This window comes from Cryptomeria japonica, chromosome 6 (assembly GCF_030272615.1).
Source record: "Cryptomeria japonica chromosome 6, Sugi_1.0, whole genome shotgun sequence".
In the NCBI taxonomy this organism is placed as follows: Eukaryota; Viridiplantae; Streptophyta; class Pinopsida; order Cupressales; family Cupressaceae; genus Cryptomeria; species Cryptomeria japonica.
Window position 1 is genome coordinate 88,240,919 of NC_081410.1, and position 72,089 is coordinate 88,313,007.

The window sequence follows — 72,089 nt, forward strand, 5'->3', positions numbered from 1 at the left end:
TAGTGAAGACAAACTGGTAATACTTCTAAAGTTACTTATATTGCAACTGGTATTGATGTTTAGCTAATGATGGTTTTAGAAGGTGTCTAACCGGTATATGTAGACAACTGGTATATGCAGAAATGGCTTGACACCGACTTGGAGATTCAGCGGAAATCATTAAAGAAGCAAACAGGGGACAATCAGTTTACATGTTGATAGTGGTTAACTCCAAATCGATATAGGTGTTCCAACCACTATTCATTGATTATGTGATGAGTTACCCCTAACCGACAGATTTGGCAGCAATCTATGATGAGTTATGTTAGATTGTCCAGATACATTGCACCTAGGAAATTGTGATATGATTTCTAAGCTGACATGAAATATAATGTCTATATAATGACATTATGATGAACTATTTTAATGATATGGTATGATGCAAGATAAAAGTTGAAGGCATTGCATAATATGTTGGTGATGAAATTGGTGATGTAGTTTTGAGCAAGAAGAAGAGGATCTATTCAAGCAAGTTGTGCTACTTCTAGATCACACCACCTGTTGTTTTCTAGTCACTACAACAATCAAATCCCCTAACCGGGTAAGCTCTAACAAGCTTCATTGTACAAATACTCTAACAAGGTGATCCATTATTTTGGATTCATAAATCCTCTACTAAGGTTACTCCTAACAGGATACTACCTTTAACAGGGTATAGCTCCTAATAGAGCTTTGGGATTTTTAATAGGATTCGCTCCTAGTAGAAAACTTTTGTAGACCTTAACCGGTTAGTTATCTATTACTGCAGATAGTTAAATTGTGAGTCCCATCTCACCATGGTTTTTCCCATTTGGGTTTTCCATGAATAAACACTTTTGTTATGGTGGATGTTTTACTTATTGTGGATGCTTTAATATCATTTTGGATTGCATGCATAATGTTTATTAAACTAGTTAAGTATCTCAATCGGTCAATGTTTAAAGTGGTATTGTTTTTGTTGTCACTAATTCACCCCCCCCTCTCAATGCTTTATAAGTCTATCAATTGGTATCAGAGCCAAACTTATTTAAGGCTTAATCACTTGGAAGGAAACCCTAAAGCCACCATGGGGGATATGAGCTACTTTGAGATTGCTAGAGTGCTTGAAGCTACCAAGGAAGAGCTTGAAACCCTAAGGGTTAAATTTAGAGCTTCACAAGTCAAAAGGAAAGATTTGACTGAACAATTATTGGAGATATCTAATACTAGTTCTTCAGATGAAGCTAACATTGATGCATTGGCTAAAGAAGTTGAAAAACTGAATGGTGAGAAGCTAAATCTGAGAAGAGAGTTAAAAGTCCTAACTATCTGCATGAGCTAGGAGCTTGAGGAAAGGAAGGCAACTAAAGACCATGTCAAAGAAAGAGATCATGAGATTGCTAAGGTCAAACAAGAGAATGCAACTTTGCATGAGAATTGGCATGCAGAAAAAAAAGAAAAAGAGGCTTTGCAGCTAGACCTTGAAATGGCATCATCCCTAAGAGAGACTCTTACAAAACACAATGAAGATCTTATCAGAGAACTTACTGAGGCTAATGGAAAGTAGGAAAAGCTAAATAAGAGTTCTCCTATGCTGGATGAGCAGATCCAATCTTAGAGGATGAAAGGTGATACATTTGGACTAGGTTTTAATACATCTAAGAAAGGAGATTCATCTAGAACATAGAGCAACATTCACAAGGACAAAATTGCACCTAAGGCTGACAATACTATTAGTAAGAGAGTTTTTAAACCTGTTTGCTTTGTCTATCATAAATCTGGACATACTACAAATGTGTGTAGAAACAAACCCAATGAGAATACAGGCTACAATGCAAATGCTAGGTATGTATCTAGAAGATTTGAAGGTCATTGTTTTACATTGAACATGTATGGACATAGATCAGTTGAATGTAGATATGGAGCAAATAATTCAAAACCTCACATGAATCCAAGACCTAATGGTAATTGGAGGAGAATCTATGACAATTGGGGTAGCATGAACTAGTAGAAACCCTATGTCAACCGGTTTGGTCCATTTGAAATGGAAAAGATAACTAATGTCATTTGCACCATTTGTAACAATTATGGTCATGTGGCTATGAATTGTAGAAGGAAAACTGGAAGAGGCAATGCAGGACCTTGGAGATCATCTGGAATGGCCTGCTATCATTGTCACAAAATGGGACACATGGTGAAGTTCAGTAGAACCAGAAAGAACAAACCGATTAATCATTTTGTACACTGGAAAGGTAAGCAGAAGGTAAATGTTGAGGAAACCAAAGAAGAGATGAACCAAATCTAGAAAAAGAAGAGTGATGATATGCCTACAAAAGAACCCAATCCTTCACCTAGTGTGGAGAATCCTACACCAGTAAATTAAGCCTTTCAATAGGGCTAAGGGGAGCATAGTGGTAAATCTATTTTCGAACCCCTTGAAAGATGCATGGTAAGAAGATTTGAATTTCTTAGTTATTCTGTGAGAAATCTTGATATCTTTGTCTATCAGTTTTTTGAAAGATTGTCAACCGGTTTTACACCTGTTAATATTGAATGTATCATTAAGCGGTGTATTAGGGTTTGTAACCCTATCAGTTGAGAAATTAATGCAGTAGGTAAAGATGATAAAAGTGAATTTTACTATGTTATGTTTACCCTAAATGCATTCGAAAGAGAATTCTTGAGCACTTGTAGAGAGAAAAGAGAATTGCTAGTTGGTTGTGGATGAATTTGTGTTGTGAATTGTGTGATTGAAGCTGATACAAAGATCAGAGAAGGTGGAACTAGTGTGCATTTGTGTAATCAACTGGAAATCAAGGCAGCATGAGAGAATCAAGGTATTTCTTTAAAAATCCCTTTCAAATTGAGTTTATTAGAATGGCTTAATCATTTAAGCAAGTAGAGAGACTTATGATCACATCATAACCTATGGAGGTTATGGAATCTAAACAAATAGTGTCTTACAATGCTTTATCTCAAGTTCCTGATGGTGTTATCATATAAGGTGATTTATCTATTTATATTGATTGTAAAATTGAAGATTTAGGATCATTGTCAATATACTCTCAATTGAAATCCCTGTGTGATAAGAGCGGAAAGATCAAACCCAAATATATTAGGGTTTATGAGAAGGTTTTTCACAATGTAGCTTATTTTCTTGAGGATTTTGAAGAGGAACATATCAAAATAATTCTTATTTGAGCTCATGGTGAAAATATGTATCTGGAAAGATCACATACTATAAATAAGGAAGCTATCCATGTTGTGACTGCTTTTTGGCAAATCGGTGAAGTTCCCAAGCTGAGGCAAATTTTTAAAGAGATTGTAACAACTTTAACTCGGTCTACCTTTGATGGGCATTCTTTTTCTGTTAACATCATTAAGGACCCAACATTTATATTGGCTACCATGGTTATAGGCTACATCATATTCTATTCTAGTAGAATGAATAGTGTGCCCTCTATAGCAGGTCATATAGCCTATAGAATGATTAATGAGAACACATATTATGACCTATGTGAGGCCATAAGAAGTAAATTGATGTTAAATCTGTTATCAATTAAGAAGGACAACAGTCAGAAGTTCAAATTTGGTTAGTTATTGATTGGTTTATTATTTTACTCACAATTCCCTATCGAGAATTGGTGACATTAAATGGTCAAAAGACCTACCAGTAACTGCCCAGATCAAGAATAGGATTAAGGCTATTAAGAACACTTTCTTTGATACAATGAATAGGTACTTCAATGAATTTCAAAAGAAAATGAGTATGCGGGTAAGGCTACTTGAAGACGTGGTGAAAAATGTTTCTAAGGACATCATTTTCACAATCACCACTGATTTATGTCTCATGGAAGCTATCGAACCCAGAGAGGATGAAATGGAAGACATGAGATATGAAGTGACTTATGACATTGATCGGTTATGCTAATAACCTATTGACATCTCCAGTGGACAAGAAGAAGAAAAGACTGGGGACTTTTGAGGAGCAAATTGCAGAAGTTGAAACCAACAATGCTCAACCCAGTAGTGGTAAAGGAAAGAAGAAGAAGGATGAGCAAGCACCTCCAGTGTCAACAAGTACAAGAGTGACACAAAGTGTCCAAGTTAAAAAGGAACCAGCACCTAATGTATATATAAAGAAGCATATTGCAATGAAGAAGAGAGGCTAGCAATTGATTCTTCAAGAATAATCTGATGATATCGACACTAAGGAGGAGCCAAAGCAAGTGAAGGCAACTAGTAAGAAAGCCAAACTAGTTGAAGACACCTCTTAGCAGGGTATTCCCATTAAATCTTTTTCTTACAAATCTATGTCTAATTTTGAAAGAACGGTAAAAACATTAGGGAGGAATAGATTTGATAATGTTAAAGAGTGTTTTGATTCATTTGATGAAGATCAGATTGAACACATTGTTCAATAGGTAATCAACCATTTATGTCAATATAATCGATTACCTCATGATCTTAAGGATGAAATTTTTGATTCTTTATATTCTATTCTTCTAAATAAGTGGGAAGAGCTATGGAGAAATATCAAGAAATTATTGATAATATATTTATTCAATATTTTCCTAATTTGTCTAAAGATGATATAATCACATTGATTAATAATTACAAAGGACAATTTCTTTTCAAGTCAAGAAGATTAAAGTTAATAAGTGGAAAGGTACAATTTGTTGAAGTTGAGGCTCATTAAATAGTAAGGAATATTTAGAGGATGCATAAACAAATAGAGTCTCAATGAACTAATGAACAATAAACTATGGGACGACCGAAGATGGATGAGGAAGAAATAGTGCAAGCTGATATTGTCTATCCTATCAAGAAAAATGATGACAGTACATCCCAACTAGTGATCTTTGTTGATGACATACATGATACTATTGATCTATCTGGGAATATTATTGAACTAGATAAGAAGCCATCGGCTATTACTATTTCATAGGTTAAAGTAGAGGAAATACCACCAACTCAACCAAGTATGGATATTCCACCTCCACCGGTAAAAGATCAACAAATGAAAACTCAACTACCACCGGTTTCATAGGCTGCTCAGGAGAAACCTATAGAAAAAGTTGAAGAGAAGCCCTCTGAACTAAAAAGAAACAAGAGCAAGAGAAAACTAAGGAGAAGAAATCTAATGAACCTGAAAAGGCATTAGTCAAGCAACAAAATGATGATGATAGTGACTCATTAGGCATCAAAGGGCCTATAGATTTAGAGAATATGAGTGCATCATAACTTATGGAGATTGCAATTGTGATGCAATCTAGGGCTCAGAAGAAGAGACTTAAGGAACAAAGGAAGAAAGTAGAAACTATCCAAACTGTTGTGGAGATTTTGTCTAGTCTTCTACCAGAGACTGCTATATGAAACTTGTCAACTCTTATTGGCAAGCTTGGCCAATTGGTTGTTGATGCCTCTAACCAACTCAGGTCCCTTGAGGAAGAAACTCAGACTTTTGCTGAGAAAAATTCCAGGAAGAAAAGAGGTGAACATATAATGAAAGATATTGATACAGGGAAGATTGCTTTATCCCTGAACATGGATCTTTTGGAAAAAGCTATTGAGATAGGAGGCATAATTCTATCCTATACATCTAATGTTTTATTTTTCTATATTGATTTGATTACGAAGTTAACTAAGACATAACTAGAACTGGAAAAGATATGTAATGCATGCATACCTTTACAGGATTTAGTCTTAGCTTTTGGCAAATCTGTTGATGATTTGCAAAATAGATTAGACATGTATGATTTTGAACAAGCAAAGAGAGTCTGATCCTTGAAGGATTTAAAGAACTTATTGAGACCTAAAGTGGACATCTTGCAATGATCTTATAAGAATGAAAAAGTGGTTTTGGCTACTCCAGAGATGAGTACAATTCATGCAATGGAAGAATTTCCTGCATAGGTCATGACCACCATCGAAATCAATGAAACCTTACTAGAAACTTGGGAAAATGATTTTTCTCAAATGATTCTTACTTTCAGTAACATTTTCTTGAGAATTGCAATGAACACTCCTTAATATAGACTTTAAGTTTTTGTATATGTAAACTTTTGATGCAAATTTTGTTGTGTATATATGGGTTAGTGCAGGATCATGGGGGGCCAAAAAGTGGCGATGTGAAAAAAATAGCCTTCTCCACTCGCCTAAAAACACAAAAGTTCATGTTGACTTTTTGCTTGGCCTAGGTGTCAGTACACCTTGGCATGGTAAACACCTAAGAAAATCGGATATCTGATTTTTATAGGTAATTTTAAATTAAAAAATAAATTATATAATATTATATAATATAATAATATATAATATTTTATTATATTATATTATATATTATATAATACATAATATATAATATATTATTATATTATATTATATATTAAATAATACATAATATATAATATAATATTAGATTATAAAATATTATATTATATTATATAATATAATAATATATTATATAATAATATATTATAAAATATATTATTATATTATATAATATAATGTTATTTTAAAATAATTTAAGTATAAAAATCGGATATCCAATTTTCTGAGACAATATAATTGGACCGTGACAGCCCGTGAGTTATTTTTAACCCATGTGTTGCAAGATCTTTTGGAATCCGATATCCAGTTGGACCCAATATCCAGTTGTTCGACCCAAATTTGCTAGAAAATACATTAAAAGGTAGGATTTTTATTGTTTTCAATCATTTTCATTCAATTTTTGTATTTTGGTTAATGTTTATTTGTTTTTTCATTGAAAATATGGGTTTTTCATGAAAACTAGGTTTTTTAAATCAAATACAAAATTGTTCAAATTAGTTAACTAAATTCAATTGTTTACATTCAATTAGGTTAAAAATGGGGGATAACAGTGAAAACATTGATCAACCACAACCACAACAACCAAACCCTCCTTTGCCAAACCCCCCCTCAATTTTGGATTTAATTGCACAAAATTTGAACCAATTGAGGGGGATTGCAGATGTCTTTCGTATGATCCCTCGCCTAAACCCAATGTTTGATCCCCTCATGTCGATCATAAAGAGTATGGAAACCATCACTGAGGAGCAAAATGTTGCTCTTTTGTGGTGAGATTCTATGAGGGAACAATATGCAGATGGCTTGTCCTATAAGGAGATCAAGGATCTCGAGATATCCAAAACCTTTATCTCCGCATTGTTTGTGAATCCCCGCACTGGTCAACCCGTAGACCCCAAAAAAACAAAACTTTCTATTAAATGGTGCACAAATGATGGTATTGTGAAAAACTTTTGGAATCATTGGTGGATGGTTTTTGACAAACCACCCAACAAAAATCTTGATGTCCCCTTCTACTTCATAAAAAAATTGTATGTTGAGTTTGTTTTGGGAAAACATGTGAACTACTTTGACATCCAACCTTTCCTGGGTGTGGGTTTAGGTATGCCCCAAAATAGACCTGGGGCAGTCAGAATAGTCCAGGGCCCATATTTCCCCCCTCCTCCTATTGATCCCCCGCCTCTAGTGCAACATCCAGATATCATTTGTGAGGCGACATCACAGACCATATCGACTATTCACTCTTTGAGTTTCCTTTTAGTTTCTCAGGTTGGGTTAGTAGCTCAGCCTACTTTTGATGGTAGTGGTGCATCTGGTAGCGCTGACATGTCCTCCTCGGCTCCACACATTTGTTTGCCCCATAGTTGTGTCATGTGTGGGCATGTATGCTTGGGTCCAGTTGGACAACCTGTTGATCCTCCTATGCACAGTGCATATTATGAGGTGCATGAGATACATGATGCACCAGATGTTATGGCACAGACTAGAGGATACCCTGGGGAGTCCTCACATGCTAGAGGCAAGGATGCACCTTCATCATACATTGATGATGTAGTGATAAGATTTGTAATTTCACAGTTCATTCTATATTTTAAATGAATATTTATAATCTAGATAATATTAAGTACTAATTTTTATTTATTTGGTCTATTTAATAGTTGATGACTGAGGAGGATTTGACATAGATCCAGGATGACACCTTGACGGCCATTTCATTTGGCCTTGATAGCTTGATGATACATATATTATTGCACCTAGTCATTTGTATTTTATTGTACATACATGCTCATCATTTATATTGGTATTAATTAGATTATGTACTAACTTGCATGTATATCTTATTTTACTCTTGTAGGGCACAAGAAACACGAGTGCGGGGTTGTGTGATTTAGGATCTGGTAGTGCAGTTGGAGACAAGGGAAATGTAATTGAATGAAAATGTGATTGAATGAATAGTTTAAATAACTTATAGTGATTATACACATCTAGACATAGATTGATAGTTTCATATACTTTTTGTGTATATGTACAGAGAATTCTTGGCTTCACATCCTTGTTGACTACACCCAGTATACCTAAAGATGAAGAAGAAGAAGAAGAGATGCCTTGAGTACATGTGTGTTTATTTTATTTTGTGTTTAGTAGATATAATTTGTTATTACCAGTGACAATTATATGCTAACTTGTATCAATGTCATGTTTATGAACATATGTAGGTTATGTATGAAAATATTGAAAACATACCTCCTCTACCGAAGACATACATCAAGAGTCCTGCAAAGCCGAAGAGAAAACATGGAGATGAGGTAAACACAAATAGTTCAATTATAGTTCATTATTATGTTAAATTTTTTATTGTGAGTTATATAATATAACTAATCTTAATTGTGGTTTGTTTTTTCTTGTGCAAGATCCTTCAGAGCCAAGCAGTGCGGCAAAGAGGATTGATTTTGATGATCCATCAGTAGTTGAGGATGTTATAGATAGTTTTGGGATGCTTACATGTTTATTTGGCATGTATATTTTGTATATGGATATGCATTCATGTATATAGACATACGTTTTGTTTGAGTTGGCGTTTATGCCATATTTGTGTATGGACATACACTTGTAATCATTTGACATTTTCATATATACAGAAGTTAATATTTGATCATATAAATTGTTTCTAATTTGTGCATGGTGTTATCATGGAAATATTTAATCTTCATTCCAATAATTAACAATGGTTAATAATGGTTATTTAATGAAACAATTCATTTCATTTCATCATAAGTGTTGTTTGTATAATGAAAAATACAATTCATTTAATGAACAATACAATATAATTCATTTAATGAACAATTCAATTCATTATTACCCTATGCATTTTCCTATTCGCCCCCCCCCCCCCCCCCCCCCCCGCACTTGGTCAAAATTTTGGGGTCATACCCTACCGGCGTCGTCCCTTGAGTACCCTAAGTGCTAAAAATTGTCAAACATTGATGGGCCCTAACATGGAATCCGTGGCACCTACAAATGATCCATTTGAAACTATGGGGCCATGAGAGGGGTCCATACAAAATCCTATCTCTATTTTTCAAGTTTCCCTACGGTTTTATTAGGGCAGCATTTTTCCGATTAGAAAAAAACGCGTCAGTCGCATTCAATTGAATGTTGTCGCATGGTGAATTTCTTGTTCTGCTATTTGTGATAATGAACTATGGGCTCTGACATGTCCAGTTAGGCATTATTACCCTATGCATTCTCCTATTTTGTGCCCCCAATCAGTCGAATGCTTGGGGTCATAAGCTATTGGCGTCGTCCCTTTAGCACCCTAAGTGTTAAAAATTGTCAAACTTTGATGGGCCCTAACTCGGAATCCGTGGCACCTGCAAATGATCTATTTGAACCTATGGAGCCATGAGAGGGGTCCTTACAAAACTGTATCTTGGTATTTCAAGTTTGCCTACGGTTTTATTATTGTTGCATTTTTTAGTTGGCAAAAAAATCATCAGTTCATTCAATCGAATGTTGTCGCATGGCCAATTTCTCGTTCTGCTCGTCATGATAATGAACTGCCAGCTTTGACATGTCCAGTTAGGCATTATTACCCTATGAATTCTCCTATTTAATCCCCCCCACTCGGTTGAACAGTCAGGGTTATACCCTACCGACGTCGTCCCTTGAGCACCCTAAGTGCTAAAAATTGTCAAAGTTTGATGGGCCCTAACTCGGAATCCGTGGCACCCACGAATGATCCATTTGAACCTATAGGGCCATGAGAGGGGTCCCTACAAAATCCTATCTTGGTTTTTCATTTTTCCCTACAGTTTTATTAGGGTAGCATTTTTTCGGTTGGCGAAAAATTCGTCAGTCTCATTCAATCGAATGTTGTCGCGTGACCAATTTCTTGTTCTTCTCATCGTGATAATGAACCGTCGGCTCTGACATGTCTAGATAGGCATTATTACCCTATGCATGCTCCTATTTTTTGTTGGTATTATGGATGTGTTGCATTGGTTTTTTTCATTGATGTCAACATATATCTGCACTTATTCTTCTAGAGATCTTTTGGTTTTGTTCACCGACAAGTTCAGTGACTTATGCATAGTCACCGGTATTTGGTTCACCGATAGGTTATATTGTTCACCAGCACTAAGGATGACTTGTTATCATATGGAGATCACTTGGTTATGTTGAAGACATGGTTTTGGTGATTTGGTTATTGGTCTTATCTGATTGACATATTTGTTGTTACTGGCAAATTGGTCTAGGTTATGAACCGACATGTTTTATCTATTCCAGATCAGCACGACACATTATGGAGATGATTTAATCAATTGGTATTGTTGTTGAGCCGACATGATGCATCGCATCTTGAATTATTGTAATTGATTTTATTGTAATATTGTTAACTAGACGACCTACACATTTGGTCTTAGGTTTTGGTATATATGTAATATCTCATTTGTGAGATAATGTAAGGAAAAAGCAAGAATGTGGAAGGAAGAAAAGGTATATGGTTATGATATTGTAACATGGTATGTGCGAATATTGAAGATCATATGAGAAGACCATAGAGAAGGAGATAATCAGAGCTTAACTAGTACTAAATCCAGCATTGGAGATGATACTTTGACCAGTACATTATCATTGGACTGAATCATCCAATTGTTGGCGTTTTTGCATGTGCAGACCCCATTTGTATACACATTCTACCTACAGTAGTATCATCTTATTGTGGATAAGGTTTCCCACTGTGGTTTTTCCCCTTACAGGGTTTCCACGAACAAATCTTTGTGTTACGTGTTGTGGATGCTATTTCTCTTTCTGTTTCATGCATTAAGTTTCACCAGTATTGATATTAAATGTTAATCTATTAACCGACATTAAGTTTGGTTTACCAGTATTATGTATCAAATTTGATTAAGTTATATTTGGGTTGAAATTTATAGACAACTAATTCACCTCCCCCCCCCCCTTAGCTGCCTCCGGGTCCTAACAATTGGTATTAGAGTTAAGTCCTCTTTTTGTAGAAGTTTAACAACTTGAGGAGATACTATGGAAACTAACTTTTTCAAGAAGGACAGTCTGAAACTTGATGGAACTAACTATGGTATATAGAAGATCAGAATGGAGACACATCTGAATTGCATTGGAGGATACATATGTGATGTTACATAGAATGGCTATGTTGGTCCTACATTGAATCAACCTAATCCACCTACATTGGGTAAGGATCAAGAGAATGATTGCAAAGCAAGAGAAGCACTTTTGAGGGCCTTGTCAGATCAGCAAATCATGGGATTATCAAACTAATCCATTGCTAAAGCTATTTGTGATAAATTGTAAACATTGAATGAAGGAGATACCACTATCAAAATTCCAAAACTGGAATGCTTCCAGATCAGGTATGAAAATATGAAAATGGAAGAAGATGAGAGAATTTTTGCTTTTATGGAAAGGGTTAATGAAATTGTTTTGGGAATACAATGTTGTGGAGGTTCCTTAAGTGACGATGAAATTGTTTCTAAATTTTTAAAAGCATTTCCACTGGCATACAAAATGAAAGTAACTACTATTAATGAGTTAAGAACTATGCCTAATACATCAGTATCTAGAGATACCTTGGTTGGAAAACTTTCAGCATTTGAGCTTGAGGAATTTGGTCCTATTGCTACAATTAAGACAGATTTAGCCTTCAAATAAATATGATTGGAAATCACTTTATGCAATAGAACTTGTAGACATCAGGAGGGAAAATGAAGAAATGGAAGAACTTGAAGCACTATTTGCAAGGAAAATGCCTAAAGGTCCTATTGGAAGTATGTATGAAGGTAAAGCACCCTTTAAATGTTTTAACTGCAATAAAATTGGTCATATGGCATCCAGATGTCCTGACAGACATGCAAGATTAAGAAAAGAAGCTAAAAGAACATATAAGCCTAACCCTGAATATCAAAGACATAGATTTAAGAAGAATAGAGAGAAATCATGTTACTATGTTGATGAAGGAGTTACTGATGTTTCTGATGAAGAACCATCAGAAAATGGATGGGATTTTGTTGCAATAACAGAAGATCAACTGACACCTACTGTTCCACTGGTAGAGCAGGCCCTGGTAGCTAAAATTGAAGAAAAGGATGAATGGATTATAGATTCCAAATGTTCACATCATATGATTGGTGATAAAAGTAAATTCTTATCTTTTCAGGAATACAATGGAGGTCTAGTAAGATTTGGAGATGACAAATCTTTTTTGATCAGAGGAAAAGGCACTATATCTTTTGATGGTAAGCACAATACTGACAATGTTTATTATGTTAAAGGTTTGAAAATTGCAATCGATAATCAGACTAGAGGTAATATCTTTCATTTGAATAACAATGAAAAGACATGCTTGATTGCACATATTGATGAAAGTTGGTTATGGCATAAAAGACTCTTTCATTTGAATTTTGATTGCATTGTAAAGATTAGTTCATATAAGGCAGTAAGGGATTTACCTAAGATTATAAAACCTCATAATCCAGTATGTAAGGAATGTCAGATGGGAAAGCAAGCTAGAACAACTTTCAAGAGTATTTCTGAGAAAACCAATGATGTTCTTGATTTAATTCATACTGACTTATGTGGTCTAGCAAGAACAAGAAGTCTACAGGGAGATAGATACATTATGCTAATCATTGATGATTATTCTAGAATGTGTTGGGTTACTTTTCTCAGTGAGAAATCAAAAGATTTTGGGAAATTCAAATTATTCAAGGCACTTGTAGAGAATGAAACCGATAAGAAAATCAAATGTTTAAGATCAGATCAAGGAGGTGAATTTACATCTAAGGAGTTCAATACATTTTGTGAAGTGAATGGAATTAGAAGACAACTATTAGTACCCTAGACACCTCAGCAAAATGGAGTTGTGGAAAGGAAGAATAGAACTATTCTGGATGCAGCTAGAAGCATGATATCAGAAGAAAATCTACCTCATGTGTATTGGAGAGAAGCAGTGAATACAATAGTTTACACTTTCAATAGAGTTCACATCAAAGGTGAAACTGGTAAGACACCCTATGAATTATGGTTTGGTAATATTCCTACTCTTAAGTACTTCAGAATATTTGGAAGCAAATGTTACATTAGGAGAGATGATTATATTGGTAAATTTGATCCTAGAAGTGATGAAGGAATATTTCTTGGTTATTCATCTAAGAGCAAAGCATATAGATGTTTTAATAAAAGATTGCAGAAAATCATTGACAGTGCAAATGTGAAGATAGATGAACACTTTAGAGGAAATTTAAGGTCTATGGATTCTGAGCCGACAGTTAAGATAATCACAAATGAACTTATATAGAGTGCACCAGTACAAAATATTGATCCAGTCACACCGGAATCATTAGAGTATTCCACAGTAGAAAGTGAACACACCCAGGTATGTAAGACTGAAATCACTCTGAATGTCAGATAATTGGGAATAAGTATCAAGGAGTTATGACAAGAGGAAGACTATAAAATGAAGAGGTATGTTTAATTTCTCAAATTGAACCAACATCTATCATTGAGGAATGAAAAGATAAACATTAGATTAAAGCTATGGAAGATGAATTAGAACAAATTGAAAAGAACAATACAAGGACATTGGTTCCCTGGCCTAAAGATAAAAATGTAATTGGAACTAAATGGGTATTCAGAAATAAACTTAATGAAGATGGTAAGGTAATCAGAAACAAAGCAAGACTAGTGTGTAAAGGCTATTCACAAAAAGAGGGAATTGATTACAATTAAACCTTTGCACCGGTAGCTAGAATTGAGACAGTCAGATTATTTCTTGCATTTGTAGCACACAAGAACTATAAAGTATATCAAATGGATGTAAAATGTGCATTTCTAAATGGTGATCTTGAAGAGAAAGTTTACATTGAACAGCCTGATGGATTTTCATTGACAAATGATAAAGATATGGTTTGCAGATTAAGGAAAGCTTTATATGGATTGAAGCAAGCTCCTAGAGCTTGGTATGCTAGATTGGACAAATATCTTTTGAAGCTTGGTTATACTAAAGGTAATTTTGATAACAACTTATATTTCAAAGTGACTAATAAAGACATCTTGGTTATTGAAGTTTTTGTTGATGACATCATTTTTGGAGGAGAAGATGGATTGTGTAAAGACTTTTCTAATAAGATGTAGGAAGAATTTGAAATGTCTATGATTGGGGAGCTAAAATTCTTTTTAGGATTGCAGATTTTACAGACTGATAAAGATATATTCATATGTCAATCAAAGTATTTGAAGGATCTACTGAAGAAATTTGGTATGGAAAACTCTAAACCGGTAAGTACTCCTATGACTACAACTGATAAACTATCATTGAAGGATGATTCAGTTCCTATTAATCCAACAAGATACAAATCTATGATTGGAGGTTTACTGTATTTGACATAAACAAGACCTGATATATTGAATGCAGTGTGTATTGTTTCAATATTTCAGAGTAATCCTGGAGAAAATCATGAATCAATAGTGAAAAGGATTTTCCGATATCTACAAGGCACAACAAATCATGGTCTATGGTATCCTAAAGATGAAAATTTTGATTTATGTGCATACACTAATGCTAATTGGGTAGGAGATGTAGATGAAAGAAAGAGCACCACCGGTGGGGCATTCTTTCTTGGTAGCAGATTGATTTCATGGTTGAGCAAGAATCAAAGTAGATCATTATCAACAATAGAATCAGAAAATGTTGCAGCAACAACTAATTGTACTCAGGTATTATGGATTAACAAAATGATGAAGGACATAAAGGTAAAATGCAAAGAACCTATAATTATCTATTGTGATAATTCAACAGCAATTGATATATCTAAGAATCTAGTATTTCACTCTAAAACTAAACATGTTTCTATCAAATACAATTTTATGAAAGAGAATGTTGAAGCAAAAGAAGTGAGATTGGTTTATGTGAATACTAAAGACAAGATTGCAGATATCTTTACTAAGCCTTTGCCTAAGGAAAATTTTGAATATCTCAGAGAGAAGCTTGGGTTTATACCCTCACTGGTAGAGACTTAGATAGTTGATGCTTGGCATCAAACTGACAAAATTTATAGAGAAACCTTTTTCCGGCTTCGACGGAGGAGAGCTACTTCTCAGGGGGAGTAGTTGGAGTAGTTGGTTATAACAATTGGTTATTGTAATTGGTTCTATGAACTGGTTGTATCTAGTATTTTTATTGTTTTGGCATTTGATGTCAAAGGGGGAGAGATATCTATGGAAAAACATTATCCTTTGGGGAGAGATTATTCATTGGGGGAGAGATACATACCCTCTGCATTTATTTTCATATCTATTCTGGAGATTGTTGGTTTTTGGTTTTTGGCATTTCTTCTTTGGCACTTAGATGGTTTTTCCATCTTGTGTTGCCATCAATGCCAAAGTGGGAGATTGTTGGTATTATGGATGTGTTGCATTGGTTTTGTCATTGATGTCAACACATATCTGCACTTATCCTTCTAGAGATTGTTTGGTTATGTTCACCGGCAAGTTTAGTGGCTTATGCACAGTCACCGATATTTAGTTCACCGATAGGTTATATTGTTCACCGACACTAAGGATGACTTGTTATCATCTGGAGATCACTTGGTTATGTTGAAGACATGGTTTGGACACTTGGTTTTGGTGATTTGGTTATTGGTCTTATTGGGTTGACATATTTGTTGTTACTGGCAAATTGGTCTAGGTTATGAACCAGCATGCGTTATCTATTCCAGATCAGCACAACAAGTTATGGAGATGATTTAATCAATTGGTATTGTTGTTGAGCCGACATAATGTATCGCATCTTGACTTACTTGTTGTAATTGATTTTATTGTAATATTCTTAACTAGCCGACCTACACATTTGGTCTTAGGTTTTGGTATATATGTAGGATCTCATTTGTGAGATAATGTAAGAAAAAATCAAGCAGGTAGAAGGAAGAAAAGGTATATGGTTATAGTATCGTAATATGGTATGTGTGAATATTGAACATCATATGAGCAAACCATAGAGAAGGATATAATCAGAGCTTAACTGGTACTAAATATAGCATTGGAGATGCTACTTTGAGTAGTACATTATCATTGGATTTAATCATCCAATTGTAGTCAGTGTGACTCCTATTTTGTGATTGAGCAATGAGCTATAGGCGGTTGGCCTTTTTGCATGTGCAGACCCCATTTGTATATACATACTATTTGCAGTAGTATCATCTGATTGTGGGTAAGGTTTCCCACTGTGGTTTTTCCCCTTACAGGGTTTCCACCTACAAATCTATGTGTTATGTGTTGTGGATGTTGCTTCTCTTTCTGTTTCATGCATTAAGTTTCACCGGTATTGATATTAACTGTTAATCTGTTAACCGACATTAAGTTTGGTTTACCGGTATTACGTATCAAGTTTAATTAAGTTATATTTGGGTTGAAATTTATAGATAACTTATTCAACCCCCCCCCCCCCCTCTTAGTTGCCTCTGGGTCCTAACATTTTCCCCCCCACTGGAGTCGTTCCTTGAGCACCCTAAGTGCTAAAAATTGTCAAACTTTCATGGGCCCTAACTTGGAATTGGTGGCACGTGTGAATGATCCATTTGAACTTACGGGGCGATGAGAGTGGTCCCTACAAAATCCTATGTCGGTTTTTCAAGTTTCTTTATGGTTTTATTAGAGTAACATTTTTTCAGTTGTTGAAAAAATCGTCAGTCTCATTGAATTGAATGTTGTCGCGTGGCCAATTTCTCATTCTGCTCGTCATGATAATGAACTGTCAGCTCAAATATGTCCAATTAGGCATTATTACCCCATTCATGCTCCTAGTTTTCCCCCCCCCACTCGATCAAACACTCGAGGTCATACCCTACCGATGTCATCCCTTGAGCACCCTAAGTGCTAAAAATTATCAAACTTCGACATGCCCTAACTTGAAATCTATGTCACCTATGAATGATCTGTTTGAACGTATGGGGCCGCGAGAGGGGTCCCTACAAAATCCTATCTCAATTTTTTAAGTTTCCCTATGGTTTTATTAGGGCAGCATTTTTTGGTTGGCAAAAAAATCATCAGTCTCATTCAATCGAATGTTGTTGCATGGCCAATTTCTCATTCTTCTCATTGTGATAATGAACCCTCAGCTCTAAAATGTCCAGATAGGCATTATTATCCTATGCATGCTCCTAATTTTCCCCCCACTTGGCCGAATGCTCAGGGTCATACCCTACCGGTGTTGTCCCTTGAGCACCCTAAGTGCTAAAAACTGTTAAATTTTGATGGGTCCCTTGAGAATCCGTTTGAACCTACATGGCCATCAGAGAATTATCTAAAAAATCCTATCTTGGTTTTTCATGTTTGGCTACATTTTATTAGGGTAGAATTTTTTCAGTTGTCAAATAAATCGCCAGTCTCATTCAATGGAATGTTGTCGCGTGGCCAATTTATCAATTTGCTCGTTGTGATAATGAACCGTCGACTCTGACATGTCGAGAGAAGCATTATTACCCTATGTATGGTCCTATTTTTTTCCCCCACTCGATTGAATTCTCGAGATCATACCCTACCGGTGTCGTCCCTTGAGCACCTTAAGTGCTAAACATTGTCAAACTTTGACGTGCCCTAACTTGGAATCCATGGCACGTGCGAATGATCCGTTTGAACCTATTAGGGCAACATTTTTTCAGTTGGCGAAAAAATTGTCAGTCTCATTCAATCGAATGTTATCGCGTGACCAATTTCTCATTCTGCTCGTCGTGATAATGAACCGTTGGCTCATAAATGTCTAGTTAGGCATTATTACCCTATGTATTCTCCTATTTCCCCCCCCACTTGATCGAATGCTTGGGGTCATACCCTACCGGCGTCATCCCTTGAGCACCCTAAGTGCTAAAAATTGTCAAACTTTGATGGGCCCTAACTCAAAATCCATGGCACCTACAAATGATTTGTTTGAACCTACGGGGCCATGAGAGGGGTCCCTAGAAAATCCTATCTCATTTTTTCAAGTTTCCCTACAGTTTTATTAGGGCTGCATTTTTTGCAAAGTTGGCAAAACAATCGTCAGTCTCATTCAATGAAAAATATAGATAAACAAGCATTACACTATAGACACATAATGATCATCAATATTTCCATGTATTGTATACACATAGTTACCATTACACTTCTATGTGACATCCATGTAGGGATATGCAAACATGATTTTTTTTCATTATCAATACAACTACGCCAATGTACTCATGTATAGATACATTGTATATCATCAATATAGCTAAACTAATTTGCTCATGGACATTGTATATCATCATAAAAAAGTTACATCAATTCACATCCATATACAAATACAACATCCCACTTCATGTGCATCAGACATCCTCATGTCCTAAGAGAAAAGCTTACATACAACAATGCCTGCATATAAATGAAGACCAAAATAAGCAACCTTTTTATGCAGAATGAATGTGCTACAAGAAACAAATTATAACACTTAATACAAATTATTTTTTCAAATTATAATTAGATCATCTGAAATTTTTTTAAGATGTACAAGATTGTAGAATTACGAAACTTACCAGTTTCTCTGCAAAGTATACAAGCATAACTTTGAAGAAAGACGCATGTTGATTAAAGCCCTTCTCATTGCATTTCTCTGCATGGTTGAAGACGATGGTAGATATGGTCATTTCTAAATAGCAATAAATTCACTTGACTTAGTGTTCATGCACAAAATTTAATCTCATTAATGCACAAAGGAATATGTACCATCACCAAGAGTAAACTAGTCAATGATGAATGATCTAGCATGAACTTGTATTTTTAAGAATTGTTAGTCTACACATAAAATGCATGGATGAACATAAAGGCTTTATGATAATCACTTCAACTGAAATGCATGATAATAAATGAAAAGGTGGGATTATATACCATAAAAATATGTCCCTTCAAATTATATCAAGAGAACCCACTATGTTAACGCAAAAATCATAATGCAATATTGTTGTATATCATCAAAAAAGACCTACATGAGCATAAAGGTTTTGCGATAATTATATCATCAAAAATTGTCAAAGTGTTGTCTAATAACAAAAATTGTAAAGATCATCAAATGCATGATAATTTCATGTTGCAAACATAATTCCCTTCCAATTATATCGAGTGTACCCTCTATGTGCATTAAAAAACCGTGTTGCCAAAAAAAAACGTTCATCAATAGACCTACATTTTGAACACGTCCTTAATATACATGTAACAAACTTGAACATTAAGTTTTAATGATTGTTGTTTGAAATGAAATGCATTTAAAAAAAATAAGGTACCATTAAAGACCTACTACTCAAGTATGCCTAAAGGGTCATCTCTTTGCTTAAGAGTATCCAATATTGCTTCATGATCAATAGTAGTCACTATCCATAGGTCTTTGGTCTTTGGTTTTTCTTGATGCTTCAACACCTTGACATTTGTAGCTATAATAAGGTGTGAATACATTAGAACGTTTTTGTGTCTCTCATAGTCTTCAAATGCAGGTATGCCATTCTTTATAATCATGTATGTTCGCAACCAAGTTCCCACAACAACAACTGAACCTGTAGGATATGTGAACCCATCATCATCTGTCACTGGTTGTGTTAGCTTATGTTTTCCCTATACACATCATGCAAACCAATATTCTGGTCTCTCTTCATTCCCTTGTGGTGCAAAAACTGAAAAAACATGTCCTAGTTGTACAAGATCTGATAGATGGTCATACTCAAGTGAACTTTCCATGTCATTGTTTGACAAGGATATTGTTTGAGATAAAAGAGTTAGATATTGGGGAACCCAAGTATCAACCCACTCACTTGACTCACATTGATCCCTATTATAATGAACACAACTCTAACAAAAGAAAGCCAACACTTGTGTCCAAATGGTCCATGTACTTGCATCTCAGTTGAGAAATGAATGCATCTTTGAAGAATCTTTAATTGTTTGACAATCCAATCTGTATCCCATTGTGCTCTCCTCAACCAACCAAAAGAATCTGGTCACTATTGAATCAAGAGTACCTCCATGTGACAATGCTAAACTACACCAATCAACAATAGAATGTGCATCAGGTAAATTTGCACTTGAAATCATCAATTGCTCCTTAACTAGAGCTCTCTTCAAACATGCACCTGCTCCATCATGCTCCCCCTTCCCATGCCCTGCCTAAAAAAAACACCAAATATGAGGTATACGCCTCTCTACATGCATTCTACTCAACAATAAAACATACGGGCATTCTTGAATTGACGCGTATAGTTATCTGACCATATGATATGTCAAAAAATTGCAATATCTTTCTCATGCAAGAACTCAAAAAAAATTCTCGAAAGAATGTTGCACATACTCAGAGGAGTGTGATCTATCTTCACTCATATAAAAATGATACTCCCTAATTATCTTCTTGTCCTCTTTTGTACTATCAGGAGCATGTCTATATGTAATGTGAACAAAAATAGCAATTTGGATTGAATTGTACACTAAGATTGTACATCATTCTATGGTTGTAATGTATAGTTCTCTACAAAATCAACCACCGATACAATAGTGCCAATCGAGAAAGAGGTCTTACACATCCTGAACTGTTGATCCAACCATTGAGACCTATGGGTGTGCCTTGCATACTTGTAAAAAATATTTTCCTTAATATCCAAAATAAAATCAGCAAAACTCACTTCTCTTGAGACTAATTCACATCTAGAACCTTCACCTCCACTCTTTAAAGTATATTTCACTATCTCATATCTTTTTTTCTCAACATAATTCTTTCCAAACTCATGTTTGCTTCCCTCATGAAAACATGAAACAAACTTTGACAACCCACCACATTGTGAGCACTTCTCATTCAAACAATCATTTCTATAGAAATAGCAGCCATCATCTCTAGGTCATAAAAATAGATCTTGCAAGTCTCTTGATGATCTCAGAAATAGCATTGCACCACACTCCTGCAACATCTCATTAGTATGCATCGTAGAATGAATATGGCATAAAATTTCATGGTACATTCAAAACTCCACATGGTACTTGCAACAACAAGTATTACGAATCTTAAGAGGAACACAATAAAATATCTTCAAAGATTCAAAGTCTCTTTGTGATATTTTCAAAGTTGGATGTACTTGACAAAAAAAATTGTACAACATTGTTTGGCTTGATTCCAAGAAATGTTTGGGATGCGGTGTGCGGTCTCAGCTGTCGATTCTTAATTTCAAAACGTCCTTTACATTGGGTGATACTCTAGAATTAGAGTGCCAAAATTGTTGAATCTCCTCCACATTGTTAGTCAACTTTCTATCAACATGTGGAAGCCTCCCACCAAAATCCTATTATCATGTTGAAGTGGATCATCAAGTCTTTCTCTTCATGCAAGTGCTCTATCCAAAGTTTTACAGTTTATGTTCAAATCAACACAAGTTTGTCTCATTTGATGAGCCTTCCTCAATTGATGGCTTACTAAGGAGGTTGTAATCACTCTTCGAGAAGCTCTCTTATCTCTTTCTTTGGTATTCTTTCCAATAGAATTGAGAGCATCAAATAGATTTTTGGCAATAATAGAATTTCTCTCCATCTTCTTGTTTATAGGAATCTTCAATTTGTTTAGCAATGGTCTCATCTTTATCATCTTTAGCAATTGAACAAAGAGTTGGCATTTCTCAGTCAATGTCTTATTGCTAAAAATTTGGTCGAAAAGTTGTGTAGCCCAAAACCGAATGGTTCTTGTTCACATCTTGCCTTCAAGATTCGCAATAATGTTCTCATCAATTTCAAGTAACCATTTTGGGGTTCTTGAAGGTCTTGGATTTGGAATTTGTCTTTCATCCATGAGAGGGTCTTCATTTCTAAAGTAATTAGGTGTTACATATTGTTCACTTGGTTGAGAAATTCCACCTTCAATGTCACATTTTTCCACATTTTCACCTCCAATGTCAAAATTTTCCACATGTTCACCTCCTATGTCAAAAGTTTCTACATTTTCACCTCCAATGTCAAAAAATTTCATATTTACACCAAAATTATGGACACCTTCATTGTCAACTCCCAAATTTTCACTTTCCATTCTCACGTCATGTTGAGCATTTTCATTATCACTTTCAACATTTTCAACATATTCAAATTTTTTACTTTCAAAATCTACATTTTCATTTTCAATAACTTGTTCAACATTTTCAAATTCAATTTCCTCTTCACTTGAAGTAACATTAGCAATATTTAACATACCTTGTCTTCTCCTCCTATGACCTTCTCTATCTCTTTCTCTATACACTTCAATTTGGTCATTTGAAAGTTTTATTTTGAGTTTAGACTTCCGACAACTACTACTCCCCATTTACCTCCACAAAGATGCTCCTAAATGATTGACAATGTAAGATTTGACTTTAAGAATCTCTCAAAAGCACAAATTTATCTCAACCTATCTAAAAAATCGTGATCATCGACATAAAACAGAGTGTGAAGATTGTGGGTCGTTGGAATCCAAAAAATGTCCCACAAGGCTCTTTTTTATTTACAAAAATCCGATATCTGATAAAACCGAATATCGGATATCCGATTTTAATGTATAAATTTGTAGTCCCAAAATTTTTTCCTGTTGCTGCCTTTTTTTTTACTATTTCCACATTAATGGCAGTGACAAAAATTAGATATCCAATAAAATTCGATATCCGATTTCATTACTCATATTTTAGAGAGAGAGAGAGATTATGGGAGAGAGAGAGAGAGAGAGAGAGAGAGAGAGAGAGAGAGAGAGAGAGAGAGAGAGAGAGAGACCTTTTAAGATGCAATATGACCCCTTAGGGGAGTGTTCATATGGTGTCCCATGACATCTTAGGACACAATATGAACCATAACGACACAATTTGGTGTCTTAAGGGGTCATATGGTGTCCTAAGGGGATGTAGGACATAATATAACCCCTTAGGACATCATAGGACCCCATACGACCCAATATGGTGTCATAAGGGGTTGTAGATTGTCCTTAAGAGTCATATGATGTCCCATGACCCATTAGGACACCATTTGACCCCTAACAACACAATTTGGTGTCTTACGGGATCATATGGTATCCTAAGGGGTTGTAGGACACAATATAACCCCTATGCACACCATATGAATCATAATAACCCAATATGGTGACATAAGGGGTTGTATGTTGTCCTTACGGGTCATATGGTGTCCCATGACCCCTTAGGATACCATATGACCCCTAACGATACAATTTTGTGTCTTAAGGGCTCATATAGTGTCCTAAGGGGTCATAGGACACAATATGACCCCTATGGACACCATAAGACTTGTAACAACTCAATATGGTGTCCTAAGGGGTCGCATGTTTTCCTTAGGGGTCATATGGCATCCCTTGACCCCTTAGGACACCATATGACCCCTAAAAACACCATATGGTTTCATAAGGGCTCATATAGTGTCCTAAGAGGTTGTAGGACATAATATAACCCCTTAGGACACCATAGGACCCATAACGACCCAATATGGTGTCATAAGGGGTCATATGGTGTCCTTAGGGGTCGTAGGACATAATATGACCCTTTAAGACACCATAACCCACAATGACCCAATATAGTGTCATAAGGGGTCATATGTTTTCCTTAGGGGTCATATGGTGTCCCATGACCCCTTAGGACACAATATGACCCCTTAGACCACCATAGGACACATAATGACCCAATATGGTGTCTTAAGGGGTCATACGGTGTCCTAAGGGGTTGTAGGACACAATATGATCTCTTAGGACACAATAGGACCCATAAATGACCCAATATGGTGTCATAAGGGGTCATATGGTGTCCTAAGGGGTTGTAGGACACAATATGACCCCTTAGGACACAATATAACCCATAAAGACACAATTTGGTGTCTTAAGGGGTTATATGATGTCCTAAGGGGTTGTAGGACATAATATGGCCCCTTATGAGACCATAGGACCCATAACAACCCAATATGGTGTCATAAGGGGTTTTATGTTGTCCTTAGGTGTCATATGGTGTCCCATGACCCATTAGGATATGATATGACCCCTAACAACACAATCTGGTGTCTTAAGGGGTCATATGGTGCCCTAAGGGGTTGTAGGACACAATATGACCCTTATGGACACAATATGACTCATAATGACCCAATATGGTGTCATAAGGGGTCGTATGTTGTCCTTAGGAGTCATATAGTGGCTCATGACTCCTTAGGACACCATAGCACCCCTAACGATACCATATGCTATCATAACCGGTCATATGACCCATAACAACATTGTATAGAGTCGTAAATGGTCATATTGTGTCCTAAGGGGTCATATGGTGTCTTAAATGGGTCATATGAAACAATATGACCCCTTAGGACACAATATGACCCATAACAAGCCAATATGGTGTCATAAGGGGTCATATGTTGTCCTCAGGAGTCATATGTTGTCCCATGAACCATTAGGACACCATATGACCCATAACATCACCATATGGTGTCATAAGGGGTCATATGACCCATAATGATATTGTGTAGAGTTGTAAAGGGTCATATTGTGTCCTAAGAGGTCATATGGTGTCTTAAAGGGATCATATGAAACAATATGACACCTTAGGACACAATATGACCCATAACGACCCAATATGGTGTCATAAGGGGTCGTATGTTGTCCCCAGGGGTCATATGGTGTCCCAAGATCCCTTAGGACACAATATGACCCATAACCACAATTTGGTGTCTTAAAGAGTAATATGGTGTCCTAAGGGGTCATAGGACACAATATGACCCCTTAGGACACCATAGGACCCATAAGGACATAATTGATGAATAATGGTGAATAGTAAATACTCAACTGATACTGAGAGGGGGGGTGAATCGGTATAGACAAAAACTTCATTAACAACTTAAACTGCAAATATTGCACTAACTGGTAAACAACATCACCGATCTAAATCAGGGCACTACCAATAAAACACAGTATGACTATGAAAGACATAAACCAGTAACACTTGGATCTTCACAAAACCTAATATCTCATTTCCACTTCATCCATATGCTTAAACAAGTAATGCATTAGAAATATAAAGATCACTAGATCAACATGCTTTTACCGCTTAACAGAAAACACTAAAGCCTCACATGAAAAAGCATCACACACGACACACTTATTTTTCACATCAAAACCCAATTGGGAAAAACCACGGTGGGGATGAATACCCACAAGTTGTTCTTGAACTCTTCTGAAGTTCGCTCTATTAGGAGCTTAGTCTGGTTAAGGACTTTACAATAGGTTTTGCTAGGAACCGATCTTGCTAGGGATCACCCAGTTAAGGGATGGTTAAATACCCCATTAAAGGTTAAAACCCTGTTAAAGGTTACCTTGTCAGAGGATTTAAAGAGCTTAATGATTTTGAGTCACCTTGTTAAAGGATTTACAAAGAGCCTATTAAAGCTACCCAGTAAAGGGATTTTCCATCTGCTAAAATGGTTAGAAGTCAACAGGTAATACACTGATCTAGTAACAACACTTAATGCCAAGGCAGATCCACTTTAGTTCCTTTACATCTGCAATCACACTCTGCAGATCTCTACTAACTGCACTGGTCTGGCAAGAATCACTTCACACACAATCATTTTCCAACAACTTCAAATGAGAATCATCATCGACCTTATAGACAACAATTATGTCAGTGGCAAAAACCTAAAACCCTAATCATCTAGGTTAACAATAGAGTCAGTCCAATCCTGACCATTTAAACACATTACATAGGGTAAAACAATCTTGAACAAATCTCAAGACATTCTGCATCGTTTGTTCTTTGCCGCTTCTAGAAGCTGATAACCTATCATGCACTTTCCACTGTTTACTAAGATTTCACACATTCCTGAGGTAGATAGAATCAATCTTCTTCATGCAAGATCCTCAAGGAAATCCTTCACGCACACAAGGATGACATGGCAACATGATCTGATCTTCATTTCAATGCTAACTCATCACAGGATGTCGTTGGTCAAATCACACAGACTTGGAATGCATCAAGCGGAAACCCTGAAGCCGAGACTACCAATCGGTAGTCATAACAAATGAAATCCTGATACAAAATTTGCATATACCGATTCACATTCCAACATCCCACTTCACTTTCTGTATATACTGGTTCATTCCATCATACATGTTCGCACTTCATCATACCGCTTCACTTGTACCATCATACCGGTTCACTTGCCAGATCACTTACTTCAATATACTGGTTCATACTTCAGCATATTGACATCAATGACAACATACAATACTATCTTGTCATCGTACTCTGCACATATGCCAGCAATCTCCCCCTTTGGCATTGATGGCAATATACAAAGATATCTCTACATCTTCACATCTTGTCCCCAATCTCTTCTATACTATATGTCTTCAATACTGCATATATCTTCTTTGCTTCACATCTTCTCCCCCTTTGACAACAATGCCAAAGTGGAGGCATAAATATCCATGATCTACTATGATGCTCCCCCTAAGGAGTAGCATCCTTTAGCACATCAATTCTGAAAAGATTTGTCAATGAAATACCTAACTAATGTGGAGCACATACCTTTAGTTCACCTCTTAAATAGGTAAATGTAGCCTTCGGTAGAGGTTTAGTGAATATGTCTACTAACTGCTCTTTACTGGAAACATGTTCCAATACAACCTCTTTGTTCTGAACTTTCTCCTCAAGAAATGATACTTGAGCTCAAAGTGCTTGGTTCTAGCATGCAATACTAGTTCAGATACAGGGACCTTGAAACCACTTAATCCATGCTTCATCCAAATTGTCTGAGTGCACTTCATAAATACTACTACATATTCTGCTTCTACTGTGGACTGAGAGATACAACTCTACTTCTTGCTCATCCATGAGACTAGTCTACCACCGAGAAAGAATGCACCACCGGTTGTGCTCTTTCAATCATCCACATTACCAGCCCAATCGGCATCAGTAAACACTTTGAGATTGAAATCATTACTGTATGGATACCACAATCCATAATCTATAGTTCCCTTCAGATATCTAAGAATCCACTTGACTGCTACCAAGTGGGATTCTCTTGGACTTTTCTAAAAACATGCAGCAATGCCCACTGCATGTGTAATGTTCGGTCTGCTGTGTACTACATAGTGCAACTTACCAATCATTGATCGGTAATATTTCTCATTCACCAAAGCTGAGTCATCTTCTTTTGACACTTTACAACCGGTCATCATCAGTGTACCAGCCGGTTTGCTTTCTTCCATGCCAAAGGTCTTCAACACCTCTTTGACATACTTGGACTGAGTGATAAAGATACCATCTTTCATTTGTTGAATCTATAGTCCAGTGAAGAACTTAATCTCTCCAATTAGTGACATCTCAAATTCCTTCTTCATCTCATCTATAAATGCATGGCTCATCTTGTGATCTCCACCAAAAATTATGTCATCAACAAATACTTCACAGATCAAAATCTGATCTCCTTCTATCTTCAGATAGATATTGTTATCTTCACTTGTTCTTTCAAACCCAATCTCCACAAGATGGGAGTGTAAACATTCATACCATGCTCTAGGTGCTTGCTTCAATCCATACAATGCTTTATGTAGCCTACACACCATATCACTATCTTCTGATAGGGCAAACCCATCTGGTTGCTCTATATATAATTCCTCTTCAAGTATTCCATTCAGGAATGTAGATTTTACATCCATATAATACACTTTGAATCCTTTGAAGGTTGAAAATTCAAGTAGCATTCGAATACCTTCTAATCTAGCTACTGGAGTAAAGGTTTCTCCATAGTCTTCTCCTTCTTCTTGAGCATATTCCTTACATACCAATCTTGCTTTGTTTCTTACCACTGTGCCATCTTCATTCAACTTGTTTCTAAAAACCCATTTGGTGCCAATAACATTTTTGTGCTCAAGTCTGGGTACCAAAGACCATGTACCATTCTTTTCTATTCCTCTTCCAAAGCCTTAATCCAGTCTTCATCTTTATGTGCTTCTTTAAATGTTTTGGGCTCAAATTCGGAAATCATGCAAGAATTTTCTCTGACCTTTCTTCTTGTAAGTATTCCTATATCCTTATCCCCTATGATCTACTTTGGATCATGATGTAGCTTTACATACCTAGGAATGATCTTAACTGATTCCTCTTTCTTTTCCTCTTCATCCTCATCTTCATCTACATCAACATCTATCGGTGTAGGAGTACTATTGCTTGTACTTGGTTGTTTTGCAACCGATTCCTAGAAGGTTACAACCAGTTCATCTACTGCTCGCTCATTGTCAGTTTCCTCAGGTTTCTCAAAGGTTTCATCAACTCTAACATTGATACTTTCAACAATTCTTTGATTCATATTGTTAAAACACTTGAGAGCTTTGCTCTTGGTGGAATACCCTAGGAATATTCCCTCATCACATTTTGCATCAAACTTGCTATGGTATTCACTTCTTTTGATATAAAACTTGCTACCAAACACTCTAAAGTATCTTATTACTGGAGTCTTACCAGTCCAATACTCATAAGGAGTTTTAACCTTACCTTTCTTGATGAGTACCCGGTTCATAGTGTAGACTGCAGTGCTCACCGCTTCTCTCCAAAAAGTGTGAGCAACCTTCCCTTGAATCAACATCATTATGGTTGCTTCAACTACAGTCCAGTTGTTCCTTTCTGCTAGGTCATTCTGCTGTGGAGTCCGAGGGGTAGACAATTGCTTCTTGATGTTGTTCTCTTCATAGTACTTATTGAATTCTCCAGAGGTGAACTCACCTCCTTGGTCATTTCTAAGGCATTTAATCCTCTTGCCACTTTCCTTTTCAACTAGTGCTCAGAAGGCTTTGAAATTTCAAAAAGATTTAGACTTGTCTTTCAAGAATGTGACCCACATCATTCTTGAGCAATCATCAGTAAGAATCATAAAGTACCTATCTCCCTGAATACTCCTAGTTTTCATAGGACACACAAATCAGTATGCACAAGATCAAGTAAATTATCTACTATGAAAGATTTACCTTTGAAGGTTGAGGAAGACATTTTCCCCAGTTGACATTCTCTACAAAAAGGATTCTCCGGTTTGTTTAGCACAGGCAATCCTCTAACTGCCTTGATCTTACTGGCCTTCACAATACTATCAAAATTTACATGGCAGAGTCTCCTATGCCTTATCCAACTATCATCAAACTTAGCCATTAGACATTGACTGATATTTCTATTTAACTGAAATAAGTTACCTTTGGTCTGTATACTAGTGGCCATCAGTTCACCACTCTTTCCTTTTATTTTGCACACTCCATCTTTGAATTCTAGAGTGAGTCCTTTATCATTCAGCTGAGCAACACTCAAAAGGTTATGCCTGAGACCTTCTACCCAATAAACATTGTCAGTACTAATTTTTCCATTTAGAGATATGGACCCTTTGCCTTTTACCACACATGGTGCATCATTACCAAATCGGACTACACCTCCATCATACTCTTCCAGAGATAGAAACTTTTTCTGGTCACCAGTCATGTGGTGAGAACAACCACTATCAATAATCCACTCATTAGAATTATCAAAGCATGAGACAAGAGCCTTATTGTCTGATACATCTTCCTTAACAGCTACAAATACTATGTCTTCACTTTCTTCATCTTCTGATTCATCATCAGTGACACCTTTATCAACTGCAACAAGATAATTTATCCTATTTCCTCCTTTGAACTTTTAAAACTTCTCTGGTTTGTCCTTATTAGCATTATTTGGACAGTTTATAGCAATGTGTCCTATCCTATTGCAAGAAAAGAATTTCAAAGGGAGCTTACCTCTATATTTTCCAGTTCGCTTAGGAAGTCTCTTGGCAAGAAGAGCTTCAAATTCCATCAAGATCTCCTCATCATCCATATCTCTTCTTTGTCTAGGTTCACAGTTGGTACTAGCTTCTTTACCCTTTCTAGATAGTGCAACAGATGCTCTAAAGGCTAAATCAGTCTTTTGAACACTGCCATCATAATTGTTTATCTCATATGCGGTTAACTTAGCAATGATGGAATCTAGGGATACCTTTGTCTTGTCAATATATCTCAACTCCTGAATAGCGGCAACCCTTATTGCATAGATCGGTAATAAGGATCTCAAAACTTTCCTAACAATGGTGGAATCATCCATTGTACCTCCTGCACTCTTGATGTCTCCAACAATAGTTTTAATCCTCATCCCATATTGTTGAATGATCTCTCCTTCAACCATCTGCATGTCTTTAAATTTTCCTCTGAGGATTTCTTCCTTAGCTTTCTTCACATGCTCATCACCACCATAGATAGACTCTAGAGTATCCCATACATCTTTGGGATTTTATTTATCCTGAACATCTATAAACTCAACATCAGATAGACTACTGATAAGAGCTTCCATGACTTGCCCATTCTCCTGAATTTTTCTTCTTTGATCATTGGTCAGAGTACCAATAGGGACAACATAAGTATTCTCAACATAGTTCTAGTGTTGAGCACCCATGCTTTTAATGTATATCTTCATTTTGTTCTTCCATATCTTAAAGTTATCTCTGTTGAACTTAGGACCTTCCCTCTTCATCATTAGAATAGGATCTTTTCCTCAAGTGGTTAATCTTAAAGCACATAGGACTTGGAGAACTGCTCTGATACCAATTGATGAATAATGATGAATAGTAAATACTCAATAGATACTGAGAGGGGGGGGGTGAATCAAAATAGACAAAAAATTCATTAACAATTTAAACTGCAAAGACTGCACTAACTAGTAAATAGCATCACCGATCTAAATTAGGGCACTACTGGTAAAACACAGTATGACTGTGAAAGACATAAACCAGTAACACTTAGATCTTCACAAAACCTAATATCTCAATTCCACTTCACCCATATGCTTAAACAAGTAATGCATCACAAATATAAGGACCACTGGATCAGCATGCTTTTACCGCTTAACAGAAAAAACTAAAGCATCACACATGACACACTTATTTTTCACATGGAAACCCAACTGGGAAAAACCACGGTGGGGATGAATACCCACAAGTTCTTCTTGAACTCTTCTGAAGTCCGCTCTGTTAGGAGCCTAGTCCGGTTAAGGACTTTACAATAGGTTCTGCTAGGAACTAATCTTGCTACGGATCACTCAGTTAAGGGATGGCTAAATACCCCGTTAAAGGTTAAAACCCTATTAAAGGTTACCTTGTTAGAGGATTTAAAGAACTCAATGATTTTGAGTCACCCTGTTAAAGGATTTACAAAGAGCCTGTTAAAGCTACTCGGTAAAAGGATTTTCCATCTGCTGAAATGGTTAGAAGTCAACAAGTAATACACTGATCTGGTAACAACACTTAATGCCAAGGCAGATCCACTTTAGTTCCTTTACATTTGTAATCACACTCTACATATCTCTACTTACTGCACCGGTCTGCCAAGAATCACTTCACACAAAATCATTTGCCAACAACTTCAAATGAGAATCATCATCGACCTTACAGACAACAATTAGGTCAGTGGCACAGACCTAAAACCCTAACCATCTAGGTTAACAATAGAGCCGGTCCAATCCTGACTGTTTAAAGACATTACACAGGGTAAAACAATCTTGAACAAATCTTAGGACATTCTGCATCATTCATTCTTTGCCACTTCTGGAAGCTGATAACCCATCACGCGCTCTGCACTGTTTACTAAGATTTAGCACATTCTCAAGGTGGATAGAATCAATCTTCTTCATGCAAGATCCTTAAGGAAATTCTTCACGCGCACAAGGATGATGTGGCAACATGATCTGATATTCATTTCAATGCTAACTCATCATAGGATGTTGTCGGTCGAATCACACAAACTTGGAATGCATCAACCAGAAACCCTGAAGCCGAGACTACCAACCAGTAGTCATAATAAATGAAACCCCGATACAAACTTTGCATATACCGGTTCACATTGCAAAATACCACTTCACTTTCTGCATATACCAGTTCATTCCATCATACCGGTTCACACTTCATCATACCGGTTCATACTTCAACATATTGACATCAATGACAACATACAATACTATCATGTCATCATACTCTGCACATATGCCAACACTAATATGGTGTCATAAGGGGTCGTATGTTGTCCTTAAGGGTCATACGGGGTCCCATGACCCATTAGGACACCATAGGACCCATAAGAAGCCAACATGGTGTCTTAAGGGGTCATATGGTGTCTTAAGGGGTCGTAGGACACAATATGACCCCTATGGACACCATATGACTCATAACAACCCAATATGGTGTCATAAGAGGTCGTATTTTTTCTTTAGGGGTCATATGGTGTCCCATGACCCCTTAAGACACAATATGACCCATAGCGACACAATTGGGTGTCTTAAGGGATCATATAGTGTCCTAAGGGGTTGTAGCACATAATATGACCCCTTAGGACACCATATGACCCATAACAACCCAATTTGGTGTCATAAGGGGTCATATGTGTTAGAGAATTGGTTAATCCCAAAGACACTAAGAGGGGGGATGAATCAGTGTCTCACCAGTAGATGAAAGATTTAAACTTATTTGCAATTTTGTAACTGAGATTAATATACCAGTAAATAAATAATAATGTAGTAAAGAGAAATAAAGGAATCAACATCAATGCACACCATAACACAAATATTTTGGCAAGGAAACCCGGTAAGGAAAAAACCTCAATGGGATTTGTGACCCACAATATTTACTCACTGGCCATATGAATAAATATTACTTAGTACAAAAGGGGCCTACACATGCAGGAAGGCCAACTACCTAGAGCTCACTACTCAACAACAAAAATGGAGTCACAATAACTACAACATTACACTAATTAACACAAAACTAAACTCTTACAACTTGCATCAAAATGCTAGATGAGTTCGTTGTTATGCTCTGTCTGATACTGATTTTGTCTTTGCCAAAAACCCTAGCCGGTATGCTGTAAAATGATTCTTCTTACACAGAATAATCTTCGCTCAGCTCTACTTCTTATTTGCTCCAAAATAAACACATCAAAATGCATATACAACTATTTTCTATCATATCTCTATCCTATCTCATATACTCACTTACATACCTTTCAAATGACCTACAAGAACTCATAAATATATGAGTCTTTACAATACAACATGTCGGCCATATAATTATAATTTATTTTTCATAAACAATATTACTGCCAAGCCGGCCTAGAATGCCAGTATAATCTTTTGCTAGTGTGAATAAGCCTTGTTGTCTCTGTCAGTGCTGGTAGGTGAAGTCTATTGCTAGTTGAACCTATGGAACCTTGTTGCCATCAATGACAACATCCACCATTCTCATTTGAGTGTATAATGCCAATAATCTTCCACTTTGGCATTGATGGCAACACTCATGAGAAAAATAAAAACTGTGAATCCAAAATGGTGAGTGCTCCCCCTGAGAAAATGATCTATTCACTATACATTTTTATCACTATACCACTCTCCCTTTGACATCAATGACAAAGGATGTCAAAAGTTTCAAAAATATACTCAGATCCTTGAAGTTTGTTGTGTATAACTTGAAAAATATCTACCAAAACTAAGTTCAGACCCTGCATGAACTTCGTATTGTTGGTAATTATTGTTTCTGTTTGCTTGATCATCTCGGTAAGATAGTGCATTTTTTGTTCCGATGATATATCTCCTTGAATGGTAGCCGTTGATAGTGCATTTCGGTGAGTGATTATATTGTCCAGTCTTGGACCAAGCTTATTCTTCAACTCCCTGGTTTTCATTTTCAGTCTTGCCTTTTCTTTTTCAAGATTTTCAATTTTCTCCTCATGTATAGCCATCTCCTGTTCTATGGCTGATGTTAGTTTCGAAGAACCAATTATGTTATCCACAATACCATCTGTAGACATCTAAAACTGGTCAACGCTTGCAGAGTCGTACTTTAACATTGGCGCATTGCCTTATTTTAGGGTTTTTGCGTCGCATTAACATTTCTCCTATGTTGCGTACTTGGTCTTTATCATTTGCGAGCATCAAGTCCTTCTTCTACATTCTTCATTTGTCTCGCTTTCAAATTTGGTCTTGTCGATAACAATCTTCAGTCATGATTTTGATCGATCTTATCCTGTCGCATCAATGTGCGTGTTAATTTGTCATCATTTTGGACATCGTCAATCCTAATTAGGGTTTTTTCCTCTTTTCAATCTTGTCATCTTGCGATCGATTCATCATCGATCCTTGTCCTCTTTTCAATCTTGTCATCTTGCGATCGATTCGTCATTGATCCTTGTCCTTTGATCAAATTGTCATTTTCAATCTTGTTGTTTTGCGATCGATTTGTCATCAGTCGTTGTCATTTTCAATCTTGTCATTTTGCGATCGATTTGACATCAATCGTCGTCCTTCTGAATCATGTCAATTTGGATCAATTTGTCATTGTTCCTCGTCAATTAGCGCATTTATCAATCAAATCACTTATCAGCATTGGTCCTTTGTCAGTCAAAATCATGATCGAATCGACATCAAATCGATCTTACATCAAGACCTAATTGTCATCCTTGTATTTCTAATTCATTTTCTAGAGTTTCATGATTTATTCATTTAACCTTGTTTGTCATTTTCCCTCTAGGTTAAATAATTTATTTATTTATCCTAAGTCTTCTTGTCACAATTAAATGTTTATTTAGTTGGCTAACTAATTCCTCCTCTCTTTGTGAAGTAATTAATGAATGAAAAATTGTTAATTAATTTACCTAATTTTCCAATTTACTAATTTCTCCTAATTCGTAATTTTCTAATTTTCATCAATTTTCTAATTTCCTAATTTCTAATTCATCTAATTTTCAATTTTCTCCTATATTTCTCCTAATTTCATGGGAACGACATAGCAATTTGTCATAATTTGTCATAGTTGACAATCAATCAATTTTGACATAGCAATTTGTCATAATTATCAATCAATCAATCTTGCATAGAAAGTGTCAATTTGTCATAATTTGTCATAATTTTCATTTTGATTTGAAATTTCCTTTCAAATCTCTTCATGCTAATCTTGTCTTTTCTCCAATTTGTCTATAAATTGGATGAATTTCTTCAATCAAAGCCCCTGGTCCAATCAATCACGCTTCTAGTACCCTTATGCTGTCATCTTGTCTTGACAATCTTGCTTTCACATTAGGCTTATGCACTTGAAGGTGAGATCCACAAAACAAAGCTATTTGAAGGAGAAAGAAGGACAATGGAGCCACATGAAGGAGACATCTGCATTTGGTTTTCTTAGATTTCATATTGAATGTCTTGTTTTCATGTTTTCATTGAATGTTTTTAGGATTGTTGTCACTGCATTTTAGTTTTCGTGATTGAGCTAGGCTAATGTTTATATTTCTTTGATGATTTCTAGATTCCAATCTACACCATCAATTTCCTTTTGAGTTTTTCTGATCTGATCATCAATATCTTCTATTAGTTGATGTGGTTTACAAGCTTCCTGGTATAATTCCTTATACTCCAAAATGGTAGAATTCAATGCCGGTAGCAGTGTATCAATCTGTTGTGTACATTCCTTTATTGTTTTTCCAAATAATACTTCCTTTTCTTTATCAACTTTTTCTTGAATAGCCTTCTCATTTATCTTGTCTAATGTCTGAATGTTAGCAGAAATGAATTTAGACAATGTGTCCAATTTACCTATTGAGCCAACAATATGTAAAATCGGTAGAGATTCATAGATAGCCTTAAATGCTAAGTCGTTACACTCTGTTATTTTCTTTATAGAATCCAATAGTACTTTTGTGACAGTTGTTGGTCTAAAATCCAAAGTTGAAGTATTGGGAGAAGTGCTAGGTTCTACATTATCTTTCTTCTATTCTCCTGATTTCTTTGACCTTTCCTCTTCCTTATTCTCATTCTTATCCTTTGCTAGTTCAGAAGTTGTCTGTTCTTGTGCTTTATCTGTCAGTATCTCAACATCCTGCTGAGTGTCAACTGCCTTGACCAGTGAGTCAGAGATGGATTCTGATTTCTTCTCTTCAAAACTTTCTTTATCTACAACAATTTCTGAAATAGAGGTATTATCTATTACAATGTTGATGTCCTGAGTGTCAACCTTCATTGTGAATAGAATGTTTGACTCAGGATCAACTGCATCAGTTCCTTTTTCTTCCTCTGATGTCTTTACTGTGGGTTGACTCTGCACTTCTTCATGTGCCTTTGCTACTACCGGTGGGGTATCCTGAGCCAGTGGTGGTAAGTTATCCTTTATTGTTAAGTCAGGAACACTGCCAACCTTATTATTCCCTTTATCTCCTTTTCGATATACCTTAGTAAAAGATTTATCAACTTTTTGTCTTTCTTTTTCTTCTCTTTTCTCTTTCTCCACAAAGAAAATATCCCATTTGTTTGCTATCTCATCTGTGATTTCCTTTGTCATGCCATCCATGAGGCTTACTTGTCGGTGACCACTTACAAAAATAGTCTTGTTAGCTTCTTCTATCAATTCATCTATTTCTTGTCTAGACTTAGCTGGATGAACATCCAACAGTGCTTCAACCTTCAATTTCTTGTCTAGTTCCATGATGGACATTATTTTTTCCTCAAGTCTTAGATATAAATCATTGGGAAGAAAATCAATGACTTCAATAAGAACTTTCTTATATATATCTAAATACAAGATTATGCTTTCTTCAATAGTGTCCTTATCAGAATCATTAAAAGAATGATAAAACTTATTGACATTGCTAAGATTACCATCCTGAGTTATTTCATTAATGTGCTCTTCCAAGGAAAGTGTATCAAATACCTTTGGTTCTGGTTTCTTCTATGCAATCTTCTTCTTCGGACCACTAGGCTCTCTCATAGCCTGTTCTTTCTTCCTAAGTGTCCTTGTCTTCTTAGGTGATGGAGTAGGTGCTGGTGAGGATTTTCTCTTCTTCCTGTCCACCCTTTTAAATTCAGTAGCTTTGTCACTATCAGTCTTGGATGAGGTAACAACAGGGGAAACATGTGTTACCGATTGCTGGTCAGAATTTCTTTCTTTCATGCTTGCAGCAACACCACTCAACTGATCAAGTTTCAATAATCCCTTGGTAACATCTTCGACAAATTTTGAAGCATCTTTCAATATTTTATCCCTTTTCTTTCTTTGCTTCCGAATAGCAACATCTTTCTCTATGGTTTCAGCAGTGCCAAAGATCTTCTCAGTAGGTTCCAGTGGGGCATCTAGAAGTATCTTGGCATAAGATTCGAGAATGTTGGTGTCCACTTCATATCCCATTTCAGTTACCCAAACAGTTCTAGGTGTGACAACCTCCATCCATATTTCATCTCTCTTTATAACAATGCATATCAATTTGTCATACTTATCAATGATACTCTGAGGGATTCTTTCCCTTTACTTCATTCTTGCTTGAAAGTTTTTGAAGTATTCCTTTACCTGCTTGTTTCCTTATGAGCCCATGCCGGAAATTGCCTCCTTAATCTGTTTTCCAACAGAAATATCATAGGAAAAGTCTCTATGGCCTATGTCAGGAATCTCCTTTGAGAAGTATAGCATCAAACATACAAGTAAATTCCCAAATTTGAATGTTCCCTTTTTATCACCCTTGATTTTGTCCAAGTTATCTATCAATTCATCTTTTAACCATTCACAAAGATCAATTTTTGCATTGTTCTTTCCCATTTCATAAGCACTGTGAATGCATAGACTGGAAACAAAATTCAGCCTATTTGTATGTGCAACCTTGTAACCATTAACCATGCTAGCATATTTAACATTGTCATCAATTATGTCACTTACCTTGAGTGATCTGTTATCAGATGTAGCGCCGATTAGATTCATAACATATTTGTTTAGAATTTTCTTCTTCTTAGGCCTTGTGCTGATAGAGGGTAAACATGTAACAACTTTAATTGCTTCCTTGGTGATTTTGAAGATGGAGTCAAGCCATAAGAATTCACCATGAACTCTACTTAGAATATATTGGATAATTTCATCTTCAAATTCAAGCATATGAAGGATGTCTACGAACCCTAAATCTTCCACAATCTTATTTTCAAGTTTGATTATACCTTGGTTGTTTGTGATGACTTCCATAAACATGTTCTTTATATCCGTAGACCCTAAATCTTCAATATTACAGTGAATGTATGCCCTAGGGTCTTCTGCGAATGCAACTCCCTTAGAAATTCTTGAAAATGCTCCAATATAGTCATCCATCTTAGCTATCTTAGGAATTATCTTAAAAACTAGCCTAGGACATTTGATATTCTCTACAACAGTAGGGTTTTCTATGAATTCGGGAACAGAAGATGAAGAAGCCATGATGCAAAATAAATACCTTTTTATGTGAAATACAAGTGAAAACCTTGGATTCCCTAGAAAATCTTTGTTGCTTCGCTTCTTGGATGCCAGTATACTAATTCTATTCTCTTCAAATACTTGAATGCTTGGTGAGTCAAAATGAGAAATTTTAATGCTTTATAGCCAAAAGGTTAACTAACAACCACATTAAATGCTTCGCCGATTTAGTGAATTTCCATTGTAAATCAACATATGTGCAAGTAAAGAAGGATTATGACTTCTTACCATAATCTGAGGGTAAAATACATGATCTTCAATTAGTTTCCTTACCCCTAAGGATTATTCCTTAGCTAGATGAAGAATGTCTTGCCGGTGCAGGATTGCTTTGTGGTGCAGAGCTAGATTCATCATTTCTTTGATCTGTCTTCTTGACCCATTGTTTAGAGAATTCTTGCTTGATTTCATTAACCTTTTCCTTGCCTTTGTCATTAGATCCTCTATTGTTTGCTAGTACATTCTTGCTTCTGCAAAAGCTTGCAATATGCCCAATCTTGTTGCATGCATAACAAGTCCAATTTATAAGCATTGGGTTGCCTTACTGATTTGTTGTGATCATGATTATTTGCACTTCCAGAACTTTTGCCATGTTCAAATCCAAGTCCAACTATTTCTCCATCAGGTTTTTGAGTTTTTTAGCATATCATCAAGCTTGTCTGAGCTCTTTTTGAATTTGTCTTTGTTTTCATTTGCAGTGACCAACTCACTTTCTAGAGTGCTAACTTGTCTCATAAGTTCCTCTTTGTCATGTTGCATCTAAATCAACTATGTTTTATGCATATAATTTTCATGACTAAGCCTTATAGATTCATCTGATCTTTCATTAAATCATCTGCCCAAATCTTCCTGATTCTTCTTTCTATCTTCAATATCCTTACATAGTCTCATGGTTAAGTCTTGCATCTCATTCTTCATGTTACTATTCTCTTATCTCAATTTCTTTGCAATATCTCTTAGAGTTTCTTTTCCTTCATCATCTTGTTTTTGTAGTGACTCGCAAAATTCTTTTCTCTTTCTCTATGCCATGACTAGGTTTTCTTGAAGTGCTTTGATGTATTCTCTAGCAGATCCGAGTTCTTCTTCCAGTTTGATATTTTTTAATTTTTCTGCATCAAAATCTTCAAGAGCCCCTTCTAACTATTGTCTCAAACTTTCCATCGGTACCAGTTTTAGAATCTTCCTCAAGTTGTTAGGCTTCTGTAAATAGAGGACCAGACTCTAATACCAATTGTTAGATAACTGGTTAATCCCAAAGACACTGAGAGGGGGGGGGGGGGGGGTGAATCAGTGTCTCACCAATAGATGAAAGATTTAAACTTATTTGCAATTCTATAACTAAGATTAATATACCGGTAAACAAATAATAATGCAGTAAAGAGAAACAAAGGAATTAGCATCAATGCACACCATAACACAAATATTTTGGTGAGGAAACCTGGTAAGGGAAAAACCTCAGTGGGATTTGTGACAAACAATATTTACTCACTGGCCATATGAATAAATATTACTTAGTACAAAAGGGGCATACACATGCAGGAAGGCCAATTGCCTAGAGCTCACTACTCAACAACAAAAATGGAGTCACACTGACTACAACATTACACTGATGTAAACACAAAAATGAACTCTTACAACTTACATCAAAATGTTGGATGAGTTCATTGTTATGCTCTGTCTAATACCGGTTCTGTCTCTACCAAAAACCCTAGTCGCTATGCTGACAACTGATTCTGCTTAAACAGAATAATCTTCGCTCAACTCTACTTCTTATCTGCTCCAAAATAAACACATCAAAATGAATATACCACTATTTTCTATCATATCTCTTTCCTATCTCATATACTTGCTTACATACCTTTCAAATGACCTACAAGAACTCATAAATATATGAGTCTTTAAAATACAACATGTTGGCCATACAATTATAATTTACATTACAATTTATTACGAATAAACTATACTATTGCCAAGTCGACCTGGAATGTTGGTATAATCTTCTGCCAGTGTGAATAAGCCTTGTTGTATCTCCTGGTGCTGGTAAGTGAAGTCTAGTGCTGGTTGAACTTGTGGAACCTTGTTGCCATCAATGAAAAAATCCACCATTCTCATCTAAGTGTATAATGCCAACAATATGTTGTCCTTAGAGGTCATATGGTGTCCCATGACCCCTTAGGACACAATATAACACCTTAGGACACAATATAACCCCTTCGAACACAATATGACCCATAATGATAGAATTTGGTGTCTTAAGGGATCATATGGTGTCGTCAGGGGTCGTAGGACACAATATGACCCCTTAGGACACCATAGGACCCATAACAACCCAATATGGTGTCGTAAGGGTTCATATGTTGTCCTTAGGGGTCATATGGTATCCCATGACCCCTTAGGACACAATATGACCCATAACGACACAATTTGGTTTCTTAAGGGGTCATATGGTATCTTAAGGGGTCATAGGACACAATATAACCCCTTATGATATCATATGACTCATAACAACCCAATATCGTGTCATAAGGGGTTGTATGTTGTCCTTAGGGGCATATGGTGTCCCATGACCCCTTAGGACACAATATGACCCATAATGACACAATTTGGTGTCTTATGGGGTCATATGGTGTCCCAAAGGGTGTTAGGACACAATATGACCCCTTACGACACCACAGGACCCATAACGACCCAATATGGTGTCATAAGGGGTCGTATTTTGTTTGTAGGGGTAATATGATGTCCCATGACCCCTTAGGACATAATATGACCCCTTAGGACACAATATGACCCACAACAATAGACTTTGGTGTCTTAAGGGATCATATGGTGTCCTAAGGGGTCGTAGGAAACAATATGACCCCTTAGGACACCATAGGACCCATAACAACCGAATATGGTGTCGTAAGGGGTTGTATGTTGTCCTTAGAGGTTATATGGTGTCCCATGACCCCTTAGGACACAATACAACCCATAATGATATAATTTGGTGTCTTAAGGGGTCATATGGTATCCTAAGGGGTCGTAGGACATAATATGACCCCTTAGGACAACATATGACTCATAACGACCAAAAATGGTATCATAATGGGTCATATGTTTTCCTTAGGGGTCATATGGTGTCCCATGACCCCTTAGGACACAATATGACCCATAACAACACAATTTCGTGTCTTAAGGGGTCATATGGTGTCCTAAGGGGTCATAGGACACAATATGACCCCTTAAGAGACTATAGGACCCATAACGACCCAATATGGTGTCATAAGGGGTCGTATGTTGTCTTTAGGGGTCATGTGGTGTCCCATAACCCCTTAGGACACAATATGACCCATAATGACAAAATTTGGTGTTGTCTTTAGGGGTCATATGGTGTCCCATAACCCCTTAGGACACAATATGACCCATAACGACAAAATTTGGTGTCTTAAGGGGTCATATGGTGTCCTAAGGGGTCGTAGGACACAATATGACCCCTTAGGACACCATAGGACCCTTAACGACCCAATATGGTATCGTAAGGGGTCATATGTTGTCCTTTGGTGTCATATGGTGTCCCATGACCCCTCAGGACACAATATGACCCATAACGACACAATTTGGTGTCTTAAGGGGCCACATGGTGTCCTAAAGGGTCATAGGACACAATATGACCATTAGGACACCATATGACTCATACCGACCTAATATGGGGTCGTATGTTGTCCTTAAGGGTCATATGGTGTCTCATGACCCCTTAGGATACAATATGACCCATAACAACACAATTTGGTATCTTAAGGGGTCATATGATGTCGTAAGGGATCGTATGTTGACCCCTTAGGGGTCATGTGGTGTTGCATGACCCCTTAGGATAGCATATGACCCCTAATGATACCATATGGTGTCATAAGGGGTCATATGACACTTAACAACACCATATAGAGTCATAAAGGGTCATATTGTGTCCTAAGGGGTCATATGGTGTCTTAAAGGGGTCATATGACACTATATGACCCCTTGGAATACAATATGACCCATAACAACACAATTTGGTGTCTTAAGGGGTTATATGACATCCTAAGGGGTTGTAGGACACAATATGACCCCTTGGGACACCATAGGACACATAATCTCTCTCCCTCTCCCCTAATCTCTCTATCTCTCTCCCTTCCTCTCCCCATCTCTCTATCTTTATCTCTCTCTTTCTATCTCTCTATATCCCCTATCTCTCTCCCCTAATCTCTCTCTCTCTCTCTCTCTCCCTCTCTCTCTTCCCCCTCTCTGTCCCCTCTCTTTCCCCCTCCCTTCCTCTCCACTAATCTCTCTCTCTCTCTCTCTCTCTCTCTCTCTCTCTCTATCTCCCTTTCTCTGTCTCTGTCTCTCTCTCTTTCTCTCTCCCCTAATCTATTTCTCTCTCTCTCTCTCTCTCTCTCTCTCTCTCTCTCTCTCTCTCTCTCTCTCTCTCCCTAATCTCTCTATCTCTCTCCCCCCACTCCCCCCACTCCCCCCTCTCCCTCTCCCTAATATCATATACTAATTTATTTATAAATTAATATATTAAAATATTATATATTAATATATTAATAAACAATAGATTAATTATGTGCAAATTTAGTTAGTGAATTTACTTATTAAAATCAGATATCCAATATAATCAGATATCCGATTTTTGTTGTACAAATTTCAAATTTGAAATTTTGGGTCAGGAATGCTTTGGGATTTGGCTTGGAAGTGACTAGGCTAGAAAGTCAATTGAAAAATCTTGTTTTTCAGTATTCCTTGATTTTCTAGACTTTACACTAGTGGCTGACGACTTTTTTTGTAGCCAAAATTGATAAAATGAAAAGGGTATTTTATTCCAAAAATATAAGGCTTGTCTTATTTTGACTTTAATAAATAATTATTGTAGACTAGGAAATTGAGGATTCATCAAAGAAATAACAATTAGGACAATCACAAAACCTAAAACTGCAATGAAAGCAATCCTAATCTAATCAATGAAAACATGAAGACAAGATATTCAAAATGAAATCAAAGCAAACCAAATGCAGATATCTCCTTCATGTGGCTCCATTGTTCTTCTTTCACCTTCCAATTTGATGTTGTTCTCACCTACAAGTGCAAAATGCAAGTAGAAAGCAAGTTGTTGATGAAATCTGTAGCATAAGGTTACTCGAAAATGTGATTTTTGAAAATGTGATTAATTGATCCATTGACAAAGGAATTCATCCAATTTATAGACAAATTGGAGAGAGGACAAGATTAGCATGAAATTGATATTTTAGGTAATTGATTTCAAAAAATGGCAAAATTGAGTTGAAGAAAGAAGGCTATGACACCTTCTATGTCATGAATTGTGACATATTGCCCATGCAAAGGTTGGAGGACTAAAAGCTTATGACATCTTACTATGCCAACGGTATGACGCATGAGAAATTCATGCTTCCACCAAAGCACAAAAATAGGGAGAGACTAGAGAGGAATTGATTAGGTGGAAATTGAATTTAGCAAATTATAAAATGAAGTGGAAATTAGGAATTAGGAAAATTAGAAATGATGAAATAGAAATTAGGTGAATTAGGAAAATTAGAAATTAGGTGAATTAATTAATAGGTTTTCATCCATTAATTAATTCACAAAAAGAGGGGGAATTAATTAGCAAATTAAATAAATATTTAATTGTGACAAGAAGACTTAGGATAAATAAATAAATAATTTAACCTAGAGGGAAAATGACAAACAAGATTAAATGAATAAATCATAAAACCCTAGAAGATGAATTAGAAATGCAAGGACGACAATTAGGTCTTGTCAAAAGATAATTGATGTAGGGTCGATTTGATCATGATTCTGACTGACAAAGGACTAGTGTTGATAAATGATTAAAATTGGTTGACAAAAATCAATGACAAATTGACCAAGATTGACAAGGAGATCAAATTGAAAAGCGCCAATTGACATGATTAAAGAAGACAAGGATCGATGACGAATCGATCGCAAAATGACAAAATTGGCAAGGACAAGGATCGATGATGAATCGATTGCAAAATGACAAGATTGACAAGGACAAGGATCGATGATGAATCGATCGCAACAATGACGTGATTTGACAAGGACAAGGATCGATGATGAATCGATCGCAAAAATGACGATATTGACAAGGACAAGGATCGACCAAAATCATGACTGAAGATTTGTTATCGACAAGACCTAATTCGAAAGTGATAAAAATGAGGAATGCAGAAGAAGGACTCGATGCTCGCAAATGATAAAGACCAAGTGCGCAACATAGAAGAAATGTTAATGTGACACAAGAACCCTAAAATAAGGCAATGCACAAATGTTAAAGTATGACTCCGCAAGCGTTGACCATTTTTAGATGTCTACAATTATTATTTATTTTCTAATTGAATTCTGACAATAGTCCTGATTGATAGACTGATTGAAAAACACTCATAACTTTCAAACAATATAACATTTTTTGAATCCGAAACATGCATCACATCCTATGCTTCATCTACTATAGGGAAAAATTAAAAAAAATTAAATTTCATAAGGTTTTGACAAGTTAAGGTGGTCAGATGTAGGAGTTTCTCAATTTCTAAAAAGTTGTAGTAAACAATTCATAAATAATTATATACTTTATAAAAAATTGTAAAAAAATATGTGTCACATCGGGACATGAGTCTAATACTTATATTATAAATATTATAAAAAAATATTCTGATTTTATTGTGATTAGGGTGGTTAGACATACGTCTACTTGTTATCTTTTTCCTGAAATTTTAGTACCATTGCATTGAAATTTGAAATTTTCATCAAATAGGATTGTTTTTTTCAAAAAACAACTAGTAGCTTAGAAACTAAATTCAATTTTCTATAGATTCTCTTCTTACATATTTTAAAAATAATGTTCACAACTTATTCAAATTTTCATGTCAAGTTGCATAACTCTGATTTTTTGAAATTTCATTGCCACTTAAGGGCCTGTTTTGGCACACCATGATCTTGCACATACCCATATATATATTTTACTTTTCAATTTGGAATTGTTGTCAAAGGGGGAGTACAAATATGTATGTGTGTTGAGAAAATTTTGTATATATTATTAAGGGGGAGTAGAATATGTTTGTACAATTTTTGTAAGCACACTTAGTTGTAATGTTGTAAAATTTTCTAAGTGTTGCCATCAATGCCAAAGGGGGAGATTGTTGTCTTGATGATGATTTTAATGGATGACTTCATTTGTTGTCATTGATGGAACATGTATACACACACATATGTTCACATTGTCATCTTAGTGAAGACAAATCGATATTACTTCTAAAGTTACTTATATTGCAACTGGTATTGATGTTTAGTTAATGATGGTTTTAGGTGTCTATGTTGGCAAATGCACACTCCAATGAGATATTGTAGGTGATTGAAGGTATTGTCATTGATGGCAACCTTACAATCATGTGAAACTAGCAGGCTGACACTGGCACCGGCACAGGCAGACTCTACACCGGCATACAAAACACTGACACCGAAAAGGAAGAATACTGACACCTTGGCAGACAACAATTTTGTATTAATATATTTTGTAATTAATTGTAAAATATTTTGTAAGCCGACATGGCAGATTGTAATATGACTCATATATGTATGAGATCATTGTAGATCATTTAGGATATGATATGATGTGAAATATGAATAGAAGGTAGCAGACCTAATATGTGAATTATTAGGATAAGGGTTTATGTATGTAGCAGAGCTTAAACTGGTACTGAATCTAGCATAGCAGATGCTAATTTGAAGCAATAAAAGACATTGAATTTGTATAATCCATTTTTTGTAAGTTAGTGTGACTTCCTTTGTAATTGAGCAGTGAGCTCTAGGCACTTGGCCTTCCTGCATGTGTAGGCCCCTATTGTAGCAGTAATATTCTCTTATTGGCTAGTGAGTGAATATTGTGGGTCACAAATCCCACCAAGGTTTTTCCCACACCGGGTTTCCTCGTTAAAATATTGTGTTATGGTGTAATGTTGATGTTGTGGTTGTTATTCTTATTTGCTGCATTATTTTTGGTTTACTTGTACATAGTTTTAATATGCTTTTCATGTTATAAGTTAAGAAAATATTATTACCAGTCTGATACTGATTCACCCCCCCTCTCAGTATCTTTGGGAATCCTAACAATTGGTATCAGAGCTTGGTCCTCTATTTTTAGAAGCCTAACAGCTTGAGGAAGATCTTGTCACCGGTAGAGATGGAAAACTTGAGAAAGCAATTGGAAACAACTCTTTCAGACTATGATGCAGAAAAATTAAAGAATATCAAACTTGAGGATGATTTGAAGGCTGCTCAGGATATTATTCGAGGACTTCAAGAAAATTTCACCATAGCAAGGAATAAAAGAAGAGAACTTTGTGAGAAGATGCAGAAAGAGGAAGATGAAAAGGAAACTCTTAATGATATGGTGAACCAACTGAGACAAGATAACTATACAATGAAGAATGAGATGCAAGATATGACTATGAGATTTTGTAAAGAAATTGAAGACAGAAAGAAGAATGAAGATGACTTGACTAGAAGACTAAATGATGCTAGAAATGATAACACAAGACTCGGTCATGAAAATGATATGTTGAAGATAGATCTGATGCATACACAAAGTGATAGAACTAAACTCATGAGACAGAAAGGAATCTTGGAGAATGAACTGACTACTGCAAATCAACAGAAAGAGAAAATCAAGAAAAGTTCAGAAGAACTCGTTGACATGCTAAAGAATCAAAAACCTAATGGTGATACAAATGTCCTTGTCTTTGAAACTGGTGAAAGCTCCGGTACTGCAAACAATCATGATCACAATAAACCGGTAAGATAACCTAATGCTTATAAATTCAATGGGAAATGCTTTAACTGTAACAAGTATGGTCATAGAGAAAATCAGTGTAGATCTAGAAATTATCAGAACACTAATACACCCACTGGTCAATGTTCTAAATGCAACAAAGTTGGTCATAACTCAGAAAATTGTAGAATGAATGTAAGATGTTATGTTTGTGGAAGATTTGGACACTTATCTAATCAATGCAAAACACATACTGGCATAGGATATGGGAAAGCTATTCAGAAAAACAATGTGACTTGTTATGATTGTAACAAAATTGGACATACTGCAAAATTTTGTAGAAGCAAGTCCCCACCGGAAAATAACATAGGTCCTAGTTTGAAAGGTAATGAAAAGGTTGAAGAGGTAAAGAAAGAATTCTCAAAACAATGGATTAGAAAGTCAGATCAAAATGTTGATGGGAATACCCCTCCTCTAGTAGAACAGAGTAACACTCCACCGACAGGAGACTCTTCATCTAACTGAAGGAAAATCCTTTGGGGGTTTAGCAACAAATTGAAAAACATGCTATTATTCCCTCGGTTGATGGTGAGAAGTTGAATTACTTCTATACCGGCAGATAAGTTAAGTTGTGACTTAGGCAGCAAGCATTAAATGTGGTAGTTGGAGAAAATAACATTATAAAGCAAGTGTTTTGGCTCCTTTTTCATTCACCAAGCATTCAAATCTTTGAGAGCGCGAAAATTCTCGAGTGAAGGCATCCTTAGTGAAGAAGTGAAGAAATTCATTCAAGCATTCATCCTTAAGGTAGAATGAGGTATTTATAACTATGGCTTCTTCATTCACTCCTAAATTTATTGCAAACCCTACTGTGATTGAGGTTATTAAGTGCCCTAGACCCGTACTCAAACTGGTTCCCAAAATTGCAAAGAAAGATGATAGCATAGGTGAGTTTTCTCAAATTCCTAAGGGAGTAGTATATGTTGAAGACCCTAGGATATACATACATTTTCATATAGAGGAATTAGTTGATGATGAGATCAAAAACATGTATAGCACTATGATTTGTGATGAAGATGGTAATGTTAAGCCGGAACACAAGATAGTAGAAACCCTAGGCTTTGTGGATATTCTTAGCATTCCTGATTTTCCTGAGGATATTATAAGAATTGTGCTAAGCAGAGTCCATGGTGAAGTCTTCTGGTTGGATTCAATTCATAAAATCACCAAGGAAGCTGTTAAGGCAGTAATAGGGTTACCTTCCACCGATAGTAGACCTGACAGAACCAAAAGAGTCTCAAATGACACAGTGATGGAGTTAATTGGTGCAACTTTTGACAAAAGGTCTCTAAGGGTAAATGATGTAAAGGACATCAATGTCAGATTTGTTAGTATGATTTTAGGCTACAAGACTACACATGCAAATAGGTTGAACTTAGTTTCTAGCCTATGTATCAAACGTGCATATGACATGGTAAATGAAAATGCTAGAATAGATGTTTGTGAATGGCTCAAAGATAAATTGATAGGAAATATAAAGAAGATTAAGGGAGATAAGAAAGGAACCTTTAGATTTGGAAATTTGCTTATTTGTCTAATGCTCTATATCAGTAAACAAGTACCCGGTATTGGCAAAACAGATTTTGGCTTTGATATATTGGTAGGAAAGCAACTATTGGATCTATTGAACAACATGGGAGATAATAGGGAGAAAAACTTAAATGAACTTTTTCAAGCATTGAAGGCTCGAATGAAGACTAGAATAAGAAGTTGTCACAAGCTATTGCAGATAAATATCAGAAAGAAATTTGTTTTGTAATCAAGAAAGATGAAATCTGGATGGAGGCAGTTGTCCCTAGAACTATCTGGGTAACTAAAATGGGCTATAAGATAGATGATAACATTATTGAAACTTATGCAAAAGCCCTCCTTGAAGCACCAAAGGAACCCACTGAGAAAGTCTTTAGAAATGCTGAAACAATAGAAAGTGGAATTCAGTCTAGGAAAAGGGTTAAGAAAGTTGAAGAAATAGTAAGGAAAGGAACTCGACAGGCAAAGGCAATTAAGGAAGATGTTTTGAAAAAAACTGGTATAAAAGAAAGTGAGTTGGAAGGACTTCAACCAGAAGCTCATCTTTCACCAGTTGGAACCTCCTCTGAGAGTGATATGCCAGCGATATTTAAAAGGGTAGAAAGGAAAATAAAACCCTCATTGGTACCCTCACCTACACCCATGAAAACAAGGCAAAAGCAATAGGCAGTGAGGCTTCCAGTGAAGAAGTTGACTCCTAAGAAGAAAAAGAAGGTAAAAAATGATATTGCTCCATTGGATAAACTCTTAAGTGAAATAACAGAGGATGGTAAGTTGAAAAACATCAGTAAAATATATAACACACTATCTGTTGACGACAAGGAAAGCATAGAGAACAGTGTAATCTTACACTTGGATATATACAAGAAATTTATGATGGAAATTGTTGATGAAATAACCAATGATTTGTATAGGAGACTAGAAGCTAGAAGGGTAGCTATTGTTGAGCTGGATAAGAAAATAAAAATTTAAAAACTACTTGTAGTGCATCCAGTTAACTCACCTGATGAGATAGACAAACTAATCAGTGAAGCTAATCGGACAGTATTTTCAACTGCTCACCAACATGTAACACTGATGGCAGGTAGAGTGAATGAAGTCTCTGAGGAAACAACAGATGCATGGGATATATTCTTTGTAGAAAAAGAGAAACAGGAAGAGTTACTAAGACTGAAAACTATCAGAGTATACCAAAAGGATAGGGATAAGGGGAAAGGTAAGGTAGGTGGACCTCCAAACCTGAAAATAACTAATAATATGCTCCCACCTCTTACTGATACTCCACTAGTAGATACTATAGATAGTCAACCTACCACTGAGAGTATGGAGACTCCACTTGAGGATACTAATCTTGAATCTGAAATTTTGTACACTGTAAACATAGATACTCAGGAAGTAAATGTTGTGGTTGACCGAGAAACCCCTGAGGATAAGAAGGAAGAAGTGACTACTGAGTCACTGGCTGCAGATGTTGAGGTTAAGGTTAATGATACTGTAAAATTAAGCATAGAAAAACCTACTCAGATAAAGAAATTGGAAGAGGATACCACTGGTAAACCATTAGAGAAACTGATAGATAAAACTGGAAAACAGTCAGGAGAATCGACAATGGACAGTGCAGAGGTACAAACAGAGAAACCGGAAGTGCACATAGAGACACAAATTGAGAAACCGGTTGTTGAGAGCTCAAAGAAACCTTTTGAGATACAGATGGAGAAACCAAAACAAGAATAAGTTCAGACACAAGTTCAGACAGAAACAGTGCCACTGGCCAAAACTGAAAAGCCCAAACCTTTGTTTGTAGAAATGCAAACACAGGCTGACCTACCAGAGGTCGAATCAGGCAAGGTGATTACTACAACCGGTAGTATGGATATTGTAAGAACAGTTGGACAGACATCTGGTACTTCTACTGCAGAATTCTGACCTACAAATGTAACAGAGGTTTTATTGGATTCAATAAAGAAGATCACGAAATGTAATGCACAAGCCTATAAGGCTATTGATGACACCATTCCTATTCTTAAATTGATAGCACCAAAGTGCATTGTGGATAATAAGGATTCTTTAGGTCAACTAGACACATTGTTTAAGTTCATCACTGGCAACATTTTGACTGTTGATCAAATAAAGGAGGATACATTTAAGGAGAGAATGATTAAGGAAAAAGAGAAATTCTTTGAGGAAATTGTAAAGAAGAACAAGGAGAAAATGGACACATTATTACCAAAACATGGAGAGACAATTTTTGATTTCAAGAAACTGTATAGAGACTCTTGTAAAACAAATATTCTAAAAAAAGATCTAGACAAGGAAATCAGCAAAGCACAAGAAAAGTTTAACAATATTGCTGACAATCTAATAGGTACATCAGATTCATTTTTGGAGATAGAAAAGAAAATGATAGAGCTACAAGAGAAAAATGAGAAGTTAGAGAAGGACAAAGAGAGAATAAAGGATAAAGCAAAGATCTTAAAATGTAAACTTGGTCCCAAACTAGATTACCTCATTTCTTTGAGAAAAGAAATATCTAAGGCTTTGGTTCCCGGACTTAAGACATCGGAAGAGAAAATGCACATACTCAGCAGTATAGTGTAGAGAACACAAGAGACATTAAAACACAACAAAAGATTAAGTGATAGCTTAAATTTGGTTTTGACAGATATTTTTCAGATTGTAACCCACCGGTTACAAGAATCTAGGCAGGACTCCACTGACAACGAATGACAACCTTTGTCATTGATGTCAAACGGGGAGTAGTAGAGATGAGAAAAATCCAAAAGTAGAGATCATCTGCTTAGGGGGAGCACACATCTGGTACAATTTTTGGTACAGTTTTTGGCAAGATTTTTGGACTTCAATTTTTGGATACATTCTTGAATTTTTCTCATGAGTGTTGCCATCAATGCCAAAGGGAGAGATTGTTGGAAAATGCACACTCTAATGAGATATTGTAATTGATTGAAGGTATTGTCATTGATGGAAACCTTACAATCATGTAATACCGGCAGGAAGACACCGACACCAACACAGGCAGACTCTACACTGGCATACAGAACTTCGACACCGAAAAGGAAGAATACCGACACCTTGGCCGACAATAATTTTGTATTAATGTATTTTGTAATTAATTATAAAATCTTTTGTAAGATGACATGGCAGATTGTAATATGACCCATATATGTATGAGATCATTGTAGATCATTTAGGATATGATATGATGCAAAATATGAATAGAAGGCAGAAGACCTAATATGCAAATTATTAGGATAAGGGTTTATGTATGTAGCAAAGCTTAAACTGGTACTGAATCTAGCATAGAAGATGCTGATCTAAAGCAGTACAAGACATTGGATTTGTATAATCCATTTTCTGTAAGTTAGTGTGACTTCCTTTGTAATTGAGCAGTGAGCTCTAGGCACTTGGCCTTCCTACATGTGCAAGCCCCTATTGTAGCAATAATATTCTCTTATTGGCTAGTAAGTGAATATTATGGGTCAAAAATCCCACTAAGGTTTTTCCCACACTGGGTTTCCTCGTTAAAATATTGTGTTATGGTGTGCTTTTTATGTTGTGGTTGTTATTCTTATTTGTTGCATTATTTCTGGTTTACCGGTACACAATTTTAATATGCTTTTCATGTTATAAGTTAAGAAAATATTATTACTAGTCAGATATTAATTCATCCCCCCCTCTCAGTATCTTTGGGAATCCTAACAGTCTAACTGGTATATGTAGACAACCAATATATGCAAAAATGGCTTGACACCAACTTGGAGATTCAGTGGAAATAATCAAAGAAACAAATGGAAGACAATTGGTTTACATGTTGATAGTGGTTAATTCCAAACCGGTATAGGTGTTCCAACAAGTATTCATTGATTGTGTGATGAGTTACCCCTAATCGACAAATTTGGCGGCAATCTGTGATGAGTTATGTTAGATTGTCCAGATACACTACACCTAGGAAATTGTTATATGATTTCTAAGTATAGACATTATGATGAATTAGTTTAATGATATGGTATGATGCAAGATAAAAGTTGAAGGCATTGCAGAATATGTTGGTGATGAAATTGGTGATGTAGTTTTGAGCGAGCAGAAGAGGATCTATTCAAGCAAGTTGTGCTACTTCTAGATCACACCACCTATTGTTTTCTAGTCACTACAATAGTGAAATCCCCTAACCGGGTAAGATCTAACAAGCTTCATTGTACAAATCCTCTAACAAGGTGATCCATTAGTTTGGATTCAGAAATCCTCTACCGAGGTTACTCCTAACAGGGTACTACCTTTAACAAGGTATAGCACCTAATAGAGCTTTGGGATCTTTAATAGGATTCGCTCCTAGCAGAGCACTTTTGTAGACCTTAACCAGTTAGTTATCTATTACTGGAGATAGTTAACTTGTGAGTCCCATCTCACCATGGTATTTCCCATTTGGGTTTTCCACATATAAACACATGTTATGGTGGATGTTTTACTTATTGTGGATGCTTTAATATCATTTTGGATTGCATGCATAGTGTTTAGTAAGCTAGTTAAGTATCTCAATTGGCTAGTGTTTAAATTGGTATTTTTTTTGTTGTCACTGATTCACCCCCCCTGTCAGTGCTTTATAAGTCTATCACACAAGATCGGGCCAATCTCTTTTGGTCTTTTAAAGGAACTTACTTTTCAACCTTGAGTATTCTCTCATCTCCTATCGACATTTTGGCATAGTCCCCTTTATCAGTCGTAAGTTTTTGCCTGTCATTTTTGGCATCATCATGGTTGAACAAATTTTCTAGGGTGATTAATCCATTTGGGAACTTGTTGGATTTTAGTTGAATGATCTGATCCCCATAAGATTCTTTTACCTTAGGTTGTAGTTGATCTACAAACTCCCCTGAGTTTTGAATGAACAAAGCGATCTTCTCATTGATTTCAAAAACCTTCCAGTGGGGGTCATTGTCAGGAATAGATGGTTGAACGATCCCACAGACTGCCTGGGGGTTGGCAAGCAGGTCCACAACAGGATCAAATTGTGAGCCAATACTAGCCATCTGATCAGTGGAAGCATTTGAATTTTGAGGAATCCTCTGAATGTTGAAAGCGTCAAAGATTTTGATTAGATCCCATGTCCTATGGTGAAAGGATCTCATATGGACATGTTTAGTGCTAAATATTCCTCGAACTTGGTGCACAATTAGCTTAGAATCACCCAAAACTTTCAATTGCTTTATACCCATCCTTTCTGCCAACCTCAAGCCTTCGATTAGTCCTTCATATTTTGCTTCATTATTAGAGAAAGCAAACTAAAAACAAAAAGACTTTAGGATCCGTTCACTCGAAGATGAAGCAAGGAAAATCCCAGCCCCTAAACCTATTTTGCATCTTGCGCCATCAAAGTGTAGGGTCCAAAGTGCAGAAGACTCTTATTTGGTCAATGGTTCTTTGGTAAGTTTTGGAATGACTTTATTTTCATAAAAAATGCAGTAAGTACCAAGACCTGTGGCATGGTAGCTAGAGTATGGATTAGAATCTATGAATTCATTGAGAAAGATCTCCTGATCTGGTGGAATATCCCTGGTTACATCCTCATCCTTGAGAATCTCTATGATTTTCCTTTCTTCATTGGAGATGGAGGTATGAGTTGGTTCAAAATTAAGCATAGCTTGATCCACTACGTGTTCAGTGTGAAGGGGTTCTGAAAGGATTTTGAGTTTCGCATCATACTGGGTTCGAAAGATAAGGTGGGTCCAATCTAAGGATACGTAACCTCCTATTTTGGCAATGAAATATCGATAAAGGTAGAGGCCAAAAATAGGTGAGATGTCAATAACTACCACTTCTTGAGGCACGATGACACTAGGACACGCAAACAACATCAGTGGAAGGTTTTTGATAAGACCCACAGTCTGGACCTTATTCCCATCTAGTTGCATAGAACCCCTATTTAAAGGCTCATATTTGATATTCAAAACCTCAGCAATTTTCTTAGGCATGACGGTGGTGCTAGCACCAAAATCTATCATAAAATTATGCAAAAGCTTATCCCCAACTATGAGGGTCAAATAGAAAGGATTTGGTTTAGGCTTACCTTCTGTTTGGGATTTAGGAGGTATGGCTTCATTTGTCCACACGGTTGGTGAGTGCAATCTATCCGTGGAGGGCTGAAATCTTTCTTCGTTGATCTGCAGAGCCTTAGCGGCATTCCCGCCTGCAGTTTTCCCCACCTCAGACAAATCTTCTTTCAGCCAATTCTTTTACTCTAGGATACTAAGGAGACCCTATAAAGAGATGTTGGTTGGGGCTTGCTTCAGCTATTCCACCACATCCAACACTAATGACATCGACACCAATGTCTCTCTTGGATTATAAGGGATAAACTCCTTTCTTGGGTATGTGATAACAATTGCAGGTTGTTCAGGAGCTTTATCTATGGCTAATTTCCCCTGTGTCCTTATATTCTCCCCCATGAAGTTCCTTTTTGAGTGGAGGTTGTAATCTAATTGCACTTGAGGAGCCCCCAAGTTTGATGTGGCTGTGCCATTTGTGAACATGACATCCTCGTCCTCCATCCAAGAGAATAGTGCATGGTCCGAAGCTAACTTTGCTTCTTGTTGCATTGACATACCTGTAATGCCCATACCCTAGTCAGACTTTTAAAACCCGTTTAACCTTGATTGACTTCCTATGTGGCATTCTTGAATGGTAGATTAACCGATATGCAATGTGTAGTTTAGATAATATAAATAAATTGTTCATACTTATTATTGTGCTTTTGCATCGATTTTCATGTAAATGTAATTGTTTCCTAACCCTTGAGATAAATCTTGAGCTAATGCCTTCATTGAATATGTATATGTATATGCATGCTTGTATGAATTCATGGGTGCAGGAGACTGCAGGTACAACACCGCTTAGGGCAAGGTTTATCTCCTTTGGAATTTGCAAGGTTGAGTATGCTCCTTCATCTTTTGAATTCGGATTTAGTGGTCATATAACTCTCGTCTTGCCTTAGCCATGGTTAGGTGAGCATCGTGTGTGGATTTGTGGGGCTTGCCTTTCATTGGGATGCGTGTCGAGAGATTTGGAGGACTTCCTCGATTTGCGTGCCTTGCGCGAGGTAAGTGAGGTTTGTTATCCTAAGTATTAAATTCAAAATTAATGAGTAGGCATACACAATAGTGATATAGGAATTTAAATAGGTAGCTTCTTTTATATGATTAATCATTAATTTAAGAGATTGCTTTAAATTGTTATTGTAGCAAGCTTAAGGTATTTAACTGGGGTTAGTGTGCTCATTTACGCATTTGTAACTTTTATGCATTTGTAGTTGAGAAATTTGAATAAACAAGACTCTTGCATTAGATTAGTCATTTATTTAAAAATGTCGCTTTATTATGTTATAGCGAGTTAATTTAATAGCTAATTTTAAAATAACGAATTTATTGAGTTATGCGTTTTAGAAAGGAAAATTTTTAAAGTCATTTGAGAGATAGAATTAAATTACTCATTTTCGCATTTTGGAAGAAAAAGGGGTAAATTATTATTATTTAAATGAAATTATTTTCTCTTTACTTGTAAAGTCGATATAGTATAAAAGTTTCATTTTTAGAAAATTAAATTAATCAAATGCCTTACCCGGGGTCAATAGTTTCGATATAAGATGTAGGCCTAAATCGATATTGAGAAATTAGAATTTAAAACTCAATAAGAAAAAGAAGCATTTTAATTTTAATAAGGGAAAACAAATAAGATTAATAAATAATGGAAAGGAATGACTTCCATTTGGGATTTTCATTCATTTTATTTTAAAAATAAATGCCTAATTTCGAAATTGAAAATTAGGGCAAAATTAGGGTTTTTCCTTTTAACCCAGTTTTGAAAACATTTTGGGGGTTCTTTGGCTTTTGGTCTTTTTTTTGGGGAAGACATGGTTTTTGCAAGAGAGATGGGGGATTTTGGATAGGGATGGAGATTTAGAGCAGCTGATTTGGGGAGCTCTTCTTCATCAAAAAAAAAAATCTCTTTCCAGGAATGCATTATGAGGTAGGAATTCGAATCTATCCTTTTATTTCTTGTTGGATTGAAAAAAAAATAGGTTGTTCTTTGATCAAAAAGATTGGTTGTAAAGGATTATGGGTTTTTTTTTTAGACTAGCTGAGAAAATAGTTTCCCATACTGCTGTTTTGGAACAAACTGGAAATTTATTTTATGACTGTAAAAATGGGGTATGAGGGATTTTGCACTCTTGTGGCCATTTCATTTGGTTTTAATCAAAAAAATTTAGAAAAAGAAAAAAAAAAAAAATATCATATTCGCCCTGTGCGTTGCTTTGTATTAACCCTGCGTTGGGGTTTTTTTCGTTTTTTTTTTTTATCGAATAGGCGAGTTTGTTTTTAATTAAAACGGAGCTGTGTTTGGGGTTGGAGGGCGGGGAGCGGAGCTCCACCCGCTCCTCCACCCCTCCCCCGCTCGCTCCCCCGTCTGTTTTCCCCGCTCGCCACCCCGTTTGTCTCCCCCGCTTGCCTCCCCATTGCTCTTCCCTCCCCCACTTGCAAGTGTAGGTAGGCCGCGGCACTGCGGTGGCCGCAGGGGCCGCGGTAGCCGCAGGGCGCCGCAGACCTGCGGCACCACAGTGGCGCCGCCGCTCGTATATACCCTCGGCTAGGGTTTGGGCCACAAACGAACTTTCCTTTTAAAATTGTTTTTTTTGTTTTGCATGATCGATAGTTATAAATTTGTTTATTTTGTAAGTTTAAAAAAAATTGGTTTTAGTTTGGGTTATTTTATGCTATCAAAAAAAAAGGGGGGGGGGGCTTATTAATATAATTACATTTTAGGCAATATTTTATATTAAAATTTGAGTTGAGACGAACATTCTAATAAGTAATGAATGTTCATTTTAAATGTTAAAAAAAATATATATATATAAATAGATACGTAAAAATATGTGTTAATATAGGTAATCATCTAATTTGTATATATATATTGAGATGACCTATATTAGATTTTGTCTTTTTGAAATATAATATGGAAAAGAGTTTCATTATCTTTGCAAATGTAGAAAAGTGCATTTAGGCTTTAATTCTTTTAAGTGGGAAATGTTAGGACTCGTGGTTAGGTGTTAATGAGTAAATCGAAATGGTGGAGTTAGTCCTTAATTTGTTTTTTTTTATGTATGCAATAAAAGCTAATTTAGCTCTGAAACGATTTTCCCATTTCTTTATTTACTCTTAATTTATTTTGTTCCTATTTAGTAATAAGGTAATCCTTGTGTGGTTAAAAGGGGCTAGAGTATCTTTGTAGAACCATCTTATCATTAGTGGGGATCTAAGGGTTAATTAAATTGGTTAGACGTTTATGTCAACTTGAGAAAGTGTTGAATTTACTCGTTAACGCGTGTGCATGACTTATTATTTTGGAAGATTTGTTGGGTCCCCGTCATCTGATTTCTTTGGTCTGTCCAACGTCGGTCTAGTCTCCATTTAAGGTACCACCTGTTAAGGAATCCTTGTCCTTTTTACTTGATGTATTTAGTAGGATTCGTCACAAAAGGGATCATTACGTAATTAATGTCCGAGGTGACAGTGGTATATTGACTATATTCGCCTAAGAGGCAAGGTGTAAAAGACTTATCAATTATGTAATTCCTAACGATATAATACCAAAGGGGTCTTGCAATTGAGCAGACCCGGAGATGTAGCCCATCAGGGGTGAACTCCGAGATCATATCTGTGTTATGCGATGGTTTTAGTTTACCTTGTTTTATGTTTTAAATTATCATGAATAATTGTATTCTTGCATAAGTGTATGGTGGAAATTTAATGAATTCAGATTTAAGTGCATAACATTATTCATATGGATATGTGTAGTTATTTAAGTTCATAAAACGTTGTGAATTATGAATACGGCCAAGTATTTAAATATTGTAATTAAAGTTGTGGAAAAAGTAATTTGATAATGTTAATTTAAATTGTAATAGTGAAAGAATCGTGCTAGAATATTTTATTGGATTAACTTGTTATTAAGTATATAAATGGAATGAATGTAAAAAAAAAAAAAAAAGGGAAACATGGTTAAAAATTTATGTCACAATTCTTAGATTGAAATCTAGAAGATGAACATCATATAAATAACTATCTGTTTACCTTAGAAAATGAATCACGCCATGTCAATTATGTTTCATTACACAGGATGAATTTGTTAAGTTATTTCACATTTTAATCTTAACAATAATCCTCACCAAATTAATTTGATAATCGTGTGGACTCAATTAGGTATTCATGATGTATATTGGATGAATATACTTAGTAATTTATGTTGTAATTATAATCAATAACCCTCACCTGATTATTTCTGTAACTGGGTGAACTCAACTAGAAAACCCATATGTTATCCTTATAAAAGGAATCCCTCATGTTTGCTAAAATTGAACTAGAATGGGAAATAATTGATTAGTTGTTTATACATTAAATCTTAGTAAAAGTATCTCTCTCCTATTAATTTCATTTAACAAAAAAAAAAAAAGAGACATGCAATAAGATAATTGTATTTTAAATCCTAATAGAAGAACGTCATTATGATCTTATTACCCTAATCTGGAAATGATGAATGTCATCTAGTTAACGATACTTTAAATTAAAGGATGCTCTCGTGTGTCCTAATGCATATCCATCTTAATGAAAAAAAAAAATTAGTCCATTTATTTGCAATTATTAAAACTTCCAATGAATCCCATGGCTACTCACATTATACCTTTCATAAAAGAATTTCAACTCATCAGTTGGCTATGCATGAAATCAAATGAAGGGACCTCCCTCTATTAATTGTAGTAATCCTTAAGGAGTGAATTCTTCTTATTAACCATACCTTTTAATATTTAAGAAATATATATCAAATGTGGTTGAATATTTTAAAATCAAATGAAGGAATCCTCGCTTTACTAATCGTAGTTTAACCTTAAATGAATGAATCTCAATAGGCATATTTTTAAACATTAAAGGATGAAATCAATTGTGAATGGATACCACAAACCCAAGGAATGAACTTCATCATATTAAACATATGAACCCTTTTGGGGGCCTCTTAATGTAATTATGAAATTAAAGTGCATTGAGTAATTAACCCCCTCGATGGCCTCCTCACCAACCAAAGTAATTGAACGTTCTCTATAGTTATAAGATGTCAACCGTTGAACACTTATATAATCACGATCTATGCATTATCTCATAATTAAGATAACCAGTTTATTGGATCTTTTGACGCAAGTTGAGTTAGGTGTAAGGTGATGTAATCGCGTTGGGAAACTCCTTAGGATCATTTTAGCCTTCCGCTGTGATATCCAAGTTGTCAGGTAACTCCAATGTATCTTATTATTGTAACTTGTCATTAACGCTCTTAAATATTATTTAAAAAAAAATAAAAATAAAAATTTTACACTCTAATTGAGTGTTTTTAACTTAAACCCTTAGGGGTTTCCTGGCGGGGCATTACACTTGGTATCAGAGCCCAAGTTGCAACACTGGGATCTCTGGTTTCACTTGTGCTCTTAGTTGGTGTGTGTGGGTCTACCCTATGTTTTATGCTTGTCCACCTTGATGTGAGGGTGTGATTTAACAAACCCTACTTGTGTGTAACGTGTGCGTTCACACCTTGTTTTCACCTTAATGATGTGGGTGTTTTAGAAATAATTATGGGTGTTTTGTCTGCTTATTGAGGTCTTGGTCTATAACTTCTCTCACCCTAAAAAAGGATTCGTATGTACCTTCGTTCTTGCCTTGTTTTACTCTTTGACTAATCCATCTAAGTTGGTTGTTAATATGTTGAACCTAAAAGTACGAAATGTGTTTGTTTGTGGTTTTGGCTCTATCTTCATGATTGTCCACTTGAAAGACTAGTATGGCAAATGTTAATGCTTATCATGTAGTACATTGAGTGATTATGACTCGTCTTCTTCTCTCTCTCTAAGTAAATCAAAAGGAATTGATATGTGTAGTTATCTCTCATTTAAGTTTTCTTATTGCAAGAGAAAGGATGATATATCTTGAGCCCTTGTGTGAGCCTCATAATGTTTTTGTGTTTTAGATTGTGAAAGGGAATGATTTGGGAGTTAATTTTTGGTTAATGGTAGAAAATGGTATGTTTGCATTAAATGGATTCTCCATGTGGTTGGCAAGAGTAGTATAATTAAATTTCATTCTAAGTAAGGTGCTTTAATAAGATGCATATAGTTGATTTTGTGAAAATTGCTTAATGTGAAAGGAATACCAAAAGAGGACATGTTGTAATAGCTTCAAGAGTGAACTAATGTGCTCCTCGAAAGATTGTTTTATGTGCTCATTCAACTAGTGTGATTAGGACCTATTAAATGATGCACCATTTAACTTGTTTTGGATTTAGATAACTGCCTGATTATGTTTCAAAAAGAGTAAATAAAAGACTTGTTGATTTGTATGCAATAAATGTGTAAAAATCTAGGAGATAGCCCTTCATTTACCTCCTTGTTGTATTATAATTTTTCAATGTTAAATTTGATGTATTATTGTATTGTATGGTACTACAAATAGCGAATGTTCTCAAGAAGACTTGTATTATAAAAGAAAATTTGATTGCTTTGAATTCTTGTTCGGAAAAACTAGAACATTATAGTGCAACAACAATGATTAGAAATGTCATGTTAGGAATTCTTTGACACCTTCCTAAAAGATAGCAAAATGAAAACCGTGCAACTCAAATGATAAACCTATGTCCGAGCATATGGTGTGATTTTGAAAAATTCTTGTGTATTCGTAGGAAATAGCTGATTTTCCAACTCTCTTCGTCCTCTTGTCTAAAATTTAGGAAATTGTTGTTTTTGAAATACTATTTGGAATGCAGTGATTTAAGAAGAAATTTTGTTATAAAGCATATGAAATTTTATGTTGCTTTGGGCTTCTAATTGAAAGGGGAACATTTTTCATCTTGAAAAGGGAATATTGAGAAAGATATCAGAATGATGTTAATTCTTTGTGTAAATTTGAAATGTTGAAAAATTTCAGTACGTGGATCTAGAGTAAACTTTGTTTGGTGATCCATGTGTTAAGCATAATTAAAACCTCCCTTAAGTATATGTTAGCATAATGAAAAGTACTCCCTGTAAATGTGACTAAACCAGTAATGGTGCTATTCTGTGTGTGTTGTGAGAAAACCCGTACTTGCTTTGTGTGCCCATGGGAAGGTGAAGTAATCAACCATGGGGAATATGTTTGTTTATGAGTATGGGAAACCATACCTATCTATGTGATGTTGCTTATTTGTTTCCTTACTGAGTGCCAACCCACGGGTTGTTGATAAGTCAGTATGTGAAGGGGTAGTAGTAGAAGTCACCATTCCTTGAATAGTATGAACAGCGTACGAGTAATGTCGACGCGAAGCGACTTTAGCTTCCCTATTTTGAGGAAAAGTATGGTTTTGTAACAAAACTATGACATAGGTGTACTCAATACTTCCCCTTGTGATGAACCGATTTATGAGGTTCATGTGTGCCAGCCTTATTCCTATCCTTTATCTTGAGCATATAGATGACAGTTTTTGAGCATATTGTTGGATTCCATTGGAGCATTTGTTGCCTTGTCTTCATGAGAGGCGTGGTATTTTCTTACATAAGTTGCCAACTAACTGGTGTTGGTAGACTTGTAGGTAGACCTTAGCCATGTATACCTCTGGCTTACGGCGAGTATCCTGAGAGGAACATCGCTATGCGGAGTGTGACCAGCGTGTGCCTTATCCACGGGGTACACTGCCATGCGGGATACGTCCATTGCGTGCTTTGTCCGCTTGGAGTATTGCCATGCCGTGCTGAGACACGATGCGGGATGTAGTAGACATTTCCATGCGGCCTACCGCTAGGTATTGGGTAGAGCCATGCCACGTGACGACGTGATGCAGGGTGATGTCGAGGTGCACACTGCCATGCCATGTGGATGTGTGACTTGGCCACGCCACATGATGAGCTACTAGGATAGCTAGACGATTGTTCCTTCCTTCCTTGTTGGTGGCTAGCTATTAGTCACATAGTGATGTAATGTGCACTTATGAATTTATTTTATTTTATTTATTTATTTATTTTCTTTCGGGCCAGCAATTTATTTTACTTTGACCTTGACAGTTTAGCCACGATCTTGGGATCTTGATTTTACTTGATTTGATGTTGCAAATCCGGAAATTATTTTCTTGTTTTATTGTTGGAATTGACAATTATTATCTTTAATCTTTTGTACTTTGGTGGCTAAACCGGTTTATCCTTGTTGTTTTCGTATGCTGGTCTTGTGTTGTAATGTGAATTCCTCTCCAAGAACGTAGGAGACGGGCTTGGATGAGTGTATACGAGGAAGTAGACGCAAGGAACCTTGAGGATGGAGGTATGTGAGGCTGTGAAAACAGCTAGGATCCACTACCTACCTATGAGTGGTGACTATCTCTTGGAGGCTAAACACCTTACACAACAAGGGATATTCACGAGGGACTTGTATGGAAGGTAGCACCGCTATGGTGTACCCTAGCACCATCAAGCCCTCGAGTGAGATGTGGAACATTTGTTGATCATGTATTTATTCTGAGAGCAGACATAGAGATGTGGATCATATATGTTACCCTTGACCGAGCATTAGACATGCTCACATGTAGCCTATTATGTTGTGCAAACCAGTCTTGTGGATGGGTGTTATGTGGAATCATGGATTAAATGGTATTAACTTGTCACTATGTTATGGGGCATAGTCATTGGAAAGGTTCTTGTATGTCTGAAAAGTGTAAACAATTGGGTTCTTATGTTGTTCTTATTTGTTGAAAAGTTAACTTGGTTGTAGAATTGATATCTGAAGCTAGTTCTATGCAATGAAATTTTGTGAAAGAGATGAATTGGTGAAAGAAATTGACCTTGAGAGCACATTTCCTTGTCATGTTTGATAGATGAGTATGAAAACTGTGCCTATATATATTTTAAATTGCTTAAATTTGGTGAAATAAAAAGGGAAAAGTCTCGTATCCTTGCTATGATTGAGTGTAAATTATAGAATATTTGAAGGTGTGAATGATGTTAGATGCATTTTTATTGATGAATAATGTTTTAAATTGTTGACAAAATAGTTGTTTGTGCAAATTGATAATTGTTAATTGAGTTTAAGGACTAATAAGTGTTGCAGGACTCCCGTTTAACTTTGCGACTTCCAGGAGTAAGTCGGAACCTAGGGGGGGAGAATGTAATGCCCATACCCTAGTCGGACTTTTAAAACCCGTTTAACCTTGATTGACTTCCTATGTGGCATTCTTGAATGGTAGATTAACCGATATGCAATGTGTAGTTTAGATAATATAAATAAATTGTGCATACTTATTATTGTGCTTTTGCATCGATTTTCGTGTAAATGTAATTGTTTCCTAACCCTTGAGATAAATCTTGAGCTAACACCTTCATTGAATATGTATATGTATATGCATGCTTGTATGAATTCATGGGTGCAGGAGACTGCAGGTACAACACCGCTTAGGGCAAGGTTTATCTCCTTTGGAATTTGCAAGGTTGAGTATGCTCCTTCATCTTTTGAATTCGGATTTAGTGGTCATATAACTCTCGTCTTGCCTTAGCCATGGTTAGGTGAGCATCGTGTGTGGATTTGTGGGGCTTTCCTTTCATTGGGATGCGTGTCGAGAGATTTGGAGGACTTCCTCGATTTGCGTGCCTTGCGCAAGGTAAGTGAGGTTTGTTATCCTAAGTATTAAATTCAAAATTAATGAGTAGGCATACACAATAGTGATATAGGAATTTAAATAGGTAGCTTCTTTTATATGATTAATCATTAATTTAAGAGATTGCTTTAAATTGTTATTGTAGCAAGCTTAAGGTATTTAACTGGGGTTAGTGTGCTCATTTACGCATTTGTAACTTTTATGCATTTGTAGTTGAGAAATTTGAATAAACAAGACTCTTGCATTAGATTAGTCATTTATTTAAAAATGTCGCTTTATTATGTTATAGCGAGTTAATTTAATAGCTAATTTTAAAATAACGAATTTATTGAGTTATGCGTTTTAGAAAGGAAAAATTTTAAAGTCATTTGAGAGATAGAATTAAATTACTCATTTTCGCATTTTGGAAGAAAAAGGGGTAAATTATTATTATTTAAATGAAATTATTTTCTCTTTACTTGTAAAGTCGATATAGTATAAAAGTTTCATTTTTAGAAAATTAAATTAATCAAATGCCTTACCCGGGGTCAATAGTTTCGATATAAGATGTAGGCCTAAATCGATATTGAGAAATTAGAATTTAAAACTCAATAAGAAAAAGAAGCATTTTAATTTTAATAAGGGAAAACAAATAAGATTAATAAATAATGGAAAGGAATGACTTCCATTTGGGATTTTCATTCATTTTATTTTAAAAATAAATGCCTAATTTCGAAATTGAAAATTAGGGCAAAATTAGGGTTTTTCCTTTTAACCCAGTTTTGAAAACATTTTGGGGGTTCTTTGGCTTTTGGTCTTTTTTTGGGGAAGACATGGTTTTTGCAAGAGAGATGGGGGATTTTGGATAGGGATGGAGATTTAGAGCAGCTGATTTGGGGAGCTCTTCTTCATCAAAAAAAAAAATCTCTTTCCAGGAATGCATTACGAGGTAGGAATTCGAATCTATCCTTTTATTTCTTGTTGGATTGAAAAAAAAATAGGTTGTTCTTTGATCAAAAAGATTGGTTGTAAAGGATTATGGGTTTTTTTTTTTAGACTAGCTGAGAAAATAGTTTCCCATACAGCTGTTTTGGAACAAACTGGAAATTTATTTTATGACTGTAAAAATGGGGTATGAGGGATTTTGCACTCTTGTGGCCATTTCATTTGGTTTTAATCAAAAAAATTTAGAAAAAGAAAAAAAAAAAAAACATATCATATTCGCCCTGTGCGTTGTTTTGTATTAACCCTGCGTTGGGGTTTTTTTCGTTTTTTTTTTTTATCGAATAGGCGAGTTTGTTTTTAATTAAAATGGAGCTGTGTTTGGGGTTGGAGGGCGGGGAGCGGAGCTCCACCCGCTCCTCCACCCCTCCCCCGCTCGCTCCCCCGTCTGTTTTCCCCGCTCGCCACCCCGTTTGTCTCCCCCGCTCGCCTCCCCATTGCTCTTCCCTCCCCCACTTGCAAGTGCAGGTAGGCCATGGCACTGCGGTGGCCGCAGGGGCCGTGGTAGCCGCAGGGCGCCGCAGACCTGCGGCACCGCAGTGGCGCCGCCGCTCGTATATCCCCTCGGCTAGGGTTTGGGCCGCAAACGAACTTTCTTTTTAAAATTGTTTTTTTTGTTTTGCATGATCGATAGTTATAAATTTGTTTATTTTGTAAGTTTAAAAAAAATTGGTTTTAGTTTGGCTTATTTTATGCTATCAAAAAAAAAGGGGGGGGGGGGGGCTTATTAATATAATTACATTTTAGGCAATATTTTATATTAAAATTTGAGTTGAGACGAACATTCTAATAAGTAATGAATGTTCATTTTAAATGTTAAAAAAAAATATATATATATAAATAGATACGTAAAAATATGTGTTAATATAGGTAATCATCTAATTTGTATATATATATTGAGATGACCTATATTAGATTTTGTCTTTTTGAAATATAATATGGAAAAGAGTTTCATTATCTTTGCAAATGTTGAAAAGTGCATTTAGGCTTTAATTCATTTAAGTGGGAAATGTTAGGACTCGCGGTTAGGTGTTAATGAGTAAATCGAAATGGTGGAGTTAGTCCTTAATTTGTTTTTTTTTATGTATGCAATAAAAGCTAATTTAGCTCTGAAACATTTTTCCCATTTCTTTATTTACTCTTAATTTATTTTGTTCCTATTTAGTAATAAGGTAATCCTTGTGTGGTTAAAAGGGGCTAGAGTATCTTTGTAGAACCATCTTATCATTAGTGGGGATCTAAGGGTTAATTAAATTGGTTAGACGTTTATGTCAACTTGAGAAAGTGTTGAATTTACTCGTTAACGCTTGTGCATGACTTATTATTTTGGAAGATTTGTTGGGTCCCCGTCATCTAATTTCTTTGGTCTGTCCAACATCGGTCTAGTCTCCATTTAAGGTACCACCTGTTAAGGAATCCTTGTCCTTTTTACTTGATGTATTTAGTAGGATCCGTCACAAAAGGGATCATTACGTAATTAATGTCCGAGGTGACAGTGGTATATTGACTGTATTCGCCTAAGAGGCAAGGTGTAAAAGACTTATCAATTATGTAATTCCTAACGATATAATACCAAAGGGGTCTTGCAGTTGAGCAGACCCGGAGATGTAGCCCATCAGGGGTGAACTCCGAGATCATATCTGTGTTATGCGATGGTTTTAGTTTACCTTGTTTTATGTTTTAAATTATCATGAATGGTTGTATTCTTGCATAAGTGTATGGTGGAAATTTAATGAATTCAGATTTAAGTGCATAACATTATTCATATGGATATATGTAGTTATTTAAGTTCATAAAACGTTGTGAATTATGAATACGGCCAAGTATTTAAATATTGTAATTAAAGTTGTGGAAAAAGTAATTTGATAATGTTAATTTAAATTGTAATAGTGAAAGAATCTTGCTATAATATTTTATTGGATTAACTTGTTATTAAGTATATAAATGGAATGAATGTAAAAAAAAAAAAAAAAGGGAAACATGGTTAAAAATTTATGTCACAATTCTTAGATTGAAATCTAGAAGATGAACATCATATAAATAACTATCTGTTTACCTTAGAAAATGAATCACGCCATGTCAATTATGTTTCATTACACAGGATGAATTTGTTAAGTTATTTCACGTTTTAATCTTAACAATAATCCTCACCAAATTAATTTGATAATCGTGTGGAATCAATTAGGTATTCATGATGTATATTGGATGAATATACTTAGTAATTTATGTTGTAATTATAATCAATAACCCTCACCAGATTATTTCTGTAACTGGGTGAACTCAACTAGAAAACCCATATGTTATCCTTATAAAAGGAATCCCTCATGTTTGCTAAAATTGAACTAGAATGGGAAATAATTGATTAGTTGTTTATACATTAAATCTTAGTAAAAGTATCTCTCTCCTATTAATTTCATTTAACAAAAAAAAAAAAAGAGACATGCAATAAGATAATTGTATTTTAAATCCTAATAGAAGAACGTCATTATGATCTTATTACCCTAATCTGGAAATGATGAATGTCATCTAGTTAACGATACTTTAAATTAAAGGATGCTCTCGTGTGTCCTAATGCATATCCATCTTAATGAAAAAATAAAATTAGTCCATTTATTTGCAATTATTAAAACTTCCAATGAATCCCATGGCTACTCACATTATACCTTTCATAAAAGAATTTCAACTCATCAGTTGGCTATGCATGAAATCAAATGAAGGGACCTCCCTCTATTAATTGTAGTAATCCTTAAGGAGCGAATTCTTCTTATTAACCATACCTTTTAATATTTAAGAAATATATATCAAATGTGGGTGAATATTTTAAAATCAAATGAAGGAATCCTCGCTTTACTAATCGTAGTTTAACCTTAAATGAATGAATCTCAATAGGCATATTTTTAAACATTAAAGGATGAAATCAATTGTGAATGGATACCACAAACCCAAGGAATGAACTTCATCATATTAAACATATGAACCCTTTTGGGGGCCTCTTAATGTAATTATGAAATTAAAGTGCATTGAGTAATTAACCCCCTCGATGGCCTCCTCACCAACCAAATTAATTGAACGTTCCCTATAGTTATAAGATGTCAACCGTTGAACACTTATATAATCACGATCTATGCATTATCTCGTAATTAAGATAACCAGTTTATTGGATCTTTTGACGCAAGTTGAGTTAGGTGTAAGGTGATGTAATCACGTTGGGAAACTCCTTAGGATCGTTTTAGCCTTCCGCTGTGATATCCAAGTTGTCAGGTAACTCCAATGTATCTTATTATTGTAACTTGTCCTTAACGCTCTTAAATATTATTTAAAAACTAAAAAATAAAAAAATTTTACACTCTAATTGAGTGTTTTTAACTTAAACCCTTAGGGGTTTCCTGGCGGGGCATTACAATACCTTGCATTTGGGCAATGAGAGACACATTATCCATGCCAGGGGATGCATAAACCAAATCATCTAGAACCACGCCTAGGTTTTGTTGATTTGCATTTTTTTGTTGTAGATTCCCTCTTGGACAATTTCTTGGGGTGTGGGCATTGTTACATGGAAAACACCAAGAATTGGTGTCATCCACTTGATTATTTTGTCCCTTTGTCCGCTCTTTACTGGTGTTAGGATAAATGGTTTGCAAAGGACTGGGTACCAGAACTATCTAGCCATTTGGTTGACTTGGAGAAGTTCAGTTGTTTGCATACTGGTTTTGTTGATATGCGGGTCTATTCCCTTAGAAATTTTGTTGAAAATGGGGTCTAGCAGGTGGGATTTGAGACCTTTTCAGATTGACAATCTCATTCACAAAAGTTCTCAACAAATTTTTCATATCACTGACCTCCACGACCAAAGATGAGGGTGGAGGAAAATGTGCTTGCTGGGGTACATATACATAGATTGAGGAGTTGATGTGTTGGGCACAACTGGTTAAGGGGCCTAACTTGATAGCTCGAGAAAGTCTGGCATGAATGGTCATGGCGCAAGCTTCCCAGCATCGATCAGATTATTTTCTTCTTGGACTGCTAATTCAAATGCTTGCAGGAGGGTATTGCCTCCTAGAGATTGAATCATCACTGATATATCAGAGTTGAAAGCCTTCTGATAAAAAATCAATGCAATATCCATAGGAGGGCGGACAGATAGTGGTATTCTTTGCCAAGTCCTTTGGAACCTTAAATTGAATTTTGTTACTACTTCCTAAGGGGCTCTCTTTATTGTAATCGATTGGTGCATCAAGGATGACCTATCAACCTTGTCAGAGAATCTTTGAAAGAAGCGGTCACCCAGTTGATCCCAATTAGCTATAGTATTTGGACCAAGGGATCTGTACCAATCTAGAGCTCTCCCTTTAAAAGATGTCACGAGCAATCTCAAAGCTATATTTTGCTTGGTGATGCCTGTTAGATACTTGGTTAGTCCCAAAGACACTAAAAGGGGGGGCGAATCAGTGTCTGACTGGTCGATGAAATATTTAAACTTATTTGCAACTATATAACTGTAATTAATATACCGGTAAGCAAATAATAATGTAGTAAAGAGAAACAAAAGAGTAAGCATCAATGCACACCATAACACATATATTTTTGGTGAGGAAACTCGGTAAGGGAAAAAGATCGGTGGGATTTGTGACCCACAATATTTACTCACTGGCCAATACGAATAAATATTACTCAGTACGAGAGGGGCCTACACATGCAGGAAGGCCAACTGCCTAGATCTCACTTGGTTAGTCCCAAAGACACTAAGAGGGGGGGATGAATCAGTGTCTGACTGGTAGATGAAATATTTAAACTTATTTGCAACTATATAACTAAAATTAATATACCGGTAAGAAAATAATAATGCAGTAAAGAGAAACAAAAGAATAAGCATCAATGCACACCATAACACATATATTTTTGGTGAGGAAACCTGGTAAGGGAAAAACCTCGATCAAATTTGTGACCCACAATATTTACTCACTGGCCAATACAAATAAATATTACTCAGTACAATATGGGTCTGCACATGAAGGAAGGCCAACTGCCTAGAGCTCACTGCTCAACAACAAAATGGAGTCCCACTGACTACAATTGGATGGTTAAATCCAATAACAATGTACTACTTCAAAATAGCATCTGCAATGTTGGATTCAGTACCAGTTTAAGCTTTGTCTGATACCTCTACCAAAACCTTGCTAGTAAATGATTCTTCTTACACATAATAGTCTTCATTCTACTCTTCTCTTATTCACTCATATGATAAACACATCAAAATGCATATACAATTATTTGCTAACATAACCTATCACATATTACCACTTCCTTATTGTAAAGCGGAAAATCACGATCGAACCCTAGTTGCTCTCCCCTCTTCCAACTCCAAGGAGAGAGAAGGGAGATTCACTAGGGTTGATGGTTTTCACTTAGGGGAGAGACTTTACATTCAAAAGAGGGGTTGAAACCCACAAGATCCAATCCCACACAATGCAAGATTGGATGCTAAATGTGTTTCAAGGGTTAAGAAAGCAAGGCTACCCTCTTTTGTAAAGAATGTTGATAGAAGAATTAAGCTAGGAATGCATAGAAAGTGACAAAGATTCACTTATAAACTGAGATAGGGATACAGTATGAAGCTGCGGACCTGGAATTAGCAGTAAAATGTCGATACGGCGCTGTCCTGCAAATTTGAGCAAAAGTTGTCAGGACGATGGCGCCCGAGCGCCACGGTCCTCCGAAAAATCCGCGAAACGAAGGGGGATCTGTTCGTCTCTGCACAAGGATTCCAGATCTTCAATTTCAGCTGCGTACCTGCAACCTACACACAGAAAAGAGAAGACGATTGGGGGGTTAGGGATTAGGGGTTTTCCTTTAGGTCAAACCCCAGTTTTGGAATTAACCAAGAAATGAGCAATGCTGTAAATGTAAATGTCTGTGATGTAAAACAAGTACTAATACCTTGTTGTAAGGATGTTTGTATCCTTATGTGCGAAGGTATAGATGTTGTATGTTGTATGTTGTAGTAGTATGTAGTAAGTGATCTCCTCTTCAATGGTTGAATCCTTGTCTTGAATGCAACACTTAGCCTTGAATGGAGACTTGAAATGATCAATTGCTTGAAGGAATGCTTGAATGCTTGAATGCTTGAGTATAATTTCCATGCTTTTTCCATCATGTCGAATGAAAGAGGAAAATGTAGTTTATATACTTGTCAATTAGGGCTGATAGACTGAATTTCCCGACCTTAGGCCGACCAGGAAAGACAATTTTCCAATTTGCAAACATAAAGACCCGAAGTCCAAAAGAGACCGGG